Source organism: Anolis carolinensis, chromosome 2 (assembly GCF_035594765.1).
Source record: "Anolis carolinensis isolate JA03-04 chromosome 2, rAnoCar3.1.pri, whole genome shotgun sequence".
Lineage (NCBI taxonomy): Eukaryota > Metazoa > Chordata > Lepidosauria > Squamata > Dactyloidae > Anolis > Anolis carolinensis.
In genome coordinates this window covers 96282782-96354870 of record NC_085842.1, presented here as the reverse complement: position 1 = coordinate 96354870, position 72089 = coordinate 96282782, and the positions used below count along the sequence as shown (strand labels likewise).

Sequence of the window (72089 nt, the reverse complement as noted above, 5' to 3'; positions counted from 1 at the left end):
GGGGTACAACAGGGTAAGAGGATCATTCTGCCATGTTCCCCTGAAAATAGGACAGTGTCTTATATTAATTTTCACTCCCAAAGATGCGCTAGGTCTTATTTTCAGGGGATGTCTTATTTTTCCATGAAGAAAAATTCACATTTATTGTTGAACAAAAAAATGAACATTTATTATATACTGTGCAGTAGTTGTCATCACAAACCAGCATAACCAGACAAACTGTGAATCCTATCAAGAATTTCTTATTACTGCCAATATTTCCATGTACAATATTTCCATGTTCCATTTCCAGGTACGTACATTTACCAATCCTGCATGCTCTATTGTTCTGTTTGGCAGGCATGCTTCCAAACAAAAACTTTACTAGGTCTTACTTTTGGGGGAGGCCTTATATTTACCAATTCAGCAAAACCTCTACTAGGTCTTATTTTCTGGGGATGTCTTATTTTAGGGGAAACAGGGTATGATTTGTGTTAAAATTGCTGTATCATATTTGCAAGTTTAGAACAGCACAAAATGTATCTTTTATTTTCACAGTTGAAAACTGCCCTCTGTAATGTTGGTTATTTTATTTGTAATTACTCTTTTTTAAAGGGGACATTATTTTTTCTATTACCTTTAGGAGGCGACCACTCTTAAAAACAGTCTAAAAATAGTTATGAATGAATGTACAAAGAGCTATATACAGTATTTCCCTGAAAGTTGTAAAATTCCCAGAGAAAGAATTTTCTTTAAGTTTTCTCAATTTTCATTTTTGAATCACTGTGAAGTAGCTGTGTGGGGCTACCACTGCACAATCCATTTATGAGGAATAGTGGGGCCTGATTTAAAAAAATAATTAATACTCTTGCTTTATTACCAATACTCCCTTGCCTGGACAGTTAACATTCGACATACTTTCTGCAAATATGTTTTTCCATGAAGCAGAAGAAAACCATAAAATGCTTCAGAAACATTAATTTATGGACACACAAATGCACAACTCCATTTATGAAATGAAAATACAACAACAGAGCTGTGTGGAGATTGAGATTCAATATGAGAGTAGTGACAAGTCACAGTGAATGTCTCAGGGCATAGCTCCACAATATAATTAGTGCAGTTTGACACAATTTTAACTATCATAGCTCAATGCCATGGAATCATGGGAGCAGTAATTTGGTGGGGCACCAGCATTCTTTTGCAAAGAAAGCTAAAGACCTTGTAAAACTGCAAATCCTAGGATTCCATAGCATTGAGCCATGGCAGTTAAACTGGTGTGAAAGTGCATGGTGTACATCCTTGGAAACATCTCAAGGCTGAAGACAGTTGAATACAATGTGTGTGTAGGGTATATTTCTCTCTCTGTTGCACTCTAGACTCAGATGCGAATTTCATGTCCTGAAATAATATTAATTATATTAATGGTGCAAACTATGAGACTTCCAATCGAGAAGAATGAAAATCCATAACCAAATGACATAACAAAAGGTCTCAATGATCCTCAGTTTAAAATCATCCTTAATCGAAATTACTAATGCATAGAAGGGAAAATGTCAGACTCTCAGAAATAAAGTTTTTTTCTAAAAAAATAATAATGAATAAACTTTCAGTCTATAGTCTGATCTTTACACATAGTAAAAAAAAACCCTTCTACTAGTATATATTTGTATAAATACACTGCCAATGGTTTACATGCAGATATTTGATATACATTCATATATATAGGTCCAATTTTTCACTGCTGTATGTGTGTGATGATGAGTGCATAAATACACCCACACAGCTTTCCCTAACAATCAAGAACATCAGTCATTGAGTTAAAAGATTATCAGAAGAACATTTTTTTTAAATCCTTGGCATTTTACACCATTAAAAAGAGGGAAACTGCAGCTCCTGAATTTTAAACTGATGGAGGAGGGATTGGAATTCACAGTCATTCAAAAACACTCTTTTGGACTTATATTTTCTTGGTGCAACAAAACTCTTACTCCACAGATTATCAGTGGATAATCAGGGGATTTTAAGATCACATTCACCATAAAGCATCACTCAGATCACCCTTCTGAATTTTTACAGAACAATATGAAAAATCCACTTCCTGATGTTTGCTCAGCTCACTAGAAGGCATGGGATTCACAGCCTCTTCTATTAATGTCAACAGACAAACAGCCTCCACTCCATCCACTCACACAGACCACACCCTCAATCCAATTTATATTATATCATATTTTCCCCAAAATAAGACTGGGTCATATATTAATTTATGCTCCAAAAATCGTGTTTTCAGGGGCAGACTTATTTTTCCAAATTGACTTTTTAAATGAACTATATTTAGAGCTTAGTTTTGAAATAGGGCTTATATTTTGAGCATCCTCAGAAATGCTGAAAAATCATGATAGATCTCATGTTTGGGGTTGGTCTTATTTTGGGGAAAACAGGGTATTTTAGTTCCAAATAGTGCAGAACCATTGAATTCATTCGACATATTTCTATGTTTATTCACAGTTCAGTAACTGACTCAATCACTTTCCTCTAACTGTGGCTTACCAATTGCCTCAGGGTGATAAATCCACACACTGAACCTCATGTAGCCAAAGTTTCTTAGGCCAATAATCCTATACCTATTCATTTTGAAATAAGTCTCATTTTATTTGGTTGTTCTTTCCATTGGTGAGGCATGAATAGAATTTAACGGTGTAAGTGAGTTGTCTAAAAGAAAACTTAAAAAAAATACAGACATCCATACCAGATGGGCAGGAAAAAATTTCAGCGTCTCCCACGTGCTCTGCTCCTGATTAAAAATGTGCTTTGTGCCCCTGCCCTCAAGTGAAATCAATTCTAGTGCAGACACTAAGAAGGAGTCCTTTCCCCCAGGCATGTACCCTGAGGGGGGGGGGCTTGAGGGGCTTTACCCCCCCCCCAGAAATTGTCAGGGTGTAAAGTAAAATGTCAAAAAGTATTCTAAACATTTTGTTAATGAAAGTAAATAAATAACATTTATTATTTAAACTGTTATGTTTATTCATATCATGATCTGATCACCATGCTCAATATATCCTTATCCCATATGCATGGGGGTACAGTATTGGGATAATGATACAAAAGGTTTGCTTCCTCTCTCATTCAGACTCAGCTCCCCCCCCCACCAAAAAAATCCTGGCTACGGGCCTGCTTTCCCCTACCCATTCTCTCACATGACAGATAACATTTTGCTTCTCAAGCACCTGCTCCAAAAAGAGCTGTTTCTGAATCTCCTTAATTAAAATCACCTCCAGCATTATTATTTTCAACTCAAAATCTACATTGAATTTTTGATCTAGTTTTTAAAGGTTCAATATGTTGGGATTGGCAAGCTACCTATGAGTATTCCTTGCCTAAGAGTATTCTGCAGGCTAAACATGCCCAGTTCTTTAAGCCGCTCCTCATAGGGCTTGTTCTCCAGACCTTTGATCATTTTAGTTGCCCTCCTCTGGACGCATTCCAGCTTGTCAATATCTCCCTTCAACTGCGGTGCCCAGAATTGGACGAAGTATTCCAGGTGTGGTCTGACCAAGGCAGAATAGAGGGGTAGCCTGACTTCCCTGGATCTAGACGCTATACCCCTATTGATGCAGGCCAAAATCCCATTGGCTTTCTTAGCAGCCGCATCACATTGCTGGCTCATGTTTAACTTGTTTTCCACAAGGACTCCAAGATCTTTTTCACATGTACTGTTGTCTAGCCAGGCGTCCCCCATTCTGTATCTTTGCATTCCATTTTTTCTGCCGAAGTGAAGTATCTTGCATTTGTCCCTGTTAAACTTCATTTTGTTAGTTTCAGCCCATCACTCTAGTCTGTCAAGATCGTTTTGAATTCTGCTCCTTTCTTCTGGAGTGTTAGCTATCCCTCCCAGTTTGGTGTCATCTGCAAACTTGATGATCGTGCCTTCTAACCCTTTGTCTAAATCGTTAATAAAGATGTTAAACAGAACTGGGCCCAGGACGGAACCCTGCGGCACTCCACTCGTGACTTCTTTCCAAGATGAAGGAGACGCATTGGTGAGCACCCTTTGGGTTCGTTTGCTTAGCCAATTACAGATCCACCTAACTGTAGTTTTGCCTAGCTCACATCTTACTAGTTTGTTTGCCAGAAGGTCATGAGGGACTTTGTCGAAGGCCTTACTGAAATCTAGATACGCTACATCCATGGCATTCCCTATATCAACCCAACTCATAACTCTATTGAAAAAAGAGAACAGATATTAGTCTGCCAGAAATTAGTCTGGCATGACTTGTTTTTGGTAAATCCGTGTTGACAATTAGCAATGACTGCATTTGTTTCTAAGTGTTCGCAGACCACTTCCTTAATGATCTTTTCCAGAATCTTGCCTGGTATTGACGTGAGGCTGACCGGACGGTAATTGTTTGGGTCATTCTTTTTTCCCTTCTTGAAGATAGGGACCACATTTGCCTTCCTCCAATCTTCTGGGACTTCTTCCATTCTCCAAGAATTCTCAAATATGATTGCCAGTGGTTCTGAAATAACTTCAGCTAGTTCCTTCAGTACTCTTGGATGTAGTTGATCTGGCCCTGGCGACTTGAATTCGTTTAGAGTGGCCAGGTGTTCCTGGACAACTTGTTTCCCTATTTGGGGTTGGATTTCCCCTAATCCTTCATCCATTTCATGTTGCTGAGGTTGAAGATGGCTTTCTTTTTGTGAGAAGACCAAGGCAAAGAAGGCATTAAGCAGTTCTGCCTTTTCCCTATCCCCTGTCGCCATCGCCATCTTCTCTTTGCAGAGGCCCTATCGCCTCCTTTTAATTCCTTTTTCTACCAACGTAAGCAAAAAAGCCTTTTTTGTTGTTTTTAATGTCCCTGGCAAGCCTGAGCTCATTTTGCGCTTTAGCCTTGCGAACCTTTTCCCTACAGGAGCTGGCTATACATTTGAATTCTTCTTTGGTGATTTCTCCCCTTTTCCACTTCTTGTGCATGTCTCTTTTGAATCTTAGCCCGGTTAGAAGTTCTTTGGACATCCATTCTGGCTTCTTCGCACTTGTCATATTTTTTTTTCTTTGTTGGCACTGTTTGCATTTGTGCCTTGAGTATTTCACTTTTTAAAAACTCCCATCCATCTTTAACTCCCTTGTCTTTTAATATTGGCATCCATGGAATGCTGCTCAGTATTTCCTTCATTTTTTGGAAGTTAGCTCTCTTAAAGACCAGAATGCGTGTTTGACTTGTCTTAGTTTTAGCCTTCCTTTGTATCACAAACTGCAGGAGCACATGGTCACTTGCCCCTAAGGATCCGATCACTTCGACTGTATTGATCACTGAGAAAATGGAAAATCTACATTAGAATTGTAGCAATTTATGATTTCTCACTTGGGAAAAATTACGTAATCAAGCAATAATTTAAGGACTATGACAGAAGCATTCTTAAAAAATAGAAATTAGAAATAAATTTCATGTTAGCAATTACAGACATGCTTCCAGTATGCTAACTTCATTATATCTGGTGTTTTACCATCATACAGGTCTCAAATAGAAATACAGGATGTTTGAAAAAGAACTCTCTAGTTTTAATGTGTTTTAACTTAAAACTAGGGAGTTCTTTTTCAAACATCCTGTATATTGTCGAGGCTCAGTGCTTCCAGTATTCCTAGTATCTATTCCAATCAGACACTAGAAACAAGATTAAATTATAATAGTTTAATCTTTTTTTTAAAAAAAAACACTAAAGGGTGGTGTGTAATAGTCAAGCACCACATCAGACTTATCCGTATGATGGATTTTATCATTACTCAGAGTCAGGTTCAGGTAAACATACACACATGCAAACCAAACCTTTCCCCTTTCCTGTCTGCACTTGTCCCGCCCAGCTCTGACCTTCAGTTTGGCGCCTCTGTTTCTTGCTGTTCCTCTCTGTGGTCCCTTCCACATGGTTGTATAAAATCCATATTGAACTGGAATATATGGCAGTGTGGACAAAGCATGCAAGGAGACATTCAAATCTGTGCTTTTTGAATGTCCTTACCTTGTCCCCTGTGGTGCAGCAGGTTAAACAGCCAATCTGTTGAACTGTCTGACCGAAAGATCAGCAGTTTGAATCCGGGGAGTAGAGTGAGCTCCCGCTGTTACCCCCAGCTTCTGCCAACCTAGCAGTTAGAAAACATGCAAATATGAGTAGATCAATAGGTACTGCTCTGCCAGGAAGGTAACAGTGCTCCATGCAGTCATGCCAGCCACATGACCTTGGAGGTATCTATGGACAACACTGGCTCTTCGACTTAGAAGATGAGCACCAACCCCCAGAGTCAGACACAACCAGACTTACTGTCAGGGGAAAACCTTTACCTTTTCCTTATCTTTATAGTTAAGGCAGGTGGAAAGAGAGGACACATGGAGATCTATTTTTGTAATACTTTGGTCAGGTGAGTCAATGTGGAGAGGTTACATTATGAATTCAGGTACTGGATTAAGCTCATTTGGATCTCTCCTACTGCATTTCGCCCATAAAAACCACATTCCAAATCAAGCCACCAAGAACAGTTTGGGGGGCTGCACTAGGAAGAGGGAGTTTCCACAACTCTGTGTGTTTTAATCCCTTTGTTTCTGTTTAAGACATTATCTTTTATTGGAGCAATACGGAGGAGCAAACATACTGTGATGAGTCTTTAAATTGCTCAATTGGGCTTACTTCCATGTAAGGTAAGCTTGAGAGTATGCCCCATTGAACTCAGAAGGATTTAAAAAATGAGTAAAGGGTTGGATTAAGCTGTTTGCCTCATAAATGGTTTCTGTGAAAATTAGCTTTGGGCACAAGCATCCAATATTTCATGGTAATGAGGGAGATGTTAAATGTTATAATTTCAAAGCTGATTTGCAGCAGACTGCACTAATTTGCCAAGAACACCATAGTTGTAAATGTATTCAATAATGTTCAAAGAAAGTTTCTTGGAAAATGACAGGCAGGCAAGGAAGATGTCAAGAAAGAAGGAAATAGAGCTATTTTTGTGGACTAAATTAAAGCCTTTCAAATGAGTTTCTCTACATTTGTATATTCTTGCTTTGATTTATCCATGTTTGTTATGTAGAAAGTCATTTTCACTTCACCAGTAACTTCACTATTTGGCTCCTATTTTCAGGGAAGGGATCAAAGGGGTGGAGGTTACTAGTCAGATTAGTTGTGGGTTTTTGATTAGGCAAAGTTTGCCAGTTTGTGTTGTTCACTGGGGTAATGTGCAAATCAATTCTGTTCCAATTTAGTTGGAAGTAAATTTTACTGAGTTGAAGTCGGTTTGTATACACATTGCAAATGCACCACTGCTCTTTCCATGATACCTAGCAACTTCCAGTGAATATCCTGGGTTTTGTGGGAATGTAATCTGACATTGCCTCACTTTAGGAAAATAAATTTGCTGGAAACTTTGAAATATCCAGGGACTTTGTGGCAGTCTGGACAGCTGAATCAGGTCCATTTCAGACCAATCCAACATCCAGACAGATGCTGCTGCCATCACCCTTTCTTTCTACTAATTCATACTAAACCGGCACCACTGTAAAGGCATTTCAACTCAAAAAGAATCTTGTTGAAAACAGATGGCACCTCTTAGCAAAAGAAAGGGGCTAAACCCATTGGCTTAGTAGCATTGTGAATACTCAGCTTCTGACCAGATAGCAAATTCCTTTATTTTATAGACCCTTATACTCTAAAGATCATTCTCATTTAAGTAGGATCATGAAAGAAAACAATTCAATGGGATATACTGAAGAGATGCCAGTATAAACAAGAAATGGCGAATAATAAAAGAAGTGAGACTAGATGGTGCTCTCTGTCTAGCATCGGTTAATCTAAGGCACAATGATCAGTAAGGTAATATACAATAGTGATGAATATATTCATAAATGTTATTCAGAAATGCTTGACTACTAAATGATTTATTCCAAGCAATTGCGCCAGAAATTCATACGTCTTGACATTTATCAGGGCATTTCACGGAAAGATCTATGTCCCTGCAGCAAATGATTCTGGTGTTCTGTTTTACGGATGTATTTTAGTGAATTGGAAAACTGTCAGGTAAACTTGAGTTCTAAAATTTTACATGAATATATTCATAGTTTTGACTATCTTTGCAATTACTTTCCTGTTCAGGTGATGTTGGTTTCACTACAATGATTGTCTCTAAATGTTTTCTGTACATGACTGTAATTGAGGTATATGCTTATATGCATGGTTGTATTGCAGTAGTTTTCTTTGTACTAAAATTATTGTTTGGAAAACTCATATTTTGGATGCTAAAGGAAAAGGTTGTGGGGAGTCTGGAACCAATCAGATCTGCTACTCAGGGAAAAAAGGAAATGTGGTTCCAAGTCTTAAGGAAATAGTTCCAAAATCCTTCTAATACATGGACCTCAACACATTGTCCTATTAGCATTCATGTTTCAGAAGTTTCATTCACTATTGTCCCATTGGCCAGGAGTTTTTATATCTTTATGCTGCTCATAACTTCATAGCTGTGAAAAGGCTTTTGAATCATAAAGGTTAAAACCAATTTTATTCTTATGTACTATCACCTTGGTTTCAACTCATGATGAGCCTATACATGAAATACCTCCATGAGCCCTGGCTATCAACAGTCCTGTCCAAATCTTGCAAATTCAGGGTTGTGGCTTCCTTTGTTGAATCCACAGCCCACAGCTAATCTGACTAGTAACCTCCACCCCTTTGATCCCTTCCCTGAAAATAGGAGCCAAATATTTTTTTGCTGTTGTATTCAATTTTCCCAGTATAATTGGGTTCCTTTTCCAGTAAAACGTGTTGTCTTGTTATATCTCTAAAGCACAGGAGCCTGACTTATTTATTTTCTACTTTTTTGGAGTTGGGGGGTCATACTTGATTTCCTCTTGCACCCAATTGTCTTTTTAAAGCTTCACAGTATCCAAAAAACACATTTCAAATTACTAGATTTTCATCTTGATAACCTTTCTTCACCATCCAGCTTTTACAACCATATATGTAGACATTTAGAGACGTGTTAAAAAGCAAGAACTAAAAACAGCTAGTCACCCAAAATGGTGAGTGGGAATAAATGCCCGGCACACACCATTATGTTGAAGTCAGGATCAAGGAGGCGTACTGGGTGAAGACAGCAGAAATAGAGGTTTTTCAATTGGCCAGAATGGTGTAACCACTCAAAAGAACTGACATAACCCATACAGAGAAGTGCAGCACATTTTATAAATTTTGACAGCTATTCAAACCTCATGCTCCCTTTCCTGATTGATCAGGAGCCAAGCCTTTGAAGATCCACCTTACAGCCCTACTTTTCATTGGCCGAGGCTTCCCCCTGACATCACAGACTGAGGTGGAGGATCTCATGGTGGGAAGAGAGAACAGCTGAGGTTGGTTGGTTTGGAAACTAAAAGGTCAGTTGCTGTGCTTGTTTCTGAGGATGTATCATCCTTACCAGAAATAATGGATACTTGGCACTAATGGACTTTTGAAACTTGCAATAATCTCTTTACAAAGAGTGAGGTTTGAGAATCCGGAAAGTCAATCAAATGAGTAAATAAAGTTCTTGAAGATTTTCTCATTAATAATCAGTTTCTCAGCAGATAATCCCCTCACCCACTGGAAGAATTGGTGTTGTTTCCCAAAGCAAGCACATCATCCAAAGTCACATAAGCTTTATACAATATTAATTATGATATATGATAACTTGGGTATGGTGGATCTTGCACTGGTTTGTTGCATTGTAGGGACTCAGTTGTAGAAACAGAATGGTAACATATTGGAGCTGGCAGTTTGATTATGTGAAGTTCTGCAATAGCAAAGACTTTAGTAGGAAAAAGAAAAAAAGTCCATCAAATGGACCCAACAGAGAGAGCCAGGTATGTTTGTTAATTAAAGAAAAGTGTGAATTCATATAGAAATTATACTGGTGTTTCTTGGGATGACAGGATTAAGGGAAATTCATTTTCCTTTATTTTATTCCATTTTCTTTATCTTCCCCACAGCTTCCACTCTTAACCTCCAGTACTAATCTAGAAGGTACCACATTCTTTCTTAGTCAGTTTTCATGGGATCTGTATGGGAAGGAAGAGATGTAGTGCCCCATACGTAAAGTTCGACACATGAGAACTTTGGATCTGTGCCATATTCTTCTATTTGAATAAAATGCCTTTAGCCTCTTCAATTTTGTGTTTTATTATTGTCTATAAATACTAATTGAAAAATATCCAGTAGTTTTAAAAAATGAAGGAAAAAAGAAGGTGTAATTTAAGATCATGTGACTTCAGGCACATTTTAATTCATGCCTATACTATGTGTTTTTAAAAAAGTCAAACTCGTGTCTGTTAAAAAAACAACCCACGAGATACATTAAACAGTCTGCATTAAAAAACTGATGAGGCTCAGAGAGACAAAAAAAACTTATGTGTCACATCCATTGCCTTGAAAGCAGAAGTGGTGGCTGGTGGCAAAAAGAGAGAGTGAAGATCTGTGAAATTGCAGCAAGCTTAGATTCCTGCTATTTCAAAGATCCTCTGTTTGTCTTCAATACAAGTAGCAGACAAATGATATATAAGGCATTTCCAAATGATAACATATTCCAAAATCCAAAAAAATAATCAGAAATATGGAACACTTCTGGTCTGGCATATTGGATAAGGGACACTCAGTCTGTATCACACAGAATCTGGATTCCATTGAGTGATTCTTAGAAGTACTGTTAAAAAAAAGTAACATGCTATTTATTCAGCCTGTTCTTGGATTATCCCATCTCTTTTTGACTGGCTCTTCTAGAAATACCTACACATTTCTTATCACCTCAGGCATCATCATATCACCATGGCTTCTCTATGCACAATAACTGCAAATTGCTTAGATGCTTAGGATGCTGAGATATATCTGATCTGATGACAAATGAAGATCAGATAGTATTGCTGAGGAAAAATCACTTTGTTTAGCGTGCGGGTTCTCTCTCCCCATCTCCCAGTAAATCTATAGCAGAAGATGCTGAATGTTATTTGCATCATAAATTCTCATTACTGAAATTTTGAAAACCATTAGTATTTTAAAAAGCCAAATAGGAAAAGCACAGCATTTCGTAAAGGAGTTGAAACCCTACGATTTGCTCAGTCCCATTATGGGCCAGTAAGAGTCCTTACAATATTAGCCTTATTCATCTTTATATATTCACTTATTAGACCGAAGCAATAAATACAAGTTTTTATTTGATATGACTGAAAGCATTCTAGAAGATCTAATTTGTATTCATTATTTAAAGAAGAAAGAGGGACTTAGAACATTTGAACATTTACATCTTTGTCGAGTGAGTGAGAGAAAGACATTGTGATGCAAACCCACGTGCTGTCCTCACTGTCTAGTATGCCCTTAAAAGAAACTGTTCAGTGGTAAGGCTTGCTAATACAAAGCAGTTGCCTATTACACAGCAGACTTCTACTCTCAGCATTCAATTTCCGTATTAACTGAAGCTGCAACTCTTGTTTGGCAAATCAAATGGAAACTGGGACTTTCCAAATACACCTGACATTCGGACAGGTACATTGAATTACAATGTGAACCTGGAGAGATAGGTAATGTACACACAATAACTAATGGTGTAATCAGCTGGTTGAATTCCCTTCACCAAATTTCAGGAAAAATTGGAGAGTAGAAGCAAGCAGGAGACTGATAGGGCATCAGGAATGAGAAGGCTGGACTTTAAAATGATGTTCATTTTCTTTCCAATTTCCCAGTCTGCCTGGATATGCCCCCCCTTGCACATATCTGGAGAATAGAAATTGCCAGTGTCAGAAAAGCTAGCTAATGAGGGGTGAATGACAGTTAAGTAGTGGAGTTCTTTCAGCCTGAGGCATTCACAAGTGTCTAACTGAGGGTACATGTTTGTCTTGTTATGTGATTTCAGCTAACAAAATGGCCATGGTGGTTCAGAGCCCAGCTTGTCAAGCTCCCAAAGGATTGAATAAGACACAAATGAGATAAAGGATATGATCAAAAGCTTTATTCTCCTAGGCCAAAAAGTATGACTGCAGAGACTGCCCTCCAAAAACCAACATAAGTGCTATTGTGAACATACTGGTTTATTTACAGCACTTTGACAGCCATTCAAAACAAAGGTGCTCTGGCATGTTGGCTTTTGATTGGTCCAAAATGGTAGTGGCTAGGATTCACTCTCTGGTAGGTCTGGAGGTTCCATCCATTGTCTTTGCTGGCTCCAATCATGGTGGAAAGTGTAACAAACAATCATTGGTATATTTGAAGCATGTGAGCAGAAAAGAATGCTGTGAGGAAGAAAAAAATGGTTTTGATATCTTTGTTCTGGTCAATATAATTGTTTTTTTTAAAAATGTAATCGGTGCCAGTCAAGTACACAAAGGGATGGTCAAGATGTTGGCAAATTCAATGGATACCCTGATAGAGGTGAGGAAATGTTCCCAGGGATAAAATTAGATGAGATTGGAAAGAAACCCTGTGGCTCTTCCTAGACCCCACATTTGCCTAGTTATTGGTTTGTAGTTTCATCATTAACTCATTGTTTTTACCCTAGTTGTAACTGATCAATTCGAAGAAACCTCTTTAACCTGCTAAGCTCATGCCATTTTCCTGACCTGCTTATTTTCTTGATGACATTAGATGTGGAAGAATCATCAGTGGAAAGATGAACAGGGATCTTGCAATTTTAGATTAGAAATATTTACCTGGTTGTGGGATGGGACTAAAATGACTTTTACCTCTGCTTAATTTTGACTCTGCCCATTATTTTGCTGTCTTATCCTTGTTTGATAAGAAAATTTCCTAGCCAAGACATCAAACAGCTTCCATTAAGAAAATTTACCTTCTTGCTCGAAGTTGAATATCAACCAGCTTGAAGTTTTATAACATTTCAGATGCAATATTTGTGTTGATTATGCTTTGTTACAGTAAACCCCCTAGGGTTTTAATTTCACTTTTGAGCAAAGAACGCTATCCTGCTAGATTACTGTCAGCTCTTTTTGCCATGTTTTTGTGTTTCCAGACCAGAGTCCCATTGTCTTACTCATGAACTTAAAATAAAAATGGAGAATATTTCTTTCATGGAAATCTTCTAATGAGAGAGGATAATATAACACTTGAAAAATTCACATCAATATATTCATTTACTAAAACATCCCTTTCATTTCCATTAAAACTGCCCATGATGGCTTACAACAAATGCTTTCAAATATTTTTTACTCCCTTCTCCATTTGATAAAGGTTTTCAGTGATAATGTGAATATTTTTTCACAACCTAAAAATTATTGACTGACCCACTAAGAAAATCCAACAAATGCTACGTTCAGCGAAGGACAAGAGGGATCCTTTTACCTCTGCAGGAGTCTACTGTACACCATGCAGTTGTGGACAAGTCTACATTGGGGCCACCAAATGCAGCAACGGCCAGACACGAATCAAGGAACATGAAAGGCACTGCAGACTGACTCAACCAGAGAAGTCAGCCATCGCAGACAACTTGATGAACCAACCTCACCACAGCAAATTATCTGAGAACACAGAAATGCTGGACCACTTAAACAACCACCATGTCAGACTACACAGAGAAGCCATTGAAATCCACAAGCATGTGGGCAATTTCAACAGAAAGGAGGAAACCATGATAATGAACAAAATCTGGTACCAGTATTAAAAAAAACCCCTCTAAAATCAGAACAGTAAATAAAGAACAACACTCTGAAAACAGAGGAATTACAGGCATGAATTAACCAGGGCCAGCTAACACCTCCCAACAAAGGATTTCCCCAGCCTCCAACAGACAAGAGTTCTTTCTCCCACCCTGGACCTTCCACAGATATATAAACCTCCATTGCCTAGTTTCCAATATACCTCACAACCTCTGAGGATGCCTGCCATAGATGTGGGTGAAACGTCAGGAGAGAATGCTTCTGGAACATGGCCATACAAACTTACAACAACCCAGCATGAATATTCATTATTTCCTCATTGGCAAGAGCCTTCTGAAGTCATCATTCCAAATAAAATGCAGCTTTTGTGCTGAAAATAATCATAACAAAATACACAAAATGGAGACAAGACTACATGGCCTTCTGGTGCCACCACTTTTATTTGTGTTCTAAAAACAAGCAAAATTCCAAGAAACTAATGCAATGGCAAAATTACATGATCTCAGTAACTGTATTCAGAGAAATGTTTACCAATGTTTTAGAAATTGATTTTATAGGCTAATTTTGAATGTTATTTAAACACAGTGTGAATGCCACAATACTCATATTACCAATCTACTTTCCATCAAAAATTAGAGTGAAAATCTCCATAACAGGCAGGAAAAGCCACTATTACAAATAATTGTAACATGTCCAGCGTGCCTGGGTATAGAGCTCCCTTTTCAATAATGTAAAGCCATTTACTGTTCTCTTTAGCCAATTTCACTTTGTGGCTTTGCTTCAGTGTAATGCCATATATATAGCAGCAACCTTGTTTGACAGTGATGTTATTTCAGAATGGGTCTTAACTCTCCTATCAGTAGTGTTTATGTGATCAAATAATGGTAAATAAATACTGCATTAGTGGGAACCTGGGAGGTTCTGATATGCTCACTGACTATGTCAGTAATAAGGGAATGTCATCATATAAGAAATGTTTCATCTGTCAAGACTACTTGATTAGAATAAATGAAATGCAGTTACATTTTTCATCATGCTATTTGGGAAAATGGGTACAAAATGTTTTGTAAGAATTTCATAATGCTTCTATGGTCTTCCCTGTTAATGTGATAATGCCCAGTTCACTTATATTTATTTTAATACAGTGTTTTTGCTATCTTCTTTAGCTTGACCACAGTTATTTCCACCAAAGGAAAAAAAAGTAAACATGCTAGTTTAGGTACTGAAATACCAAAGATAAGATTGTTTTAGCTCATTGTGCTAGCAAGTAATTGTACATTTTCTGAAGTAGCGAAAATCTGATATCTACTACAATTTCTATTATCCTGCTAGCAGTGTAGTGTATGTGTGTGCGCAATCAATTGCATAATTACTTCCAACCCCTCTTTGAACTTTGCTTGTGTGAAATAGTGAATCCTTCTCTCAGTCTCTTCTGAATCCTTCTCTCAGTCTCATGTAAAGTAAATCAATAGGACCTGTATTGACTCACATTTCAGTATTTGATTCAATGGCTTTACTGGAATTGATACAAGTTTCTAGCTCATACTGGATTCCATTCCACCAACGTTTAATTTATCTAGGTATCAAGAGAGAGGAAATGTTGGCCAAGATCATGCAATAGAAGATGTGTTTTTACCATGTAGCTACATCTCTATAGCTAAATCTTCAGATGCTAGCCCCTAAACCCAGCAGCACAGCCCTGCCCAACATGTACATTTCTATGTCTTCTTGGAGAACCAGAGGGTCAAGAACATTCAGCTATTTTCTCTTAGTTGGACTCACTGTGACAGCCATGTCTTAGATCAGGGGTCCCCAAACTAAGGCCCGGGGGCCGGATGCGGCCCTCCGAGGTCATTTACCTGGCCCCCGCCCTCAGTTTTATAATATAATATATTGTATATACATATAATATTTATAATAATATTATAATGTAATACAATATAACACTAATAATATTACCATATAATAATATTAATTATATATCCTATATTGCATATAATATTACTAATAATATTACAGTATAGTGGTATAGTTCAATAAAGTAATATATAATGCTAATATTGTGCTATGCTAATACAGTAGAGTCTCACTTATCCAACATAAACGGGCCGGCAGAACGTTGGATAAGCGAATATGTTGGATAATAAGGAGAGATTAAGAAGAAGCCTATTAAACATTGAATTAGGTTATGATTTTAAAAATTAAGCACCAAAACATCATGTTATACAACAAATCTGGAAGAAAAAGTAGTTCAGTACGCAGTAATGCTACGTAGTAATTACTGTATTTATGAATTTAGCACCAAAATACCATGATATATTGAAAACATTGACTACAAAAATGCGTTGGATAATCCAGAACGTTGGATAAGTGAGACTCTACTGTAATATAATATATTGTATGTACATATAATTTGTAAGCCCCTCTGAGTCCCCTTTGGGGTGAGAAAGGTGTGATACAAATGTAGTAAATAAATGCAGTAAATAAATAAATAATAAATAAATACATTTTAGACTTAGGCTCGCCCAAAGTCTGAAATGACTTGAAGGCACACAACAACAACAACAACAACGACAACAATCCTAATTAACTTGACTATCTCATTGGCCAGAAGCAGGAGCACACTTTCCATTGAAATCCTGATATATGTATGTTGGTTAAAATTGTTTTTATTTTTAAATATTGCATTGTTCTTTCATTGCATTGTTCTTGTTGTTGTTGTTGCACTACAAATAAGACATGTGCAGTGTGCATCGGAATTTGTTTTTTTGTTTTTGTTTTTTTTTCAAATGATAATCCGGCCCCTCAATAGTCTGAAGGATTGTGGACCAGCCCTCGGCTTAAAAAGTTTGAGGACCCCTGTCTAAGATTGTGGGTGGTCAGAAAGATTGCCACCCTCTGCAACAAACAAGTGGAGATAGCATGGTATAATAGTTTGAGTATTGGAATATGACTCTGGAGATCAGGGTATGGTCATAGAAAGTCAATGGGTGTTCCTAGGCAAGTTACATTATCTCAGCTTTAGGCAAGAATAAATCTTGCCAAGAACTGCCCATGATAGAGATGTCATAAGTCAAAAATTATTTGAAGCCACACAAAAAATCCAGTAAGGATTTAAATCTGACTAACACAGCTGTGATTCACCAAAAATGTCTTCATATTTAGATTTGTTTTAAAAAAACTTATGCTGTATTTCATCTGTGACATTCACTTGTTTGTGTCGTCCTGCTTTAATCTTTTCATCACTGCTGTTTTGGACGCCTTCTAGTATCATTCAAAAAAAGGCCAACCAAACTCCATTCTTATTTATTTATTTATTTATTTACAGCATTTATATTCCCCCCCTTCTCACCCCAAAGGGGACTCAGGGCGGATCACATTACACATATAGGCAAACATTCAATGCCTTTTAACATAGAACAAAGACAAACAAACATAGGCTCCGAGCGGGCCTTGAACTCATGACCTCCTGGTCAGAGTGATTCATTGCAGTGATTCATTGCAGCTGCTCTCCAGCCTGCGCCACAGCCCGAACCTTTGCTCCTAGGACATTTTGTATAGTTTTTTTTCCCATGGGAATGAGACTGTGAGCACCACTTACCATAGAGCAGACCTGCACAACTTGGCAATTATAAAGGACTAAATTGTTTTTTAAAACTTCTGTGGGTCATTCCTCCTATTTCCCTCTGTGCTTAATCAGGATTGGCTGCCAGTTGTCACGAAACCACCAATTACCCCACCCCATCTTTGCTGCCCCCCCCCACCCCCGGTCACTGGCCTGAGGCTGATTTGCCCTTCCCCTACCTGCCCTCCACAGGTCACCGGGAAGCCTTTTGCAGGTTGCATCTGGTCTGTGGGCTGTATGTTGTGCAGGCCTGCCATAAAGAAAGGGGTTTCCTCCTCAATGATATTCTTATGGAACATTCCATCCTCACCATCACCGATATATAGTTCATACAGACACAATAAGATATCAAGTGCAGAAAACACTTGTCTAAAAATTCTGGATGTGTCTATGCAGAAGTAATCGTCATTGAAGTGTCAAAAAACATACTCCCATGTATGTCTGAGACTGGATTTCACCTCCATGTAATGCACTTTGAACTGCACTATGTGGGTCTATATACTGACCATATAATGCAATTCAGACTGCATGATATGGCAGTGTAGATCAAATCTGCTGTCTTAATCAGGAATAGTGTGTGAAAATAAGACTTTGCATGGTGTGTGTGTGTGTGTGTGTGTGTGTGTGTGTATTTCTTTCTGAATGAAGGGGAGAAACATATTAAAACATGGCTTATGAATTGTGAATTAAATATAAATGCCAGCATTTAGATTTTCTGAATTTGATCCAGATTCCAATATGAAAAGGTCTTTATGAATTCAGGAAATTTGTGAAAGGGACATGTTGAAGAGGTGTTTTATCTAAAGAATACTGATGACTGGCTAGGGTATGAAATCTGACAAATGTCTGACAATAAAAATGGATGAATCAAGGCCAAAGCAAGAGTTAACAAAACACAAGAATGCTCTAGCCTTGTGGGCCAAATAGCTGACAGAATTGATTTCTGCACTGAACATCCAGTTTAAGCCAATTTTGGAACAGACTTCCAATGCCCATAGGTGTTTCATGTTCCCTACCAAGCTGCCAGGGAATAGAAATAAATGCATTATGAATTTTTAGAAATAATGAAGGGAGGAAGATGTTAAATCAATTTTAAGTGGTTACAGCCAATCTGTGTGATATTTAGATAGTATCTGATAAATTAAAGCAGGGAGCAAAAAGGTTTAGAGACTGTAAAAAGATGAATCGAGCACCAAGAAATGATCAAAACCCACATGGAAAATCTGCCATAACAACAGCAGGAAATAAAACACATCCATGAAATTTCACATTTGTATTGTATTGTACCTGTGTGCAACAAAGGGGCGTTGGAGGTAAATGTATGTAAGCACCATTCAATCTACTTTTAAATGATTCAGATAAATAAAAATGGAAGAATTATGCTTTAAAAAAATCTACCTGACTAAACCGGGTCAATACAACTAGCCATTAGGAATTAGATAAATAGGATGACCTCATTCAGTAAGCTAGTTTAATAGGTACTTTTCTTCACTGAAGCTTACTCATTAATCAGTCTAATACAGCAAGAGAAGGGAAATGAAAGTTGGAATGGTTGATTGCTGACATGAGCATCATTTTTTATGAACTGGAATAACAATCAGAATAGCTAACAATAGAAAAATATTTGCATACTCCTTGATGATGACTGATTTTGCTATTTAAAAATAAATAAATGATGTATACATAAACACAAGCATGCATTCAAAATTAGAAAATTTGCAGCTCCCAAGGAAGAAACTTTATGGGGAGAACAATTCAAATGTGGACAACCCTCAGGCTTGGAAGGAGTTCACCCATTGAAAGAGACATAGGACCAGTCAGCCTCCACAGAATACTTCTACTCAGCTTGACTGACACAACAGATTCCAAATTCTTACACCACTAACATCACACATGTTGTGGAGTACCACAGTTACTTAAAAACCACTCAGTGGGCCACCCTTGATCAATGTATGGGGCACAGCCCTGATAGGGGCAATGCACCACCACATTCACATTTACAAAATCATGCAGATGCTCCATCCCCAATTGTAGACCAGGCACAACAGGAACACCTTTGGAAGAGTAATGGGCTCTTGGACGCATCTCAATGGATTGTCATTAACAAATGCACTGGGGATGTTGAGGAGGAGGACAACATTTTACACCTACACAATTCACTTTACACATACACAATTCACTTCAACAGGAACACTTTTCAGGGGACCTAAACACTATCTTGCACAAAAGGGACCCTGTCAATCCTCAAAGGAAACAGGTCCTTAGAGGAACGGAAGCCATCATTTCTAGACTGGAGGGGATGACTTGAGAAATATGCTGCCTTCCAGGGGCAAAAATACACCATATCACTCAGAGGCTCACCAGGTTTCTAAAGCCCCATCACCCTACCCTCCTTCATGTTGATTCACATAGGAACCAATGATACCATTAGGCATACTTTTTAAAAGATCACAAATGATTTTAGAGCTCTCGAAACAAAGCTAAAACTGTGTAATATACATGTGATATTTTCATCCCTCCTCCCCATTGTAGGACATGGCTCTACAAGGGCCAGAAAAATAGTGCAGGTCAATAACTGGCTCAGAAAATGGTGTCAGAAGGAGCGTTTTGCCTTCCTCGACCATGGCCTACTTCAGGAGGATGGCCTACTGGCAAGGTTTGGGGTGCATCTCACACAAGTAGGAAAACACCTTTTTGCACACAAACCTTATCAGGCGCACTTTAAACTAGATCCACTGGAGGAGGGGAATAACTGCCTTGCAAACAGTATTTGACCCATGACCACGGGGAACCACCAAAAGGCTAAATGGAGGGCTGCACAAACACATCAAGGACCAAGTACTGGGAGTACAATCATCCCAAATAAACAGCTCAGGAGAAGATCTCAGGGGCTTACATGTCTTTACACTAATGCACAGAGCATGGGAAATAAGCAAGACGAACTCCAACTTTTAGCAAAACACCACACTTACGATGTCATAGGCATCACTGAAACCTGGTGGGATGACTCCCATCACTGGAATGTAGCCATTGAGGGCTATAACCTCTTTTACAGAAATAGAACAAAGGGGAGAGGAGCAGGAGTAGCCTTATATGTCAAAAGCAGTTATGATGCAAAAGAAATGCAAGACTGCAATCTGGGAAACCAGCTTGAAAGCATCTGGATAAGAATCAAGGGAACCGGGACTCAAAAAGATCTCATAGTTGGTGTCTACTACAGACCACCGAGCCAGGATGAAGGACTTGACAAAGCCTTCTGTCAGCAGCTGACCAAACAGGCACAAAGAAGAGATATAATAGTCATGGGCGATTTTGACTATCCTGATATCTGCTGGAAAACAAACTCAGCCAAGAGTACAAAGTCCAACAAATTCCTTTCTTGCCTTGCAGACAATTTTATGGTCCAGAAGGTAGAAGAGGCAACGAGGGGATCGGCTCCTCTTGATCTCATCTTAACAAATGTGGAAGACCTGATCAATACAGTCAAAGTGGTCAGATCCTTAGTGGCAAGTGACCATGTGCTCCTGTAGTTTGCCATACAAAGGAAGGATGAAACACATTCTAGACTTTAAGAAAACTGACTTCCAAAAAATGAAGGAAATACAGAGCGGCTGTGATACTCTAGGCTGCTTGAGCACTGGAAACCAGACACCGAAGCCAATAAACAATCTAATATCTTTATTAAAGAATTGAAGAAATAAAACAAAAATAAGCAGAATATATAGTCCAATAATAGACCTTCTGGGAAAGGTCAAATATAGTACAGAATTATAAAGTACAATGTCCAGTATTAGAGTTTAAAGATGAAAATCCAATTAACCGAAACACACTCAAACTTCCAAGCAGTTTGAGTGGGGAATAATCCAGGTCTTTTGCAAGAGTCTCAGGAAGCTAGTCCAAGGCAAGGAGTTCAAGACAAGGCAAGGAAACAAGGCAAGGCAAGGCTGAAGATCGTGGATCCAAATGTGGTCCAAACTTGACTAGAAGGCAAGGCGCTGCGCCCAGTCTACTCGAGATTAGAGCGCCACAAGGACTAGAGGCGATGTGGATGCTCCAACTGACACGTTGACACCGCACTGGCTGGCCAGCGCGCAGAACTTTTAAGGGACTTCAAATCTCCCTTTCAAACAGGTGTCCAACACTTTTCCCAGGGGAAAAAACTGACTAAAGACAACATCTTCACCAGATGCAAGCCTCCCTGGAAACTCACAAGGGAAACGGTTTAATCAGCATTCTCTCTGGCAGCTAATCTCACGCTTCTTCTCAGACTGGCCTTCTCTGAGCGGCTCGATTCCCAAAACAGCCTCCTTTGAAAAGGAGGGGAAACGCTGGGAACAGACTCGGCTTCAAGGACTCTTTTAATGAGCTCTGGGCTTGAATTGTCAACAGGGAGCATCTGGAAGGAAGCAGACTCTTGCTGAGTCGGCAAAATTCCTAAATCCTCATTGCTCTGGTCCGCATCGAGCACAGGGTCATGACCCGAAGGTCTCTGCGACATCACACTGGCATTCCATGGACGCCAATATTAAAAGACAAGGGAGTTAAGGATGGATGGGAGTTTTTTAAAAGTGAAATACTCAAGGCGCAAATGCAAACAGTGCCAACAAAGAAAAAAAATAAGACAAGTGCGAAGAAGCCAGAATGGATGTCCAAAGAACTTCTAACTGGGCTAAGACTCAAAAGAGACATGCACAAGAAGTGGAAGGGGAGAAATCACCAGATAAGAATTCAAATGAATAACCAACTCCTGTAGGGAAAAAGTTCGAAAAGGCTAAAGTGTAAAATGAGTTCAGGCTTGCCAGGGACATTAAAAACCACAACAAAAAAGCTTTTTTGCTTATGTCAGTAGTAAAAGGAAGAACAAGGAAGTGATAGGGCCTCTATGAGGAGAAGGTGGGGTTATTGTGACAGGGGATAGGGAAAAGGCAGAATTACTTAATGCCTTCTTTGCCTCAGTCTTCTCACAAAAAGAAAGTTGTCCTCAACCTCAGCAACATGGTATGGATGAAGGATTGGGGGAAATCCAGGAAATCAGAAGACATTTACTTCTTGGGAGGAGAGCAATGGCCAACCTTGACAAAATAGTGAAGAGCAGAGACATCACACTGGCAACGAAGGTCCGCATAGTCAAAGCAATCGTATTCCCCATAGTAACCTATGGATGCGAGAGCTGGACCATAAGGAAGGCTGAGCGAAGGAAGGTAGACGCTTTTGAACTCTGGTGCTGGAGGAAAATTCTGAGAGTGCCTTGGACCGCAAAAAGATCCAACCAGTCCATCCTCCAGGAAATAATGCCCGGCTGCTCACTGGAGGGAAGGATATTAGAGGCAAAGATGAAGTATTTTGGCCACATCATGAGGAGACAGGAAAGCTTGGAAAAGATCACGATGCTGGGGAAAATGAAAGGAAAAAGGAAGAGAGGCCAACCAAGGGCAAGATGGATGGACGGTATCCTTGAAGTGACTGGCTTGACCTTGAAGGAACTGGGTGCAGTGACAGGCAGCAGGTCCATGAGGTCACGAAGAGTCAGAGACAACTAAACGAATGAGCAGCAGCAGCATCCCCAAATAGGGAAACAAATTGTTCAGCAATACCTGGCGGCTCTAAATGAATTCAAGTCCCCAGTGCCAGATCAACTACATCCAAGAGTATTGAAGGAACAAGCGGAAGTTATTTCAGAACCACTTTGAGAGTTCTTGGGGAATGGGAGAAGTCCCAGCAGATTGGAGGAGGGCAAATGTGGTCCCTATCTTCAAGACGGGAAAGAAGGACGGCCCAAAAAATTAATGTCCTGTCAGCCTTACGTCAATACCAGGCAGGATTCTGGAAAAGATTGTTAAGGAAGTGGTCTGCAAATACTTAGAAACAAATGCGGTCATTGCTAATAGTCAACATGGATTTACCAAAAACAAGTCATGCCAGATTAATCTGATCTCTTTTTTTGATAGAGTTACAAGCTGGGTAGATACAGGGAACGCTGTGGATGTAGCAAACCTGGATTTCAGTAAGCCCTTCGACAAAGTCCCTCATGACCTTCTGGCAAACAAACTAGTAAACTGTGGGCTAGACAAAACTACGGTTAGGTGGATCTGTAATTGGCTAAACAAACGAACCCAAAGGGTGTTCATCAATGTGTCTTCATCATCCTGGAAAGAAGTGACAAGTGGAGTGCCACAGGTTCCACCGTGGGCCCAGTTCTGTTCAATATCTTTATTAATGACTTAGATGAAGAGTTAGAAGCCACGATCATCAAGTTTGCAGATGACACCAAACTGGAAAGGATAGTTAATACTCCATAATACAGGAGCAGCATTCAAAAAGATATTAACAGACTAGAGAGACGGGCCTAAACTAACAAAATGAAGTTCAACAGGGACAAATGCAAGATACTCCACTTAGGCAGAAAAAAATGGAATGCAAAGATACAGAATGGGGAATTCCTGGCTCGACAGTAGTACGTGTGAAAAAGACCTTGGAGTCCTTGTGGACAACAAGTTAAACATCAGCCAACAATGTGATGCGGCAGCTAAAAAAGCCAATGGGATTTTGGCCTGCTTAAATAGGAGTATAGTGTTTAGATCCAGGAAGTCATGCTACCCCTCTATTCTACCTTGGTCAGACCACACCTGGAATACTGTGTCCAGTTCTGGGCACCGCAATTGAAGGGAGATGTTGACAAGCTGTAATGTGTCCAGAGGAGGGCGACTAAAATGATCAAGGGTCTGGAGAACAAGCCCTATGAGGAGTGGCTTAAAGAGCTGGGCATGTTTAGCCTGCAGAAGAGAAGGCTGGGAGGAGTATAAATATGTGAAGGGAAGTCATAGGGAGGAGGGAGCAAGTTTGTTTTCTGCTGCCCTGGAGACTAGGACACGGAACAATGGCTTTAAATGACAGGAAAGGAGATTTCACCTGAACATCAGGAAGACTATAATGAAGGCACATACAAGACTATAATGAAGAGGCTCTATGAAAATCTCAGAGGAAAAATATGCTACCTTCAGAAAAAAATGTACCATTGCACCATCTAGAATACCTGAAAGACCATTTGAATTTTACATGCTAAGCAGTGTAGGACCTGCTTAGTACTTGGATGGCAGACTACCAATGAATACCAGGGATCTCAAAATAGAGCTAGAAAGTCATATTCCTGAAAACCATAGGCCTCTTTCTACCAATCAGAACTGACAATAATATGCTGATTGATTATGAAGAATGTTCTTGAGTTTCTATGATTAATTCATTAGACTGAAATTCCATAGAAATACTTCATTATTTTATGACCTAATGGGAATTCGGATACAATCCAGATAAAATTTTAAGTTCAGAACAAGCAAGTCAAGTTAAGGTGTGTCAGCAAACTTCACAAAATTCAATGGAAGAAGTATTTTCTGTTCTGTGTCTGTAGATAGATACCATTACCTGAAGAACATTCATGTCTGTCTCACTTGATAAATCAATGATTCTCAGCACCTGCAGAAGAGAAGGCTGAGAGGAGTCATGTTAGCTATGTATAAATATGTTAGGGGAAGTCATAGGAAGGCGGGAGCAGGCTTGTTTTCTGATGCCCTGGAGAACAGGATGCGGAACAATGGCTTCAAACTTAGGAAAAAAGATTCCACCTGAACACTAAGAAACTTCCTAACTGTGAGAGTTGTTCAGCAATGGAACTCTCTGCCTCAGAGTGTGGAGGAGGCTCCTTCTTTGAAGGCTTTTAAACAGAGGTTCGATGGCCATCGATCAGGGGTGCTTTGAATGCTTCTTGGCAGGGGGTTGGACTGGATGGCCCCTGAGGTCTTGTCCAGCTCTGTGATTCTATGATTCTAAGTGTGCTTAGGGGAGCCCTTGGGGCTCCATGAAGCATACTGAGGGACTTCGCAATGGCCCCTTGGGTTTCTGCTGCTGCTGCTGTTGTTGTTACAAAGGCAGGATGGTCATCTGTTGGGGATGCTTTGACTGTGCTTTTTTCTGCATGGCAGAAGGAAATTGGACTAGATGCACCTGAGTCTTCCACTGAAATATTGTTAAGTTTATGTTGGTCAAAAAGTTTGCCCATGCCTGATATATATTCATCGTAGATTTTATGGGTTTCCTCCACCATGGACATCTCAGTGTTTCTTACTTTCTCCATTGCTGTGTATTTTGCATGATCTCACCCACTGCCTCTCCCATAGCCCTTTCCCACTCTTTTCTATGGTGCACAGCAAACAGAGCAGAATTCATCAGCAACTGAATATACTGGAAGGATTTAGGCGACTGCGTCAACATGATGGAAGTTGTAGTTCATGCTGCATCAAGACACAACACTGTGACCCCCATCAACAATGACCTGGAGCTAATTTTGGCACAGAACCGCTATGGCCAATGAAAAATACTGGAGTGGTTTGAGGGCAATTGACCTTGATTTATAGGAGTTGTAGTTCGCCTACATCCAGAGAGCACTGTGACCTCAAACCCAAAATCAAACAATGATGGATCTGGACCAAACTTGGCACATATACCCAATATGCCCAAATTTGAATACTGGTGGGGTTTGGGGAGACTGACCCAGCATTATGAGAATTGTAGTTCACCCAGCATCCAAGGAGCACTGTGAACCCATCTGATGATGGATCTGGACCACACTTGGCACACAGACCCATTATAGCTACTATGACTACTGGTGGGGTTTGGCAATGATTAACTTGGATTCTGGGAGTTATAATACATCTGCATTCAGAGAGCACCGAACCCAGGCAATGATAGATCTGGACCAAACTTGGAACACAGACCCAACATGACCAACTTTGAATACTGATGGAGTTTTGAAGGGACTGACGTTAGAGGTCAGGAGTTATAGTTCACCCACATCCACAAAACACCATGAATTCAACTGATGACAGATCTGGATCAAACTTGGTGCACAGACCCAACATGTCCAACTTTGAACACAGTTGGAGGAGGATTGGCCCACAAATTTGTACACCCACATCCTTATGCATTTTCTGGATGCATTCATAAAAAAGAAAAGCAAAAACTGAATTTTTCTAATAAATGGTGTTACAAATTACTTAATTCAGGCATTCCCTGGTACCTAGGCTAGTCTATATCTATATATCTTATCTATATCTATATCTCTCTTCTTCTATAACTCTATATATAAAAGGGCAAATGGACTTTTTACCTAGATAAAAACAATGCAACTACACGACCCAAACACATGAAACTTGGCAACACAACCCAAAATCTTTGCCCCAAGGTTCGTATAACAAAATGACACATCAAGAACGGAAACATGCTCCAAAAAACCCCAAAACCAAGAAAAAACGATGTGCACCTGCGCCAACCGGAACTTGGCGTGAGCCCTCGCATGCTCCACACACCCCTCCACAACCGCCGCTTGCACATGAGCCATTCCCCACCATGCCAGCCACCTTCACCACCATCCCCATAACACAGCACGAGGAAACAGAGAGGGGAGAAACAGCGACGACATCCTGAATGGGCCTCACCGTTTCCCCCCGCATTTCTTCAGCCTTCCTTCCAAACCAACACTGAGTTTGGAAGGCGGAGGAAAGGAAAGACCACCAGGAAAGACTGCCTGGGAAGACAACACGGGCGGCAACACCATCAGACTCACCTCACAGGACTCCTCAGATGACACTAACACAGTAAGCTAGTCTCCAAATTGCGGCTGAAAACATCCTCGCTGGGGGGAGGGGGGAGGAAGTGGCCAAGATAGCAAGGGACCCTGAATAACTCTGCCGCATCCTACACTTGGACGGGAGGAAAGGGAGCGAAGAGGCCAAACTACTCTATCACATAAAAGCAAATGGCGGAGGGTGCAAAATGGCTCCGACAGCCACACTACCCAAGTCAAGTGGCCTCCAAAAACCACTGCAGAGGATCCACGGGTGGGGGGGAGGGAAAGGCCCACGACACCAGGGGAGGTAACAAAGTAAGCTGATCTCCAAATTGCGGCAGAAAACATCATCACTGGGGGGGGGGGGAGGAAGTGGCCAGGATAGCAAGGGACTCTGAATAACTCTGCCGCATCCTACACTTGGACGGGAGGGAAGGGAGCGAAGAGGCCGAACTACTCTATCACATAAAAGCAAATGGAGGATGGCACAAATGACGCCAACAGCCACAGTGCCCGAGTCAAGTGGCCTCCAAAAGCTGCTGCGGAGGATCCTCAGGGGGTAGCAGGGAAAGGCCCACAACACCAGGGCAGGCTAACCAACTCAGGCACATCCTAAACTTCAACGGGAGAGAAGGGAGCGAGGGGGACCAATGGCTGCATGACAAAAGGGTGCACGGCGCAAAATGCCGCCGACCGCCGCACCACCAGAGTAAAGTGCCCTCCTGACGGAAGGGCTGAATAACCTCTAGGGGTGGGGGAAGAAAGGGGCCAGGAGACCAAGGGGAGCTGACAGACTGTACTGCTCCCAAAAATTTGAGGGAGGAGAAGGCACCCAAGGAGGAGGACGGCTGTATGACAGCCAACAAAATACTGTAGGGCGCATCATAGCACCGACAGAAGCAGCGCCCAATCCTCAAAATGGCGCCACCATCATTCATACACCCCTCACTTCGCCCCTCCCACCATTCACAAAACAGCAATGCTCTTCTCCCCAACTCCTATCTCTATAATCCAGAAAAGCTAGAGGGATGACAGCATTCCCAGCTCTAAAAAGTGGACAGATACCCTCCACTAATATTAACAAAACAAAACAAAGGAACAAAATCATTCAATATTATATATATAAAAAACAGAGACATATTGACACCAGTCCTACAAACCACCAATCATCAGGAACACATTTAGACAACTACACAACCAACACATCACTACCATTCATATTCAACCATCCAGCTTCATGGTAAGAATACTAATCACTAGGCTTGATCGATCCATGAAAAATTTGATTCTAAACTCGTTTCAATACTAGAGGGGGCAGTTTTTTCGTTTTTGTTGCTAATAACGAATTTGGCCCCCAAAATTTTTCGAAATTAATGAAAATTCGTTATTTTCTAAATTAATTCGTTAATGGCGGACGCGCATGCGCGGTGGCCCAAAAACAGCCCGAGGGGGGGGGACTTAGGGGGCTCTCCCGCCCTCATTTTTTGAGTGATCTTCTTCAAACTTGGTACAGTGGTAGAACACATTTAACACTGATAGCTCACCAAAATGTGGAACGTTTCCCTTATCCTCTGATTTTTGGCAAATTTTCATAGCTTTTATAATAAACCTTTTTTTAATAATTGCAGTAATCTGTTCCTGGTTTGAAAGTCTTATTTCCTGTTAAATTGGGTTGTCTTTACTGTGAAAGTCATTGTTCTACTTCAGAAACTTTGTTTTTGTGGCTGAAACTTTGTTAAATTGGTGTGTGTGTGATATATATTGTGTATATATATATATATAGTCCCTGCTTGTGTGTGTGTGTGTGTGTGTGTGTGTGTGTGTGTGTATAGGTAAAGGTAAAGGTATCCCTTGACGTTAAGTTCAGTCATGTCTGACTCTGGGGGTTGGTGCTCATCTCCATTTCTAAGCCCAAGAGCCAGTGTTGTCCATAGACACCTCCAAGATCATGTGGCCGGCATGACTACATGGAGTGCCATTACCTTCCCAGAAACACCCAGAAAATGGGAATTCCAGACAGGAAACAATCAGGGCCAGCTAATACCTCCCAACAAAGGATTCCCCCAGGTAGGAAGCAGCCAGGCTTTGAAGCTGCAAGGCTATTCAATGCTAATCAAGGTGACCAATTGCAACATTCACACTTGCCTCCCACAGACAAGAGTTCTTTCTCCCACCCTGGACCTTCCACAGATATATAAACCCCACTTGCCTAGCTTCGCACAGACGTCAAAACCTCTATGTCTGCCACAGATGTGGGTGAAACGTCAGGAGAGAATGCTTCTGGCACATGGCCATAGAGCCCGGAATACATACCACAACAGTGTGATCCCGGCCATGAAAGCTTTTGACAACACAACCACAGTATCCATTCAAGTTCATGTAGCGTGGTATGGAGAGACCTGTATTGGGGGGAGGGAGGGTGCGAATCTGGGCCCCTGGGAGTCGTAGTCCTCCCTCCCTCCCTCCCCGGGAGCAGCCGAGGACGGGCCTGGCCCACACCCCCTCGCAGCCCGGGCCTCTTCCTCCTCACCGCCGGGCCCCTCTCTGTCTCTCTCGGTCTCTCCAGGCCTGAGCTGAGGCGAGGCGGCGGCGGCGGCCATTTTCCCCCTCCGTCTTCCTCCTCCTCCTCGGCCTCCTTCCCCCTCGCCCCCTCCCATTGGCTGAGCCCGTGACGCCCCTTTTGCTGAGGGGCAAAAGGAAAGGGCCTGAATGGTGGGAGTTTGGGTGATTTGCAAAAGCTTTTTTTTCCTAACGAAAAAAAACGAAGAAATAAGAAAAAACGGCCTCTCGTGATTCGAAACCGCGATATCCAAACGTGTGGACAATCAAGGCCGTATATTGCTTCAAAACAAACGAAAATAACGAATTAATAATGGGTAACGGGGAAATCGAATTATTTGAGCAAGCCTAGTTATCATCCTTCTCTCAGGAGATTAGCAGTGGCAGGGCTTGGCTAGCAGCAGCAGCATCTTATGATTCTTGTGGTCTGCAACTTATGGTCTGCAACTGGTGGCTTCTGCCTGCTCCCTCGTCCAATCACTTACTTTCCATCTTACTGTCTTACTTGGCTTGCTTTGTTTGCCTCCATGACTCCATGTGTCACTCCAGCAGCACCTCCATTCCCTGCAGTTCAGTGGATGTATCTTCTGGTGATGATGTTCAGCCAAGGCCACCAAGAACAAGAGAGGTGGCAGGAGGAAAGTGAGAAAGAAGAGTTATTATTCCCTGCTTCAGTGATAATGATGATGATGTTGATGGTCCCAACTAGAGTAGACCTATTGAACATGTGACATTTACATAATGTAAGAAATAAAATATACTATTATTTATTATGGTGATTTCATATGGGCATTAAAAATATATTCCAGAGCTAAGCTTTCTTAAGCCCAGTTCCTGTAACACCCCTAAGCAGCGTGAACACTGGAAACCAACACGGAGGCCAATAAACAATCTAATATCTTTATTAAAGCAATAAAAGTTCTAAACAAAAATAAGCAGCGTATATAATCAAGTCCCTGGAAAGGGATGGAATCTTGCTGAGATGGAAGAAAGCCCAAGTCCTCTTCAGTTTGATCTATGATGGCTGTGGGGTCATGGGCCAAAGGTGCCTGAGACATCACAGTTCCAATGAAGATCAATTTCTCTTACTTTCTGAACCAGACCCAATTTCTTCCAGAGAGTTAGACAGAAAAAAAAGAGAAATACTAACTGTCGAGAAATTTTCATATACTTTTAAAAGCAAGTCATTCTTGGGGAAAGGATCATAAACTTTATGAGACCAAGTATCTATATTCATCATTTAATGCTTGAATCACTGAATGATGGGGGACCTGGACATTTTCCACTGGCAGATACTCAAATCAAAATAACTGTGCCATTTTCTAGATTAATTTCAGTCTCGTAAGAAAAAAGGTGCTTATTATTGGACATACAGAAAATCCATTAGCACGGCAGCCAATCTTTAAAACACACATTTAAAGATTGCCATGACATAATGATGAATCAGCTTACACTACACGTAGGTTGTTTTCTATGTATGAAAACAGGGGGGAGATTTATTCCATTTCTGCCATATTTCTAATCTTTGGATAATAAACTCTCAATTGAAATGAATAACACTTAAAATACATTACTTTGTCAGGACCATACTTTTAGTTCTTTGTTACTAAGCACAATGTCTGGAAAAACAGGCCTACACAATTGACTGGTTGCTGTTTCCAAAAACAGGATCCAATTACAGTAGAGTCTCACTTATCCAAGCTAAACGGGCCGGCAGAAGCTTGAATAAGCGAATATCTTGGATAATAAGGAAAGCCTATTAAACATCAAATTAGGTTATGATTTTATAAATTAAGCACCAAAACATCATGTTATACAACAAATTTGACAGAAAAAGTAGTTCAATACACAGTAATGTTATGTTGTAATTACTGTATTTATTAATTTAGCACCAAAATATCACGATATATTGAAAACATTGACTACAAAAATGACTTGGATAATCCAAAGTCTTGGATAAGCGAGTCTTGGATCAGTGAGACTCTACTGTATTATTAAATGTGTGAGGTGCTATTGATTAAAGTTGTAATATTTTAATCATTGTTGCATTTTTCCATTAAGATGAGTGAAATGCTATAGAAATTGGTTTACATTGGGTTACATCTAGACATTCTTAGAGTAGAACCACAGGAATCAACAGGAATGGAAAAACCAAATTAAGCCATACATACAGTAGATCGTACTGTGATCCTAGATACTGATTTTCACCTTGATTTTTCTTTAATTATAACAACAAAACTCTTGTCTGTTATCCAGTACCATTCTATACAATTTATCATTATTACACTTTGCAGGTAACTTGCTAAACCAACCAGTTTTCCCTATATGAAGATACAAGTTAAGCATCCCTTATCTGAAATGCTGAAATACAAAATACTCCAAAATCCAAAATTGTCCATGTGAATGATTGAGATAGTGACACTATGGTTTTCTGGTAGTTCATTGTACACAAACTTTGTTTCATGGATAAAAGTATTAAAAATATTAGATAATATTAACTTTGGAGTATGTGTATAATGTGCATATGAAACATAAATGAATTTCATGTGTAAACTTGTGTAAACTTGGCTCCAATCTCCAAGAAATTTCATTATGTACATATACATAAATACAAGTCTTGCAAAATCCCAAACATTCCTGTTCTAAGCATTTTGAAAACCAATACTCAACATGTATAATAAAATGACATTATTTATTACAAGTGGATCTCGCTCTAAGGCACTTCACTTTAGAGTGCTTCTCTAATATGGCAGTTTTCAATTATACAGTAAACTCAATGCATTTAGAACATTTGTGCTCTTCATGTCTCAGTGTACTATTCTGGGAGTGTTTATGTATGATTTTTTCCTTTTGAATTCTTTTTAGCTTAGCTCTATTGTGCATTTAATAAAAATAGTATAAATATGTTTATAGGCTTTTATATACATTGGCAAGTAACATAAAAAACTGTGATTCACTTTAAAGTGATATTTGCCTTTCAGCATTTATCTGGAACCTAGAGTACATCTATGCTGTAGAATTAATGCAATTTAACACCACTCTACATGCCATGGCTGAGTACTATGGAATCCTGAGAGTTGTATTTTGATGAGGCACCAGCATTCTTTGGCAAAGAAGGACAAAGACTAAGCATGAGCAAAAAAAACCCTGAAAAGTCATTAATTGTAATAGATCCGAACGGGGTTTTGAGGTGGCTTGATGCTTCGAATTTAACCTTCCAATTTGAAGCGTTGGAGCCCATACCTTGGAATACCTTTGGATAACCTTTGGATATATGAGAAATCTCCCTTCCAAAGGTCTCTTAAAGCGGTTGCTGGAGAGAAACCTCCCTTCCCTTCCTGGTTGCAGAAGTGGAGGTTTGCAATCTATATCTATAAAAGAGTGATGGAATCAGGGCACCGGACAAAACAACAAAACTACAGGCCCCCCAACCTCGAAATTTGATAACACAACCCATCATCCATGGCTCTAGGTTGATATAACAACAAAAAAGAAAAGAAAAATTAAGTCCTAATTAGAGGGAGAACAATTATTGTTTTTATCCAATTGCTGCCAGTTAGAGGGCTAAGCTCTGCCCACTTGGTCTCCTAGCAACCTACTCAGCCCAGGGGACAGGCACAGTTAGGCCTCACTTAGGCCTCTTCCACAGATTATCTGATTTTAACTGGATTATACGGCAGTGTAGACTCAAGGCCCTTCCACACAGCTATATTACCCATTTATAATCTTATATTATTTGCTTTGAACTGGATTACCTTGAGTCCACACTGCCAGATAATTCACTTCAGTGTGCATTTTATACACACTGAAGGGGCCTCATATAATCCAGTTCTAAGCAGATAATTTAAGATTATAAATATACAGTAAAGTCTCACTTATCCAACATAAACAGGCTGGCAGAACGTGGGATAAGTGAATATATTGGATAATAAGAAGGGATTCAGAAAAAGCCTATTAAACATCAAATTACGTAAAGATTATACAAATCAGGCACCAAACATCATGTTATACAACAAATTTGACAGAAAAAGTACTTCAATACTCAGTAATGCTATGTTGTAAATACTGTATTTACACATTTAGCACCAAAATATCACAATGAATTTAAAACATTGACTACAAAAAGTCAGACTGCGTTGGATAATCCAGAACACTGGATAAGCGAATATTGGGTAAGTGAGATTCTACTGTAATATGAAAGAATTACTGTGGTAATCCACTCCAACCCAATTCTGCCATTGAGGACACAATCCAAGAACGCCCAATACCACCACTACCTCAACAATTTCTCACCAACACCACCAGACAATGCCACAGCAACACGTGGCTGGACACAGCTAGTGTGTGTGTGTGTGTGTGTGTGTGTGTGTGTGTGTGTGTGTATATATATATATATATATATATTATAGATAGTATCATTCTGGGAAGGGAAAAGGTTGCATTTTAAATCTATGTTTTAGTAGTATTTTTGTTTATGTGTAAGCCCCATGGAAAGAAACCCCTCCTGGTTAGAAGCAGGCTAAGCCCCATCAGAAGAAACCCAATCCTACATTATCTTCTTATCCCAGATTATCTGGCAGTGTGGACTCATATAATCCAGTTCAAAGCAGATAATCTGGGATCAGATCCTGAGATAGAGGTGCAGTGTGGAAGAAGAATCAGGCTGGATCTACACTGCCCTATATCCCAGGATCTGATCCCAGATTATCTGATTTAAACTGGATTATATTTGTCCCCACTGCCATATAATCTGGGATAAGAAGAAAAGTGATGGATCTGGACCAAGCTTGGCACACAGACTCAACATGGCCAACTCTGAATACACGCAGGCTTTGTGGGTGATTGACCTTGGCATCAGAGAGTTATAGTTCACCCCTATTTGAGAACACTGAACCCAGCAAGTGACGGATCTGGACCACACTTGGCACACAGACCCAACATGGCCAGCTGTGAATCCTGGGGGAGTTTTGGGAGGGTTGACCCAAGACTGTTGGGAGTTATAGTTCACCCACATCCTTATACATTTTCTCATGGGAGCATTCATAAAAAACAAAAGACTGTGGTTTTTTCCTAAGACATAGTGTAACATCAGAAGCGGGCTAAGCCTAATAGGAAGAAAGCCACTCGTGAGTAGAAGGGGGCTAAGCCTCATAGGAAGAAACAGCAGACCCCTTTTTGGGACAGCATGGTGTTGTGTAGTGGTTTGAGAGTTGGACTACGATTGTGGCTGATGGCCATCTGTCAGGAGTGATTTGATGGTGTGCTATGATTTCTGTTCCTGGTGATGGTGGGAGAATACATGGGTCCTTGGTATTCACTAGGGCTTTGTTCCAGGGCTTCCTGTGGATATGTGAATTATAAATGCTCAAGACCCATTTTATTCAATGGCATAGTAAAATGGTGTCCCTTATATAAAATGGGAAATTCAAGCGGGACTGTTTGAAATTGTATCTTCAATATCTCACTTTTAGGAAGGTCCCACTGATTATGACACCCCCTATTTTAGTATTCTTGACCATGGGATCACACCCAGTGTTTCCCCAAATTTACTCAAGTCAGTCTAAAGTGTGTGTCTGACAATGCTCGACTTCCCCTTTCTGGTGTATACCAACCTTTAGGAGAATATGGTCACTCCCACCTAAGGAATTCACTATATCTATTACCAGGTTCTCAGTGTTGGTTGGATGAGATCTAAAATTGCTGATCCCCTTGTTCCCTCTTCCACCTTCTGAATTATGAAATTGTTTGCAAGGCAAGTGAAGAATTTGTTGACTTCTAGAAAATATCAGGACAGTTTAAATCTTCAACTAGTATGACATTTCACCCTTCTGAATGTTTGGTCATCTGTTCCAGGAAGGAATTATCCAAGTCCTCTGGCTGGTTTGGGAATCTGTGATAGGCTCTAATAACGATATCATTCTTGTTTCTCTCTCTTGTTTTTCTCATTAATTTTTAGCCAAATGCTCTCCGAGATTGAAGGTACAAGTGGTTATTTCACCTCTGTTTACTATTGAAGGACATGGCTTTGGAAGATAAAGAAAAATACTAAAACTCAACTGTTAGGAAAGATTTGGGTTCTTGTACCATGGTCTTAAATTCATGAAGAACTGCAGCTTATAGCAGTTACTATGAATATATTTGTAAACATCTCATAAATCTGATCACCTGGCTCCTGTGAAGTCCTGCCACAACAGCTTATCACAAAATACTTGACTGTTTGAAGAGCTGTAGATAATTTTCCATTCACTGCCTTGTTCCTTAGAGCCTTAGAAATACCTGCCTGGCTTCTAATGTGGATTTTGGGAGCATTTTGTTGTAGCAGCAGTGCAGCATCTACAAATGTGAATTTCAAAATGTATGACTACAATTTTGTAAATACTGAATAAGATGTTTTAATCCCATGTTTTGTTTCAGCAAGGCCCTGTCAGAGCCAACTGAAGAAGAACTACATTAATCACTTCTAGAACAGAACAACTAGTAATCTGTACAGTGAACTGCTCACCCAGGTTCTCCTAAAGGAGGGGTAGAGTGCTTTACTTATGAAAGCTGCTCTTCTAAGACCTCTAAGTTTCAGAATTACTTAGATTCCTCTAACAATGGTCCATTCACATGCTGGAGAAGCTGGCAGGGTATACAATCCAGTTGGCATCAGAGAAGGACAAGGAACACAATATTAAAATCTTAGTTTGCGTGGGAGCCAAATGTATGCAAGTAAAAACTGGAAGCTTTCTGTTTCCAGATAACACAGAAGAAATGGCACTAGATCCCAGGAAAAAAGAACAATCCCTAAAGCAGAATGGGGAACTGTGTAGTACTCCAGATGTGTTGAACTGCAACTTGTATCATTCCTAGTAATTGACTATGCTGATGAGGACCACTGAAAGTTGCTGTCAAACAACATTTAGATGACCACACATTCTCCAACCTGATATAAAGCATAGATGTGGAAAATATGTTCCTCCAGATGTTGCTCAGTTGTAACTGCCATCAGACGTATAGCCTGTAGTAAGGGATGATGGAAGTAGGAGTTCAAAAATATCAAAAGCAACACACACTTTCAATTCCTGATGTAGAATGTATTGCATTTAGAAAGGTGACATGTTCTTGAGCAGAGGTTCCCAAACTATGGTTCTCCAGGTCTTTGAGACTTCTATTCTCAGAAGCCCCAGCCAGCTTGGCCAACTGTCAGAAATTCTGGGAATTGAAGTCCCAAACTCCAGGAGCACAAAATGTTGGGAAACATTGTTCTAATCTAGAGGGATGCAAGTTTATCTCCTTGTAAGGCTTTTTGGTCTATTATCAGCCAAAATACATGCAATACTGCCATGTTGGACAGTATGTATAAATCAGGCTCCCAGAAATATTAAAGCTTTAAAAATAACATTGAAATAACCCAGAAGAGACATTAAAAGCCTCCAAAGAAGTTTTTGGGGTGGTTGGACAGGAGAGGAAGGGAACAATTTGTACTTTATCCAGAGAATGAGCAAAAAAGCCTGCTGTGTACTACACATTTTCACAAAGAACTGCTGATTTGAGGAAATGGTTGCAATTTTTATATATACAAGAGCAAAAGGGAAGTGCCAATCAATGGAAAAAAAAGAAATGTAAGGCACATCCCAGAAAGGTGTAGATATCTTATTATAAAAGATGTAGCATCTGTACGAGGCTTTTCTCTTATAAATCCCAAAATGTCTGAAATGTATTCCGTATATTTCATATCTTTTTGTACCTCTTCAACATGCATAGGCACATATGTTAATTATGGGATAGCCATTCTTATTATGATATCTTATGAAGACCTTTTACTTATGTTGGCATCTCTGTAGACCAAATGCTAAGATTTAATGATATCATTATTTTGATAAAGAAAATAAAGGGTCTTATCTATGCTCAATAAATATGCATTGCAAGTAGTCTTTTAAGCAAAAAGACGTCTTCTGCCATATTCTGGACAAGATGCCAGGTAGGGGAAATAATGTCTTGGATCTTTGGCCACCATGGAAGAAGACAATTTTAAAAATACAAGCTGGAATTTTCCAATGAAATCCATTTGATTTCTCCTGACAAGGAGGGACATTGTCTCATTGTTGCATTCAAGGGAGCAATCAGTAAAAAATATCTTGTTTACACCTAATAGATGGGAGATTTGCAAAACTGGCTCAGAACTGTATACTTATATTTGTCTATGCTTTATTGGTTTTTTCCCATGTGTTGCAATTCCATTGTTTCCATCTGAAAACCATCTAAGTGTCATTAAGAGACATTAGGGTGACAGAGGTCATGTTCATAACTGTCTATTTCACACAGGCACTTCTTTTTTTGTTTTGCCTGCCATAATACTTTAAACACATGATGGCTTTTCTTTTGAACTCCCACAGGATAATATTAAGGCCATATTTTGCCTCACCCAGAGGTGTTTCCTTCACTGCAGGTGATAGCCCCAAGTTAACAATAGGTTAAATATATACAGAGCAGCTAAGCAAAGACAGAACTTTCCATAAGGGCAAAACAAAGGAAAAGGTCCCAGAGATTACTGTAAACAGGTCCCAGAGATTACTGAAGAAGAGCCTTCACAGATCCCAGAGATATCGCAGGAAGTGAGGTTTCAGAGATCCCAAAGAAGAAATTCCAGAGACGCCAGAGATATCTTCTACAAAATTTACCACAGAAGCAAGAGCACTGGAAATCTCTAAAGACTCTTTATTCAGAACCTGCCTGCCTCCCTGCCTTGCTTAATCTTGTTTTCTCACACTAGAGCATGAAAAAATCCATGTGTTTATTGGTCTGAAGCCTCTTTAAGCTTAGCTGCATCACTTATAGTCTCTTTAGATTAGTTGGCAGTAGTGGGGTGTCACCTTTTGTATTGACCACAGTCTGTTCTGTTGTGTTTCTACTGCCATCTTTTTCTGTCTTCTTAATAAAGAAATAATTGTTATTATTTTAAAACCAGCTTGTCCACAACTAGACTTTTTTTGAAGTCACTTTGGGAAACTGTCAATTTTTAGTCTTTTGTAGAGTGATGGTGTTTGAGAAAGTGTTTTCTCCAAACCAGTAAACCCATCAATAGATTAATTTGAAAGCTATATGAAACATAATTTTATAATTTGACATGTTCTGAGTAATTGAGATGGAGCAGAGACAGGAGAAAAGTGATGTTGATGACAGAGACTGGACCATACTTACAGATTCAGAATAATCTGTACTCTCAATTAATCTTTGAACTTCAGACATATCTTTCAAATATTATCCTTAGTGCCTCTTCCAGTTTGTACATCTGACATTTTTCACTCTATAGGTTGTAAAAAGTCTTTACTGTAGAATTCTGAGCATGACTTTGCTTGCATTGGAAATTAATGTAATGGTCATGTGGTTACTGCAATTCTCTTCCTTGGGATCAGAATGTACATTGAGCATTTCTAGTCTGTGGATCATTACCCATATTCGTTGATAGATTTTACTCAGAATGTGAAACTTCCATCTCTGTAGCTTGAAGCTGCTCTATTGGCATGCCAATTAGGCCTGGGGATTTATTCCTCTGAAATGTCCTGAGTACACTTCCTTGAGAATTTTAGTACCTCTTCTTAAACTGCAAATCCCAGGATTCCATAAGATGAAACCACAACAATTTATATTGAAGTCAGTGCCACAATTGTGCAGCATGAAATAATTTCTAGTTCTACCTACTAAAAATAAGAGGTAGTGGCACATTCCAAGAATCCTTTCACAATTTCGAGTTATAGGGCATTATTCAGTTTTTGCTGCCATGGATGCATCCTACAATACCCTAGGGTTTGCACTTTGGGGCAGCAGTACAGCTCTCTGGCTGAGAATACTAAATATCCCTCCTTAAACTGCCCACCCCAGGATTCCATAGAATGAATCAATGGCAAAACCAAGGTGCTATAACTCTGCAGTATAAAGGTGTTCCTTATATGTTATGGGAATTGATTAATGTTTATATGATGGAGAAGGTTTAATGACAGCCTTCTTTCATCTCTATCTACAGGGATTTATTTTTAGACAAAAAGTTCTTCAACCAAGTTATTTCCATCTGCATTCTGACTGCCATCCTAACAGAGCTGCCCCAAATTATTTTGATGCGTAGTAATTTAGCCACATAATGAGAAGTCAGGAAAGTTTGGAAAATAGAATGATGCTGGGGAAAATGGAAGGACAAAAGAAGAGGGGGTGACCGAGTGCAAGATGTATCCTTGAAGTGACTGGCTTGACCTTGAAGGAGCTGCGGGTGGTGACGGCCATCTGGAAGCTCTGGCGTGGGCTGGTCCAAGAGTCGGAAGCGACTGAATGAATAAACAACATCAAAGAAAGCATTAGTTGGCTAACTGCAGCATCTTGACATAGGATCCCATATTAGAGGGTGAGTAGCATCATGTAATTGTGGTGTTTAGTCCTATAGCATTGCAAAACACTGTGTTCCATTATTCAATACTTATTACAGGTCGACTGAATTTGTTGGTTTCTCCATTACTAACTATTTTCATCCTTATCCCGTGAAAGAGTGGATTCTCTGCCCCCTTTCCCTTTTAAAAAATGGGTCTTACTTTAACACTGTGAGGGATCGAACTCTCTTGGTATCAAGATTTGCACTATTAAAGGCAAAGGAAAATAGTGATCTACCAAACTAGTGTTATTTCTTAGTTTTATTTTTATTTTTTTAAAAAAATTATTAATAAGCATTGAGCAGCTGCCTTATGGCAGAGTACCGGAGATTCATTGCTTGGTTAGGAGACCACGCACAGGACAGCTCATCTACCCATGTCATAGATTTGATTTAATGTAGATGATTCTGACAGCTCTTATCCCATGTGTTTTTGTACCTCTGAAATGGTTCCTGAGTCCAGAAGATAATCTCAGACCATCTTCTTCCCCCTCCCTTTTTATGACTGTTTCTAACATTTAACTGATGAATCATGATGGAGCTAATAGGAAGTTCCCCTGCATCGTGGGAAGAGCTCCATCATAAATCGTACCCTCAATGGATTTCAACTATATTAAAATCGTGTGTGGGAGGTGGGATAAAATCCATATACAGCTTTAATATTAAAAGGGGATGTGAAAAACCTCTCAGTCCTCATGTCATGTTTCCCCAATTTCCCTTTTCCATTTTGTTTCCTTGCTTCTTTTTGTTGATGCTTTCACCCTGAATTGGAATTCATTAGTAGTTCAAAAATGTTCTCAATATATGTATTTTTCTGCAACCATTAGATGAGGGAAAGGCTGTGAAAAGCAACAGGCAGTCAGGGGAGCAATGATGGCAAACAGGATTGAACATTTCACTTTTTCAAAAATCACAGTGTGAAAAGGCACAGAAATTAGAAATGTGATTTATCAAGGGCTGGAACAAATCTCCCATGGAAAACAGCTACAATGTTTGGCTCTGGGATTGAGGTAGGTAAAGAGGGACAAGATAAAGGTATACAGTTGTATGCATTTTAGAGCTCAAAGGTTGGCACATCAGGACAGACAAAAACAAGTACTATTTCATTCAGTCCAGCCTCTGTCATACAGGAACACACAATTAAAGCACTCCCAACAGATGTCCATCCAGCCTCTGGAGAAGGAAACTCTACCATACTTACAGGAAGCATATTCCACTGTTGAACACTCCTACCATCAGGAATTTCTTCCTAATGTTGAGATGGAATTTCCTTTCCTGTATTATGAATCCATTGCTCCGTGTCCTACTTTTTGGGACAGCAGAAAAAAAGCTTGCTTCCTCCTTTCAAATAAATGATTTAGAGTATTTGCTGGTTAAGGAAACATATTCATGGTGTCATCATAAATTGACAGGTGGCTTAAAGGCACATACACACATATTAGGTGGGACAAAAATGTATTTAGCCTATGTTACATACATATTATAATCATATTCAATTTATTCTTTTGTTGATTTGTTCTCCAATGATCATCACACTATTTGGCTTTCATTCAATGTTGTAGCAAGGAAATCTTTCAAAACAAAGGTGGACCACTGATCTGAGTGAAGGTGACTGCTGTTCTGTGCTAATGCAATGAACATTTTATGATGCAGATTAACAAAATGCTAAATAAGACCCTTATAGTGACAGCAGCCAACTGTGCTCCATATAGACTTTCTACGCCTTTCTTTCTAGAGATAGTTTTATAAATGAAAATTCAACTATTTTCTGTTTTCCACCATAATTGCCTTACATAAAAGGGCAGATATAAAATTTAAAAATAAGTCATCCAAAAATAGGAGTGGGATGTACCAATGGATCCATTTCACTAAATAGGTTTAGAAACCTAAGATAATGTAATCACCATAATGTAAAGCCTTAGATTATAATGAAGATTGTTTGTAGTTTGTAGTTTTTTTATATGTTTAGGATGTCATAGTATTATTCTAGGAAAAAAACATTATTAATCTTCTGTTGTTTTGTTTTTTGTATGTATGTCTGTACGTAGGCTTTGTTTGAATCTGTATAAATAAAAACATCATTAAAAAAATAAAACAAAAAGGAGTGGGATATTTTGCAATATGCCCTGGTTTGAAGAAAGATATTTGAGCATCCATTAATGTGGTTGTTTTCTGAAAAGACAATTTGACTTAAAATGCAAACCCCTAGTGAAATTTCTAGTATGTTGAATTGCTTCATATCCTGTGTCTTCTTAAGCACAACACTTAACGACCTACACATTTATTATTCTCTATAACAATGTTCTCTCTTTTCCAAAAGCACATCTTTATTGATGGGATAATCTTTCTTCCAATCTAATATATTTAAACCCTATGATATCTTTGGGAAATGATAAAGGTGTATTGAAATAGTGTATGTAGTTCAAAAGCAGAGACACATCTTTACTGTGGTTTAAGTTAGCAAGAAAAGAATTCAGCTGATCTCTGTTTATAACCCATAGCTCTCCTCATTCTGAAAAATGAGATTCACTATTTGTATTAACTGTGCAATCCTCTACCTGGGTCACAGCTTATCTACACTGCCCATTTAGGGCAGTGAGTAGTTGGATTAGCCCTACAATAGCTAAAACATCAGCCGGAGTGCCCAAGACCAGGAAGGTATCATGGCTAGGAAAAGTTACAACATGGGTGATGGGGGCAATTTTTTACCTGAGATTTGCACATCCCCCCAGAAATACAAGGCAGGTTCTTTGAGTGACAAACATGGGCTTTTATGTAAAATCCACATTCCTTAACACAAAAACACACTGTTTCCAGTTAGTCATATATGTTGTACAGGACTCTTAATCTCTGTTGAACTTCAAAGTTCTTATGCAAAATATAGCCCTCACATGCCTTTCTGTGCCAAATAATTTCCCAAAACAATTAGGGATCGGCAGATATGAAGTACAAATGATACGGAATATTCATCTTCTCTGAAGTGGAAAGGAAATTATAGAAATTATTCATCTTCACTTGAAAGGATATGTATATCCCTACTTCATAGTAATGTTATTTTAAAACTTGGGAGAGATGTCTACATATACCTTGATGTAAATGTCAACATGTCAACATTTACAAAAGCTAGCCCTTTTTCTCCATTTCCAAATCTACAGAGTTTGGATAATATATACATTTCATTCAGACTACTATAAACAGAGAGAAAGAGTTATAGATATATAAACACAGTTCTGTCAAATGGTTATATAATAAATACAAATGCTAATTTAATGTTATATTTATTTAATTTTATTAGTATACCATATTGTTGAATAGAGGGGCAAACATTTTACTAGAGGAGAGGAAGAAGGAGGAGAGTAACATTTCCCTTATATCCTAACTACCAGACAGTGGTTGTTGATAAACTTAGCATGATGTTTATTCTACCAATTTCCAGCAAGTTCTGATATGGATATGCTGTTGAAAGAAAACAGGAAGAAAGCATGGCAGAAAGTGGTGTTTATAAAAGAAAAGCATATATTCACTTATGGTACATCTATATTGTAGAATTAATACAGTTTAGCACTACTTAACCACAATGGCCTAATGTTATAGGATCATAGGAACTTGTCACGACCCAGGCTGCAGAGCACCAATAACCATACACAGAGGCCAGAATCTATCTAATATCTTTATTAAGGAAATATATAAAGTCAATAAAAATAAGTGTAGAATGTAGTTCAGAAGAAGACCTTTCAGGAAAGGTCAATTATAGTCCAGGAAAACAATGTCCAATATAAAATATTAAGGTCCAAAGTTGTAATCCAATAACCGAAACACTCACTTTGCCAAGCAAAGTGAGGGGAGATGACAAGGTTCTTAGTCCAAGGAACTTGAGGCAAGGCTAGGAAGTAAACTTGATTCTTGGAACACAAGGCTTGATACAAGGCAGCAAGGAACGAGGAACAGGGACAAAATCTGTGGTAAAATACTTGGCAAGGTCCTGGAAGACAAGGCTGAGTCCTAGGAAGCAAGGCAAGGTCCGTGGAGGTAAACAAGGCTGGGAACGGGAACGAAGGCTTGGAAACAGGAACGAAGGCTTGGAAGCGGGAGTAGCGCTGTCCACACACAACCTACTCCAGTTGCTGACGAATTGACTCCGCAAAATTCCTTCAGGGCAAAGAACCTAAATAGGGTCTCGTTTTCCCACCAAAGAACACTTCTCTGGGGAACCAGAACCGAAAGTCAATCTCTGTGTCCAGATGCATGACTCCCTAAAATTTCTCATGAAAGCAGTCTTAATCAGCTGAATGCCTGGCTGCGATTCTCAGGCTTCTGCGATTAGCCTGCTGAACTCCTTTCTGTTGTTGATAATAGTTACGGCGAGAAAATGGGGGAGATTTTGACTCAGGGCTTGTTTGGCAGCTTTCTGGAAGACAAACCTCCTGCAGGTGCAAGGGCTCCAATTCTGGCTGGGAAAATTCCAATTCTGGCTGAAACGGTGGAAAACCCAAGTTTTCCTCTTCATCTGTCACCACAGCGCTAGGAACGGGACTACATGGCCCATGAGTCATCACAGAACTGTAGTTTTACACAGTTTTTAGCCTTCTCTTCCATGACATTGAACCATAGCAGTTAAAATAGTATCAAATTTCATTCATTCTTCCCTGCAAATGCACCCAACGTGGAAGTATATTTGGACAAAAGTTTGACATTGACTGAGTCTAAGCATCCCATGTGAACTAATACCATGTTTTCCCCAAAATAAGACCTACCCTGAAAAATAAGACCAATCATGATTTTTCAACATTTCTGAGGATGTTTGAAATATAAGCCCTATTTCAAAAATAAGCCCTAGATATAGCTAATTTAAAAAAAGTAAATTTGGAAAAACAAGACTGCCCCTGAAAACAAGTTCTAACACATATTTGGGAGCAAAAGTTAAAATAAGACTGTCTTATTTTTGGGAAAACAGGGTACTCTGAAGGCAGGGAAAACCTTTGTTGTTGAAGAGAACCAATCGTCAGTGAAAGTTTGATGCAAACTTGTTTTTTCTAACTCAATAAAAGAAGTGAGGCTGCATGTGCATGGTGATGGTGGGTTGTTTTAAAAAGAAAATTACCTTGTTTACTTAGTCTAATGAGAAGAAGAAGTTCATACAATTTGAATGTGAGATAAGTATACACTTGAGCAGTTGACTGGGGTTGTTTGTGTGCATTATAAGGATGTTTCAGAGGACTTGTTGAAGGTTCTAAAAAGTAATTTCTCAGACCCCTGCTGCCAACATCTCTAGCAAAGAAGCATAGAAATGAAAATTGCTTAAGTGTTTATGGGGCTATTTGCACAGCAGTAAGAATTGTTGAGCATCCTGGGAGCTCAAACACTCCATATTTTACTGTAGATAGTGATAGACAAGCCTAGTTAAGCTGTTATGCATCTGGCATTCTTCAATAGAGTTTTATTATTTATTTTTCTTAGCTCTTATCTATTCCAAATGTTTGACCTTGGGGAATACTGACCTACATTGACCACTTAGGTCAGCATGTGAGGTGATATGCCTCATAGCTGCTAAACATAGTTAAATGCACTGCAGAACCCCTTCAGCAAACCCAGACCCACTCACAAGAAGTCTTGGAAATTGATCTTTATTTGTCCTGCGTTACTACAGCTCAGCAAAATCCACTCCTTCAAATTGTCTAAGTCGTCTCAGTGCAATGTCTGATATAACAGGTCAGTGATGGAGGCTCCCGGCGGAGGCTTCCAGGATACTTCCCTGCGCGGTCCTTCCTCTGACTCTTAAGCTCAATCCACAGACTGAGAAGCACCTTACATTTCAGAAGCCACTGCCCTCTTAAGGGATTCATACTTCCCTTGTTCTCCAATTCAGGAGGCCTCCCTCTCCAAAAAAAAAAAAAAGGGGGGGGGCGGATCAGGAAGAAAGCAGTCAGGGATCATCTTCTAGACACAGGAACCTGGATATAATTAGAGAAAACACTAAAAACATGGGGGATAGGAGCGGTCAAATTTGCCAGTTTGAATCGGTTCAGTGACATGAAGGGGTATTCCTGTGGGCAGCCTCTTACCAAGCACTGACATTTCTCTCTCCAAATTCTCCTTCAAAAGCCTTGCATATTTTTTAATTAACATAAACACGAAATTCATTTATGGTCATACATCCTATATGCATAGGCTGACAATAATTTTATAAATATTTTAATAATTCTCTCCATGAAACATTTGTGTACATTGAATCACCAGAGAGCATTGATGCGAACAATTTCATATTATGGTGAATTTTGGACTTCAGACTTTCAGATAAAATGCCCAACCTGTAAACAGTTTTAGTTGATGACAAGGTTCCACAAAAAAGCCTCAGTTTTTAAAAGACCAGCTTTTCTTCCCACATAGAGAAAAAAATGATGCTGTTACAAAGAGAGGAAGAACCACCAAAACATCTTTCAGGCAAAGGGAAGGCAAGTTTGTCAGTTAGCTGTTTGCTTCATAAGTGAGGTTTCTGCATTTTGAATAACCTTTCCTGTCTTACTTAGGCCCCTGTGATATTAACAGGCAGTTTCACAGCCAGGAAGAAGAACTGAAGGAGGTAGGATGAAGGTAGGATGTACCCTACCTAACATAGGTAGGGTACATCTACACTGTAAGTTAATGTAGTTTAATACCCATTTAACTGTTGTGCTATGGAGGTTGTAGTTTTACATAGTTTTTAGTCTTCTCTGTCAAACTGGTGGTGCCTCACCAAACTATCTGGATTTCAGTAAGGCCCTTGACAAGGTTCTTCACGACCTTCTGGCAAACAAACAAGTCAAATGTGGGCTAGGCAAAACTATGGTTAGGTGGATCTGTAATTGGATAAGTGAACGAACCCAAAGGGTGCTCACCAATGCATCTTCTTCATCCTGGAAAGAAGTGACGAGTGGAGTGCCATAAGCAGGGTTCCCTCCCGGGCCCAGTTCTGTTCAACATCTTTATTAATGACTTAGACGAAGGGTTAGAAGGCATGATCATCAAGTTTACAGATGACACCAAATTGGGAGGGATAGCCAACACCTCAGAAGACAGGAGCAGAATTCAAAACGATCTTGACAGATTAAAGAGATGGGCCGAAACTAACAAAATGAAGTTCTACAGGGACAAATGCAAGATACTCCACTTAGGCAGAAAAAAATGAAATGCAAAGACACAGAATGAGGGACGCCTGACTCAACAGAAGTACAGGTGAAAAGGATCTTGGAGTCCTTGTGGACAACAAGTTAAACATGAGCCAGCAATGTGATGCAGTGGCTAAAAAACCAATGGGATTTTGGCCTGGATCAATAGGAGTCTAGTGTCTAGATCTAGGGAAGTCATGCTACCCCTCTATTCTGCCTTGGTCAGACCACACCAGGAATACTGTGTCCAATTCTAGGCACTGCAGTTGAAGGGAGTTGTTGACAAGCTGGAAGATGTCCAGAGGAGGGCAACGAAAATGATCAAAGGTCTGGAGAACAAGCCTTATGAGGAGCGGCTGAAAGAGCTGGGCATGTTTAGCCTGCAGAAGAGAAGGCTAAGAGGGGACATGATGAGGGCCATGTATAAATATGGGAGAGGAAGTCATAGGGAGAAGGGAGCAAGCTTGTTTTCTGCTGCCCTGGAGACTAGGATGTGGAACAATGGCTTCAAATTACAGGAAAAGAGATTCCACCTGAACATCAGGAAGAACTTCCTCACTGTGAGAGTTGTTCGGCAGTGGAACTCTCTGCCCCGGAGTCTGGTGGAGGCCCCTTCTTTGGAGGCTTTTAAGCAGAAGCTGGATGGCCATCTGTTGGGGGTGCTTTGAATGTGATTTCCTGCTTCTCGGCAGGGGTTTGGACAGGATGGCCCATGAGGTCTCTTCCAACTCTATTATTCTATGATTCTATTTTTCTACAACTCCCAGAATGCCATATGAATTAGTCATAGCAACTAAAGTGGCATTGAACTGCATTAATTCTACAGTGTGGATGCACTTGTAGTGTTGGCCCAGAGATACCAAAACCCTCCATTGAGTACCATACATTGCAATAGAACATTGCTTGTTTTGCTTTCCAAACCATTTTTATGAGATGCCAATAATATGAAATATTTATCTGTTTATATAGTGACACATACTATGGTATAGTTAGGGTTGATGTCTGCTTCCAACATTATCTCCTCCACAGCAAACACTGTTAGATGCTGTTCCACCACCCATCTCTGTTATCATAGGAAGGTTTGAGGTCCTTACACATCAGTTTAATATGTGGAGAGAAGAATTCCCAAGGAATTTTGGCCGGGCAAGAGACTGTGAATTTCCTGCCATGTAACTCTTACATACTCTTCTCCAGCTCATGGAAATTCAGATTCTTCCTTGTATTTTCTGCTTTCAAATGCACTTAGACTTATGCCCACACTATGATATAGTTTTATCAGCAATATTTATTCAGAAGAGGTTTACCATTGCTTTCCTCTCGGGCTGAGAATGTGCAATTTCTCCAAGGTCAAGCAATTGTGCCAGTACACAATGCTGGCTCCAACCTAGAAGTCAGTTCAAAAAAATAAATTTTCAGTTTCATTGTGTTAGCACTGATTCTGCTAGACAGCAACACATTCTAATAGATTAAAAACTAAAAAATTATTCTGCTATACCATCCTGGCTGTAGTGGAATGATTATATGGATTCGGCCATAAAACTATACATTAGGAATCAACAATCCACACTTTTCCCTGCCAAAATTACATGACCATAATTGGGAAAAGGGATGAAAGCTGAGCTTTTAGGTGAATAGGAGATTGGTGATAAATGATGTGAAGGGGAGAGTAATTCATTTTTAAATCACTTGTCCACTGTCAACTGGCCAAGGAGGGAAGGGGACAGTCCATATAAATTCCAAATTCATGAACATTTGCTAAATCCTACTGGTGACACCCAATAAGTCCTGAAGGTTTCATGAAAAAGAAAAAGGCAGTATCTTTAAGTGGCAAACCATTCTTGCTGCTTGCATCTAAAATTGTTTCACCTTCATTAGATTCTTCTGAATATAATGGAATTCAAAATAATACCCTTTATTGATATTGCCAAAGAAGGATAACTGAGCCAAAAGAACTCCAAAGAGAATATTGAGATGAAACACTTATGAAAATTGCTTTAGGGAGGCTTTTGGCTCTTTTTTTAAAAACTGATTTATCATAAATGCAACCGGCAGTCATATTTCTACTGGTAGTTTCAGGCTGGCAAGACATTTCACTGCTTCCTTTGTGACTCCCTGGGACAACACTAATAAAGATGTAATGTTTGGGGCACTGTGAAGAAAATTTTTCATCTTTTACTGATGACTGCTATCTTTCTCCCTCCAATACTGTTCTGTTCCCTGAGCTAACTCTTGTCAGGTGTCCTATTCTCTGTGCTTTACCCTTCATAGAAAGCATTCTCAATGCCATGGCTTTGTTTTAAAAAATAACACTATCCTCGTTCTCTGACTTATCACAAAATTGTCAGTATAATTTTGTTCTTCCTGGAACACTTTTTAAAAAATGACAGTGCATAGCCTTTGAGAAACTGTTCTTTAATAGGTAAACAATTTGCTTCATTGCCAATGTTACACTAATGGCAGCACTTCAAAGTTGTTAGCAATCATGTTACTAGGCAACTTTGCATTGACAAAGCATTAGAAAATGAAAAATATTGATGAAAAGCCTGGAGGTAACATGCTCGATCACTGAAAATCCTTCAACTACTTGTACCATTTATTGGCCAATGCTCATTTGGTCTTACAAACAATGCACAATTTAGTCATATCTAACAATGTTTTGACTAGTTTTACAAGTCATAAGGTTGTTTAAAAGTTCATACAACTCAATTCAAGATGTTGGTTTTGACAAACAAAACCCTAAACAGGTTATCTGAAAGATTGACCCAATGGACTAAAAATAAATACATACATTCTATCAATTAAATGTCATAAATTAATGCATTAATTAATTGATAGCATTTCTGATAGCATTTCTGTGGTAACTTTAAGTCCTGAATTATTTAATGTAACCTGCAGAGACTTGTTCTTGTGGAAACCAGAGATGAGTGGTTTGGGCATACCCTTTTTGCATATCTTTCTGCATAGAAAGGATTTCTTGCAAATTTCACAAATTGTTCATGAGGAGCAATTTCACTCTACTCTAAAGGCTTCTAGAGAATCCTATATAAATGTTTTACAGCCCAGATAAGTTGAATTTTAAAGATTAACTCCCTTTATTTAATCTTCAATACCATCTCTTGTTTAAAAGTCAGGTTTGTCTTTCCAGTTCTTTGAAGCAAAATAAGCAGAGATGCCCTGCCTCTGTTTCTCATTCTTTATATTTCTGACCTAGTGTGTAACCCATCAGAATGTAACTGAGACTCCAAGTTCTCTGGAGGTGCTTAGCTTAGTCTCTCAAATTCTGTCCTGTCATTTCCTGGAGGGGGGTTAACTGATTTTTGCTTTCAGCATCTGTGTCATTTCTGGTTATGTCACCTGGTGGAAGTAGTCTGCTGTTCAAGGCGACAGCGGGGAGGGGGTGTTTATAAAAGTACAGTACAGGAGAAAAATAAAACTATACGTCCACTGTCTGAGCTACTGAGCTAATTTCCCCAGATTGTTAAAGTGCTCAGAATCTAGGATATCTGCATTTTAAAACATTATTTGCATATACATTTGAGTTTATATACTCCTTTGAGTTCCTTTTTTCTAATATCGAATCCCATGGGAATAAACAAGCATTTTTCTTCACAGCAAACTGTCATTTCTGGGAATGCAGAGCCCCCTAGCTGTGGTATACAGGTGCAAAACAAAATTACCTGTATATAAGTGTATGGAAATTGATGAGGAGAAAAGGGAAGGGAGACATTGTTTAATTAATTTCTAACTCTTAATAATATGATGGCCATGCTTGATATGAATTAATCTGTCATTTCATTCTAAGATATTTGATTTTTATAAAGTATCAGGTACTATATTTTCCCAACAAATTTATAAGAAAACTTGTCAATTTTGATAAGAGTTGGCAATTTTCAAGGAAAGGGATTTATTTCCACTCCTAGTTACTTTGCCTCAGTGGAAAGTCAATGTCCCTTCCACTCAAATGACAATGTCAGATACAAAAATTGGTTAAATAAGGCCAGTGTTCATGAACACTAAGAATCTGCAATGCGGCAGAAAATGGGATGTATGGGGAAAAATTAATGATAAGATGGGTGAATTCTTAACCTTTGTGGTGCTATGTATTGTTGTCAAAGAGCCAAGTGAAACTGTCCCTGCACCCCACCAGTTATGATGTGAGCAATGCTTAATCAAATTGCCAAATAATAAACTTGGAGCTAAATGGGCTAGATACTAAATACACCATGAAACAGGGAAAACACACACACACACACACACACACACACACACACACACACACACACATATATATATATATATATATATATATATATATATATATATGAGTGATGGCATCACGGCAACTCACAAAACAACAAAAGTACAGGCCCCCCAACCTCAAAATTTGACAACACAACCCATCATCCACGCCTCTAGGTTGATACAACAAAAAGAAAAGAAAAATAAAGTCCTAATTAGAGGGAGAGCAATAATTTTTTTTATCCAATTGCTGCCAGTTTAGAGGGCTAATCTCTGCCCACTTGGTTGCCTAGCAACCAATTCAGCCAAAGGGCAGCCAGGGTTCAGTTAGGGGACAGGCAGATTTAGGCCTCTTCCACAGATTATCTAATTTGCACTGGATTATATGGCAGTGTAGACTCAAGGCCCTTCCACACAGCTATATAACCCATTTATAATCTTATATTATCTGCTTTGCACTGGATTATCTTGAGTCCACACTACCATATAATCCACTTCAGTGTGCATTTTATACAGCTGTGAAGAAGGGGCCTCATATAATCCAGTTCTAAGCAGACAATATAAGATTAGAAATATACAGTAGAGTCTCACTTATCCAACGTAAACAGGCCGGCAGGATAAGTGAATATGTTGGATAATAAGAAGGGATTCAGGAAAAGCCTATTAAACATCAAATTAGGTCATCGTTATACAAATTAAGCACCAAAACATCATATTATACAACAAATTTGACAGAAAAAGTAGTTCCATGTGCAGTAATGCTATGTAGTAATTACAGTAGAGTCTCACTTATCCAACACTAGCTTATCCAACGTTCTGGATTATCCAACGCATTTTTGTAGTCAATGCTTTCAATATATTGTGATATTTTGGTGCTAAATTCATAAATACAGTAATTACTATATAGCATTACTGTGTACTGAACTACTTTTTCTGCCAAATTTGTTGTCTAACATGATGTTTTGGTGCTTAATTTGTAAAATCATAACTTAATTTGATGTTTAATAGGGTTATCCTTAATCCCTCCTTATTATCCAACATATTCGCTTATCCAACGTTCTGCCAGCCCGTTTATGTTGGATAAGTGAGACTCTACTGTACTGTATTTATAAATTTACCACACAATGAATTTAAAACACTGACTACAAAAACAATGATTATGAAAAGGCAGACTGCGTTGAATAATCCAGAACATTGTATAAGCGAATGTTGGATAAGTGAGATTCTTCTTTAATATGAAATAATTACTGGGATAGAATAATGCAGAACAATATAATCTCTAAAACCAGGACAGTAAATAAACAGGGGAATTCCACACAGGAAACAATCAGGGCCAGCTAACACCTCCCAACAAAGTATTCCTATCATCGAAGTCTGGCAAATCCTGTTTTCTCATGGCCACAGACAGTAGAAGCGCATAAAATATCGCAAACAACACCACTCTGAAAACAAGGGAATTCCAGACAGGAAACAATCAGTGCCAGCTAACACCTCCCAACAAAAAATTCACTCAGGGAGGAAACAGCCAGGCTTTAAAGCTGCAAGGCCATTACATCCTAATCATTTTTCCTAATTGCAGCATTCATACTTGCCTCCAACAGACAAAAAAAAAAACCAATCAGAAATATTGTATATTCACAACCTTTAGGAAATAATATCCCCTGATGGCGCAGTGTGTTAAAGCGCTGAGCTGCTGAACTTCTGGACTGAAAGGCCGCAGGTTTGAATTGGGGGAGCGGAGAGAGCCCCCACTGTTAGCCCCAGCTTCTGCCAATCCAGAAGTTCAAGAACATGCAAATGTGAGTGCATCAATAGGTACTGCTCCGGTGGGAAGGTAACACCGCTCCATGCAGTCATCCCACGTGACCTTGGAGGAGTCTATGGACAACGCCGGCTCTTCGGCTTAGAAATGGAGATGAGCCCCAACCCCCAGAGTCAGACATGACTGGGCTTAATGTCAGGGGAAAACGTTTACCCTTTACCTTAATTACCACCAATTCCTCAATACTTTATTTCCCATACCACCAGACTTCGCCACAGCAACGCGTGGCCGGGCACAGCTAGTGTGTGTGTGTGTGTGTGTGTGTGTGTGTGTGTGTGTGTGTGTGTATATATAGGGTAATAAAATTTCGGCCTAGGACAAAACAACAAAACTACACATCCTAGAAACACTAAACTTGGCAGCACAACCCCTCATCCATGCCTCTACCTTCATACAACAAACAGCTCCAGCTACTCCAGAAAACGGCCAGGCTTTGAGACTGCAAGGCTATTCACTGCTATTCCACCTGGCCAACAAAGGATTCCCATAAGCCACAGCTACGCGTCGCCGGGCAAAGCTAGTATATAGATAGATAGATAGATAGATAGATAGATAAAAAAATTTCGGCCTAGGACAAAACAACAAAACTACACATCCCAGAAACACTAAACTTGGCAACACAACCCCTCATCCATGCCTCTACGTTCATACAACATAAAGAAAAGAAAAATAAAGTCCTAATTAGAGGGAGAGGAATAATTGTTTTTATCCAATTCCTGCCAGTTAGAAGGCTAAGCTCTGCCCACTTGGTCTCCTAGCAACCTACTCAGCCCAGGGGATAGGCACAGTTAGGCCTCAGGCCTCTTCCACACTGCCTATAAGATACAGATTATCTGATTTTAACTAGATTATATGGCAGTGTAACTCAAGGCCCTTCCACACAGCTATATTACCCATTTATAATCTTATATTATCTGCTTAGAACTGGATTATCTTGAGTCCACACTGCCAGATAATTCACTTCAGTGTGCATTTTATACAGCTGTATAGAAGGGGCCTCATATAATCCAGTTCTAAGCAGATAATATAAGATTATAAATATACAGTAGAGTCTCACTTATCCAACATAAACAGGCCGGCAGAACATTGGATAAGTGAATATGTTGGATAATAAGAAGGGATTCAGAAAAAGCCAATTAAACATCAAATTAGGTAATGATTATACAAATTAAGCACCAAACATCATGTTATACAACAAATTTGACAGAAAAAGTAGTTCAATGCTCAGTAATGCTCTGTTGTAATTACTGTATTTACAAATATAGCACCAAAATATCACAATGAATTTAAAACATTGACTACAAAAACACTGACTACTAAAAGGCAGACTGCGCTGGATAATCCAGAACACTGGATAAGCCAATGTTGGATAAGTGAGATTCTACTGTAATGTGAAATAATTACTGTGGTAATCCACTCCAACCCAATTCTGCCATGGAGGACACAATCCAAGCACACCCAATAGATGGCCACCCAGCCTCTCAATAATAATAATAATAATAATAATAATAATAATAATAATAATAATAATATCATACAATCCTAAGGTTAGGAGACACCCCTATGGATCATCCAGTTCAACTTCCTTCTACCATGCAGGACGACACAAACCAAGCACTCCTGACAGATGGCCATCCAATACCTGCACAATAATAATACACATCGAATCATAGCATCAGACAGTTAGGAGACACCCCTAAAGGCCATCCAGTCCAACCCAATTCTGCCATGCAGGACACAATCCAAGTACTCCCAACAGATGGCCACTCAGCCTCTACTAATAATACCAACAACAACAACAACAACAACAACAACAACAACACCAACAACATAATACAATCCTAAGGTTTGGAGTAACCCCTAAGCATCATCCAGATCAACTTCCTTCTACCATGCAGGAGGACACAATCCAAGCACTCTTGACAGATGGCCATCCAGCCTCTACATAATGATGATGATGATGATGATGATTATGATGATGATGATAATAATAATAGATAGAATGAAGCATAGAATCCAAGAGTTTGGAGAGACCTCTAAGGGCCATCCAGCCCAACCCAATTCTGCCATGCAGGACACAATCCAAGCACTCCCAACAGATGGCCACTCAGCCTCTCAATACTACTACTACTAATAATACCAACAACAACAACAACAACAACAACAACAACAACATAATACAATCCTAAGGTTTGGAGTAACCCCTAAGCATCATCCAGATCAACTTCCTTCTACCATGCAGGAGGACACAATCCAAGCACTCTTGACAGATGGCCATCCAGCCTCTACATAATAATGATTATGATGATGAAGATGAAGATGATGATGATGATGATGATGATGATGATGATAATAATAATAATAGATAGATAGAATGAAGCATAGAATCCAAGAGTTTGGAGAGACCTCTAAGGGCCATCCAGCCCAACCCTTTCTACTATGCAGCAGGACACAAACCAAGCATTCACAACACATGAACAACGTATAAGTACTATACAATACTACACAGGGACATAGACCCCCTCTACCCTCACCACTTTCACAGTACACAAACAACCAAATGCATACTAAACATAAAGACAACCATACAATAGATATTCAATACCACCACTACCTCTACAAGTTCTTACCAACACCACCAGACAATGCCACAGCAACGTGTGGTCGGGCACAGCTAGTTACTAATCTAAAATAGCTTGGCAAAAAAAACCCCGCTCAAAGCAAAAAAAGAGGCAACTTGAACTTCCTGTCGAGGTGGGTGGGGTGTGGAGAAACAGCAAAGAGGCCAAGTCAGGAAAGTGGCATCTTAAATAATCTTGCATAGCCCTGCCTGACCGCAATGCCACTGGCAAGACATTTGACCAATGGCGTGGGCTGGGGAAAACTACTGCCATAAGAGTAGAGGAGTGCACTGATCACTACAATCCCTGCCTTAGTTACAGGAACTTGTATGGCTAAAGTGGAGACTCTAAGGTAGACCACAGCTTATTTGGAATTAAGTGGAAGGAGTAGTAGTGATGGGTGTCATCAGCATACTGGCGACAACAAACCTCCAAATTCTGAATAAACTTTCCCAGCAGTTTCATGTAGATGTTAAATAGCATGGGGGACAAGACTTAACTCTGAGGGAGTTCACAGGGCAATGGTCAAGGAGTCAAACAAGAATCCCCCAGTAACACCTTTTGAGGCTGGCTCTCCAAGAAAGAACAGAGCCACTGAAGAAGAGTAACTCCAAGGCGACTCAGAATGATACAATAGCTGATGGTATTGAAAACCAGTGAAAGATCCAGCAGAACCAGCAGGGACACATTTCCCCTGTCATTCATCAATGTGGCCAAAGTTGTCTCTGTCCCATAACCAAGCCTGGAATCAGAATGAAATGGATCTAGATGATTGGTTTCATCCAGGAACGCATGAAGTTGAGAAGTCTCCATACATGCAAGTATCTTGCCCCAAAATAGAAGGTTGGGGACCTGTTGTTGTGATTCAGCTTGAATCTAGAATTGATTCTGATGAGGAAAGAGAGATTTGGATTCAAAATATCCCCGAAAGGCCTGTAACTTTGGAAGATGAGGAACAGATAATACAAGTTCAGTTTCCCACATGCAGGGTTGGAATTGATGACCCTGAATCCAGTGAAGCCAGCCAGGTGCACACTGACTTGAAAAGGGAGGATGGGAGGTTGGAAGATTCCCAGTTTACTAATGCATCTCAGCTTGATAATGAGTAAACTGACTTTGATGGGATGGGCTCCTAAGATAGATCTGAGCGTTTGGAATTGAGAGTGCGGTGTATTGTAAGGATTGCAAACAGACAGGGGGAGGTGAGATGGCAAAGAAATGCTTTCATGTGTTGCAAAGAGTGATGTGATAAAAGGGGTACTTTGGGGGAAAGGTTATTGTCAAAGCAACTTTCTTGCGACCAGAGAAGCAAGCTCTAGTTTCCCTGCTGTACTTGGGATTATATTGCAGGCCATATTGCACATCTATGTTTCTTGGATTTTGCCATGTTCCCTTTGGATGTTGTTTATTCCTGGTAAGCTCTGGACTTATATCTCAGGACTATATTTGTAACTGACTTTTGATGCTTTACTTTTACTTTTGAAGAACTTTTTACTATCTTTCTTTAATACACTACAAAGACTCAAACCTACTGTGGAGTTTGTGTGCTAGAGCAAGGTGAATCAAGGCTGAGGTGCGACACCTGTCTATAATTATCAAGTACAGTAGGGTCCAGAAAAGGTTTCTTACAAGAGGCCTTACCACAGCCTCCCTGAGACATGCTGAAGTCCTGCAAGGATGCATGTATCACTTCCTTCATCTACTCTGTCAGCCCTCCTCTGGCCTGTTTATTGAGCTAGGAGGGGCAAGAGTATACAACACACATGGTGACTCATCTTTCCAAGGATTCTGTCCACATCCTCAGGCTGCAGAAATTGAAAAGTATCAACATCTTGTCGAAGGCTTTCATGGCTGGAAACACTGGGATGCTGTGAGTTTTCCAGGCTGTATGGCCATGTTCCAGAAGCAAAAGTTTTTGACAACACAGTGACAAGGAAGGTAAAGTGATTGGCTCATTTGCCTGTATAGACTGAAATCAACAAGCAACTGCAGCGTATTCAGAAGGATGCAGATGGCTGTTTCTGGGACCACCTGGAAGACTTCTGCTTTGGACTGCCCCAGATTTACCAGCTAGTGTAGACATGCCAAAGATTGCCAAATATTGTTTTCTGCTAAATTGATTTTTTTTCCCAGTTTTCAAAGCATATAGCCACCAGATGTCACTGCAGGATAAATTATTATTAAAGGTGATCCATTTCAGTAGACCAGAGCTTAACAAAGGCGAATCCATAACCTTTGGATAAGTGTGAAGGACAATGGTTTGTCTTCTCTACCTACAATCGTCTTCTTTTCTTCCTCTGATTAGTGATGCAAAAACCATGGCAAAAAGAAAAAGATAAATTTTTAATAAAGCACAACTATGTAAGAAGGAACTGGACAAGTAAAGGCACACTGTTGAATACTAAAGTTAACATTACTCATGCTACCATATTTTAAATTTCTCTGTATGGTGTTGAATGTTAGATAGTGCAGAAAGCTGCTAAAAATAAAATCAACTTATCTGAAATGTGATGATAGATAAGAGATCTATAGATACTGAGTACTGATAAAAAAGATCAATAAATGAGTCCTATAGCAAATTAAGCCTGAAATCTCCCTAGAAACTAAGATGGCTAAACAAAGACCATCATACTTTAGACATATTATAAGACTAGCTGTGCCCGGCCACGCGTTGCTGTGGCGAAGTATGGTGGTATGGGAAATAAAGTATTGAGGAATTGGTGGTAGTTAAGGTAAAGGGTAAAGGTGTGGAGTCCAGATAATCCAGTTAAAGCAGATAATATAAGATTATATGGGTTATATAGCTGTGTGGAAGGGCCTTGAGTCTACACTGCCATCTAATCCAGTTAAAATCTGATAATCTGTATTTTATAGGCAGTGTGGAAGAGGCCTAAGTGAGGCCTAACTCTGCCTGTCCCCTGGGCTGAGTGGGTTGCTAGGAGACCAAGTGGGCGGAGTTTAGCCTTCTAACTGGCAGCAATTGGATAAAAATAATTCTTCCTCTCCCTCTAATTAGGACTTTATTTTTCTTTTCTTTTTGTTGTATCAACCTAGAGGCATGGATGATGGGTTGTGTTGTCAATTTTTGAGGTTGTGGGGTGTTTAGTTTTGTTGTTTTGGCGGTTGCCAGGATTCCATCACTCTTTTATATATATAGATGTGACTCACTAACACAATAATGCTTGCTAAGGCAGAAGGCAGTACAAAAAATGGAAAACCATATTACAAATAGATAGACTCCATAAATAATCATATCCCTGAATTTACAGGACGTGATTGGGGCTGATGATAATGGGGCGATCTGCAGGTCTGTCATTCATAGCGCTGCCATAAGTTATAACGTCTTTATGATTGCTAACAAAATGATACACAAAAGAAATTGAGGGTGTTCTGGACCTTGTTGTTCTTTTGTGAATCATTTTTCCAGGCAGCACTGACCTGCCAGCATGTTTTCCCATGACCCTCAAGCAGCCATCAAGTGAGGGCTTTATGAGAAAATTAAATATCTTCAAGCTCTACCACTGCCTTTGCTTACTGCACCAGCAATTAAGTATCACGATACATCAGTAAGGAGGAATTGGTTTGTCCAGGGGCCCTTTAAACCTAGAAACAGCCTAAGCACTCTTATAAATAAAAAGATGGATATCTGTCACATATGTTTCATGTTGCTATGTGTAGGTTATGGACTGAGGAGGGGAGGCACTTCTCTTTCCATGCTTTTGGGGTCATTCTCACTTCTTGTGAGTCACTATTTCCTATAAACCTATTAAGAAATTAAAGCATAATGTGCAAGAATATTCACATTACTTATGTTCATGCACATTTATTCAAATAAGAAATGTGATATTCTTAAGGTTGTAGTCTTACTGTCATATTAATAATTTCACCTCTAGCAGTACATTTCCCTGCCCCCTTTTCTTTAGATATTCACAGCCAGGCCCGGCCCAACACGGCATGCTGACCACGCCCCTGCATTGGGTGCCATCTTCCCAGGGGTGCTATTGAGCCCCTGGGAGGTGGGGCCACACCTGGCGGAGGCGGGGCCACACCTGGGAGGTGGGGTCGCACGATGTGGGAGGTGTGGCCAGATCTGGCCCCGACTCTCGTGGGGCGCGCCCTGGCCCAGCCAGGCTGCGTGTGGCGACAGTCCTTACAGGCCACGATGGAGGCCGCGGCCTGAAAGGACTCCCACCACATGCAGCCTGGCTGGGCCAGGATGCGCGCCATGGGAGGCAGGACCGTCCACGCCTCCCACGGTGCGTGCCTGCTGCGGCGGGAGTCCTTCCAGGCTGCAGTCTGGAAGAACTCCCGCCGCAGCCTGGCTGGGCCGGGACGCACGCCGCGGGAGGTGGGGCCAGGTCTGGCCCTGCCTCCCGCACCGCATGCCCTGGCCCCGCCTCCTGCACCACCCGCACCATAGGAGGCGGGGCTGCCTGGCTCGGGAGGTGGGGTTAGGGCATGGGAGGCAGGGCCAGTCCTGGTCACGCCTGCCGCGGTGTGGGGGGGGGCGCAAAAAACTTTTTCGTACCCCTTTCAATTTCCTCGGGCCGGTCCTGTTCACAGCAAATGTAGTGTCATGCACTCCCCAAGATCTATGAGTGTTCTTTAAGCAGATTCACACTCAGACTTCATTACTATCAGAAGCTTGCTCTTGTTCCTCACACTAGAGAAAAAAATCCTCACACTAGAGAAAAAAATTTCATTTAAAATCTGGTTTATGCCTCCTAGAAAAATCTGGGGTTTGTAGTTTATTGAGGCTGTTAAAGACTCCTCCCTAAACTACAAACCCCAGAATTTTGAAGGAGGCAGATACCAGATTTTAAGTGGATTTTTTTATTTATATGTGATGAAGTAGCGGCCATTCCAGCAAATAAAATGAGAACATTCACTAAGCTATTGAAGAGCTACTTATTATTGCTATAGTTTCATTAGTCTCTGTCCAAAAACAAGACATTGTTATGAGGAATTATTCAGTTTAACTCACACATAAGGAATAGAGGTGAGCTCTGCCAAACTATATTCCAGGGCAGTCTCCTTCCTTTTCTTCCTGCTTCCTCAAGATATATTCCAAGAAAACCTTTTATGGTCCTCTTCACTCAGTACCGATTTGTCCATGATGTATCAACCTCTGTTTTTGACTGAAAAGCTATTCTACATGCAACAGTCCACCCAGCAATTTTTGATTCAGGGCATTTCTACACTAATTAAAAAAAACTTATTCATCACAAAAGATGGCTGGAAGTCTTCATGATGCACATTGGTTTCCAGAGAGTATCTCAACTTTGACACACTTCAAGCATTGTTAGGGGATACTATGGAGTTTGCTTTAAACTCTGGAGTATCCCAGGGCTTTGGGGTAGATTTGATATCTAGATCATGTCCAATTTGGCCCATTGTGCTGTTCAGACAGACACTGCAACCATCATGCTTTCCCTGCTCTGACTATACCCCTCTTTCTTGGTCAAGTGAGCATCCTGTTCTAATAACCAACAAAGTGTTTGCGGTGGTCAGAAGCTTGGACAGAACTCCATGGCCAGCTATGAGTGGCAGCAGCATGGAAGAAGTGATAGCCCAAGGGGGTAAATGAAGTCCTGGCATGTTTGGAGAATGGTCCTGGATTCAGCATGGTCTAGATTGCCCCCTGTTAATTCCCATACTATATTAAAAGTATTGCCTGGTTTAGTTCTTCTCAAAAAAGGTGCTTTCAATATGCCACAAATCAAGTGGCAGCTTGGCTTTGCATTCAAGTAAAGGAAACACTGTTATACAGTACAGAATAATGCAATACAGAGTGTGGGTTTATATCCACAAAAGATACAGCCAAAGAAGTGACTTTATATCTGCAAAAGCTCAAGCAAAAATAAAAATGGGTTAGTTTTATAGGTGCTGCCATATTTCTTCCAACCCACTCTTTTCCCCTCCCCTTCATTCTTTTTTTCTATGTTGAACTGTGTGTAGTAGTAGGAGTGTGCACAGTGCCATTTTCAAAATGGGATCTGGGAAATCCATCAGTTGCAGAAACCAAATCTCCAAAAACAGAACAGGCAATGGGGCTTGGATTGACACAGCCGAAGCAAACTACATGGCTGACGGCATTGGCTGCAAGAAAGCAGATCATGTGTCTTTTTTACAAGCTGGTCTATATATCAGGGTGACCTCCATTTTCCTGTGGCATCCTGGCTTGTGTGTGTGTATGAGAGAGAGGGAGGGAGAGAGAGAGAGAGAGAGAGAGGGAGGGAGGGAGGGAGGGAGGGAGGGAGGGAGGGAGGGAGGGAGGGAGAGAGAGAGAGAGAGAGAGAGAGAGAGAGAGAGAGAGAGGAGAGAGAGAGAGATCATGTGCTAGCTAGCTCCGTGTTCTATCTCAATGCCACCATTGCTTGGGATCACTTTTGGACTCAATTCCAGTCTTTTCCTTTGGCAATTTCATTAGGTTTTCTTAGTTTAATATCTTTCAGTCCTTCTTTTTACTACAGTAGAGTCTCACTAATCCAAGCCTCACTCATCCAAGCCTCTGGATTATCCAAGCTAGTTTTGTAGTCAATGTTTTCAATATATCGTGATATTTTGGTGCTAAATTCATAAATACAGTAATTACAACATAACATTACTGAATATTGAACTACTTTTTCTGTCAAATTTGTTGTATAACATGATGTTTTGGTGCTTAATTTGTAAAATCATAACCTAATTTGATGTTTAATAGGCTTTTCCTTCATCTCTCCTTATTATCCAAGATATTTGCTTATCCAAGCTTCTGCCGGCCCATTTAACTTGGATAAGTGAGACTCTACTGTATTTTGCTAGGGAAGTGATGGTGGGTGTCATTGGTGGCGTGTGAAAGATCATTTTGGGGGTGTATAAATATTGTTTACATTTGTCGCAGTGGTTTAGTGAGGGGAGGAGATAGCCTGACTTCCTTAAGTCCACATGGGGAGAATTCAATGCGCCCCAGCCCTATCTTCTTGCTTCTGTACTCTGTCCTACACCTTCCGTCCCTGTGTGTGTGTGTAAGGAAGGAAGGAAGGAAGGAAAAAAGAAAGGAAGAAAAAGAAGCAGAAATGGCTTCTTTGGAGATATATATCTTCTTCTTCATTTGCGCAGTCGTTTCTGTCTCTTCGTGACCTCATGGACCAGTCCACACCAGAGCTCCCTGTCGGCCATCACCACCCCCAGTTCCCTCAAGGTCAAGCCAGTCACTTCAAGGATACCATCCATCCATCTTGCCTTGGTCGGCCTCTCTTCCTTTTTCCTTCCATTTTTCCCAGCATAATGATCTTTTCCAAGCTTTCCTGTCTTCTCATGATGTGGCCAAAATACTTCAGCTTTGCCTCTAATATCCTTCCCTCCAGTGAGCAGCTGGGCATTATTTATGGAAGTATGGACTCATTGGATCTTCTTGCGGTCCAAGGCACCCTCAGGATTTCCCTCCAGCACCAAAGTTCAAAAGCATCTATCTTCCTTTGCTCAGCTTTCCTTACTATCCAGCTCTCACATCCATAGGTTACTATGCGGAATACCATTGCTTTAACTATGCAGGCCTTCACTGATAGTGTGATGTCTCTGCTTTTCACTATTTTGTCAAGGTTGGCCATTGCTCTCCTCCCAAGAAGTAGACGTCTTCTGATTTCCTGGCTGCAGTCTGCATCTGCAGTGATCTTCGCGCCTAGAAATATAAAGTCTGTCACTGCCTCCACGTTTTCTCCCTCTATTTGCCAGTTATCAATCGGTCTGGTTGCCATAATCTTGGTTTTCTTGATGTTTAACTGCAGCCCAGCTTTTGCACTTTCTTCTTTCACCTTGGTGATAAGGCTCCTCAGCTCCTCCACACTTTCAGCCATCAGAGTGGTATCATCTGCATACCTAAGGTTGTTAATGTTTCTTCCAGCAATTTTAACTCCAGCCTTGGATTCCTCAAGCCCCGCATGTCGCATGATGTGTTCTGCGTACAAGTTGAATTTCCCAATCTTGAACCAATCTGTTGTTCCGTGGTCTGTTCTTACTGTGGCTACTTGATCTTTATACAGATTTCTCAGGAGACAGACAAGGTGACTTGGTATCCCCATACCACCAAGAACATGCCACAGTTTATTATGATCCACACAGTCAAAGGCTTTAGAATAGTCAATAAAGCAGAAATAGATGTTTTTCTGAAGCTCCCTGGCTTCCTCCATTATCCAGCGGATATTGGCAATTTGGTCTCTCGTTCCTCTGCCTTTTCTGAACCCAGTGTGGACATCTGGCAACTCTTGCTCCATGCCTTGCAGGATTTTGAGCATTACCTTACTGGCATGGGAAATTAGTGCCACTGTATGGAAGTTTGAGCATTCTTTAGCATTTCCCTTTTTGGGGATATAAATTGAACAAGAAGAAGAAAAAAATGTTGGTTTTTTTGGAGATATGTATATCCAAAAAAGCCACAATTTTTTTCTTCTTCTTGTTCACCTCTTTGACTAATTCATTTATTCATTTATTCCCCTTCCCTGTTCTACCTTCTAGCTTGTGTGTACTCCTGCCCCAGTTCCCCTAGCTTGTGTGGGTGTGTGTACCCTCTGGTTTGTTTGTACTCCTGCATCAATTTAGCAGCCTTCCTCCCCCCCCAACAATTATTTTTAAAATTAAATAATAATAATAATAATAATAATAATAATAATAATAATAATTTAAAAATAATAATGTAAGTTGTTTGTTTACTATTTTGATTCTCTCTCTTATTTTTCTTGTGGTTTCTGTACATGTTCTTCTACTCTCACACACGAAGCCTGAGCCAATCCCCCCCATAAAAAGCTTTATATATATAATGGAAAAGTATACATATAATGAAAAAAAATATTTCAATACTCATTACAAAATTGGGGAGGTGGTGAATCATTTTTGAGGGTGATTGTTTTTATTTTTACATTTTTCTTCCCCTTTCCTTCATGTTTCTCTTCTCCCTTTAAAAAGTTTCATATCCCATTTATCATTAAACACAAAGCCATTTTAAACATTTTTTTCTTTTTAAAAATTCATTAAATAATCATTAAGTTGCCAAGTTGATAATCTTTTGATATTTTCATATAAACTGAAATTGGGGCATAGTCTGATAATATCTTTGGGTGTATTTCAATTTTTTCAATATTCCCAACAAACTGTTTGAAGTCCATATCTTGCCAATTCTAGAGTAAGGTTTGTGTGTGTTTGAATAAAAGGTATAATCCTTTTCATCATTATTCAATTCCTGCCATACGTCTCTTATTCCATATCCTTCATGTAACTGTTTTCATGATATCTTTTTAGCTTTTCAATCCATGGTCAAATCCACAACTGCATTGATGTCACTGAGCATTAGTAAATCTAAATATTCTATTTCTTTAAATTCTTGATTTTTTTTGGGGGGGGGATGTTGTTTTATCTGCATTTGGGGCATAGACGTTGACTATTCATTTTTTTCCTGCTACTTATATTAACACCATTTGATATGATTTGATCTTTAATTAGTTAAGGTCTCCAGGTTTCTTTGATTCATGATCTGTAACAGTTACTTAGCTCCAATCTATAAATACCAAAATTGTTATTTCAAACTGGTTCACATGTCTGTCTGCTTAAGAGACTTATGTTTACAGTGGGCCTTTGAAGACTCCCTGTGGGTTCCAAAATCTGATGCTCAAGTCCCATTATATACAACAGCATAGTAAAATGGTATCCTTCTACATGAAATAGGAAAATATGGTTTGCTTTTCCGATTTTTTTAAGAAAACAAATATTTCCAGCCATTGATTTTGAATTTGTGGATGCAGAATCTGTAGAGATGGAGAGCCAACTGCATACTGAAAAATATTCCACTTTGATATAATTCTATCACTTGACTGGACCACCAAAAGTATGTTGATATCTGGGTTGATAAAATGGTTCACTTCGTTTTAAATGGGGAAAATTCCATCCCAGAATTGTTCTAACTTTGATAAAGAAAGCTGTCAGGGATGAGATTACTAGCTTAGTGTTAAATCTTGACTTTATTAATTGCTATTCATATATTTCAGGCATCATTTCATAATAGTTTGAAGTGTCAAAAACAAATTGCACTGCCTAAAAATGTATTGGTAGAAATTGCATGAATAAGGAGAGTAAGCATTTAGAATACATGCAGAACATCTCACTAGGATGTTTCAGCAGGTTTAGAGATCCTTTCTTGCCAAGAATGTCATAGGTCTTCCTGTCACCATTTTGAAATTGTAGAGGAAAAGATAAGCTATGCGGGATAACACAAGGTTCTGTGTTACTTGTTGGGTTAGGGTGATGGTATATTTCTAGATTTTCTGGCATTGACAGATTTTCTCCATGGTTTGATACAAAAATAACTGAAATCCATACCCAAAAATATTTGTACAAGATTTGGAGGGTTGAATCTGGTGAACTGATGGGGAGCTTTAGGGGTCAAAAAAACTGTGCTGCAATTTATCCACTCCTAGCTTAGGAGAAAGGGGGGGGGGGAGGTTATTTTCTGAAGCTTTGCTTTTTTTCTTAACTTGTGTGAATAAAACTTTGCTTGAATAATTCTGACATGCTGTTTTAATGCTACTTTTATAGAATTGCTGCTCTAACCTTTTATAAGCCTTCCTTATTTTTGGCATATTTAATATTTTATCAAATGCTGCCTTTACAGTGTATCTAAATGGCAAATAAATAGTAATGAGCATGCATGTGTAAACCATAGCACAGGGGAAGGTTACTTTAGGTCTGCATGAAGAGTCTCTATTGACATTCTCCTTCAGGTTTCCCTGGCAGTTCTGATTCTCCATACTTCCCAAATAAACTCATATTTATGGAGAGAGAAAGGAAGGAAGGAAGGTCAGCATATATTGGGGCTCCTAACGTCTATGCTACTAATAATTTTGCCAATATTTAACAGACACTTAAGATATATCTTGCTCTGACAAGGGTGGAAATATTTTTTTTTAATTTGGAAAGCAACCCATTATGTAATCCCTGACTGGCAGGTATTATCAGCATGAGAGAATAAAACATTAGGGACTGATTAGTTTAAGGTGCAGAAAGAAGGTGACAAAGGAGAAAATAATGTTTTTTTTGTGTTTTGTTTTGTTTTTAAAAGCGAAGCTTTGTAAGATCTCTCTGCCCCTCTCTCTTATCTGGATTCAGAATCATTCAATGAAGCTACTGAAGTACTTACAAAAGTTAATATTTGACAAGTGCCATAATCCCCCAGCCAACATGGTCCACTTTTCCAAACTGAGCTGCTAGTGGTAAATTCACATTTGCAAAGGGGCAATGGTGCACATAAACCTATGGATTTCAGTGCCCAGATGTACAGTGTGGGTTTTTAAAGGGTGGATGAATTGAGATTTTAGCTACAATTACTAAATTGAGCTTCTCTGGGCTATAATATTTCCAGATTGAGAATACAGACACTACAGGAGACTATATTCTCTGTTGGGCCCAGTGCTCTTCAAGATCAGGATTCAAAATTACATTTAAAGATTGGATTAAAAAGATTAACAAAATAAATCTGAACAAGGAGAACTGAATGGTCATACACTCACACAGAGTAAAAGTGTATAGACGGGATTTGTGAAACTATTCTGCTTTGGTCAAACTCACATAGAACACTGTGTTGCATTCTGGGCATCACAATTCAAGAAGGAGAGCTTTATATATGCCAATGACCTTGGCCTAACAATACAAGCAAAAGACTTTGAAACAGTTGAAAACCAACTTACTAATGCCCTGAAAGATCTCTCCAGCTACTACAAAGATAACCACCTGAAGCCTAACCCTGCCAAGACACAAGTGTATGATTTCCATCTATATAATCATGATGCCAACAGGAAATTGCAAGTTATCTGGGAAGGCCAAGAGCTTGAACACTGCTCCCTCCCTAAACATTTTGGCATCACCTTAGATCAAACACTAACATTTAGGAAGCACTGTGCAAGCACCAAACACCAAGCACAAAGTAGCTGCATGAAATAATATCCTGCAGAAACTTACTGATAGCGCATGGGATGCAGACCCAACATTAACAAGAACATCAGCCCTGGCCTTGTCCTACTCAACTGCTTAGTATGCCTGCCCCGTCTGGCATAAATCTGCGAAGCAAGCAAATATAGCACTGAAGGAAACATGTAGAATAATCACAGGATGATAGACTTTATAAGCTAGCTGGCATTCCCCCCCCCCTCCCGACATGCTACGGGAAGTTGCTGCTAATTGTGAGACAAATAAGGCTGAAAAATGTGAAAGCCACCCACTGTATGTCTATCAGCCTCCTCCCATTATACTTAAATTAAAGGAACGTTTTATGAGAACCTTTTAATGTTCCTCCAGAAACAGCAAGAATATCTCTGTGGGCAGAAAAATCAGGCAATTCCAACTGGATGGCCCCCTATCAGGGTCTTCCTCCTGGGGCAAACCAAGAACGGGCAACTTGGAAGTCCCTGAACAGACTCAGAAGTGAAGTTGGCAAAATGGCACTACCTAAACGAATCCTCCACCTTGTGCGATTGTGGAGCAGAACAAACAACTCAGCATCTGTATTCTTTCCCACAATACCCTGCCTCATGCACAGAGGAAGAATTGTTTAAAGCTACATATAATGTAGTCGCTGTTGCCCATTTTTGGTCTAAAATTATTTAGCGGCTTGTGCTCCCTGTATTTTATCAGTTTTCTACTTATTTATTTATGCAATGCTTTTGACTCAAAATAAATAACTGTCTCCAAAATATAAATGTATAATGCACACTGGATTGCGTACAGTATGCAGCATTTATATACTGGTATGAGCATGCATTTCTACCTTACAGTTTTTCCCCTGAATTCATGAAAGAGTTTTCTACTACAACAGATTCCAAATTCTTACACCACTAACATCTGATCAGGAAACACATCTTGTGGAGGACCACAATTACTTAGATACCGCTCAGTGGGCCACCCTTGATCAATGTGTGGGGGATAGCCGATGGGGACGATGCATCACCACATTCACACTTACACAATCATGCAGATGTTCCATCCCCAATTGTAGACCAGGTGCAACAGGAACACCCTTGGGAGAGTGATGGGCTCTTGGACGCATCTCAATGGATTGTCATTGACAAATGCACTGGGGATGTCAAGGAGGAGGACACTTTACACCTACACAATCCACTTCAACAGGAACACTTTTCAGGGGACCTATACACTATCTTGCACAAAAGATACCCTGTCAATCCACAAAGGAAACAGGTCTTGGTAGTAGATGACTCCCTCCTTAGAGGAATGGAAGCCATCATTTCCAGACAGGATGGATAGCTTGAGAAACATGCTACCTCCTGGAGGCAAAAATACACCATGTCACTTAGAGGCTCACCAGGCTCCTAAAGCCCCATCACCCTCCCCCACTCATGTTGATTCATGTAGGAAGCAATGATACGGCTAGGCATACCTTTCAAAAGATCACAAATGATTTTCAAGCTCTTGGAACAAAGCTGTTGTGGTTCAGCTTGACACAGGGATTAGGGGATCAACAGTTCATTCCTGGGAATGTGCATCCGCAGTTGGTCTCAGAGAACATTGTTGACTCAGAAGGCCAGATGGACTCAGAAGCAGAGGTTGGCATGGGAACGGAAGGGAGTGTGGAAAGTTCTCAGTCAAGCAAAGATAAGAAGTCTGAGAATGGTCAACATGGCTCAAATGGGAGTGAGGGGGAGTTAGACAGAGATGCTCAAATGAAGTTGAGGTCAGGGCTCCATCATAGTGTGAGGATAGCTGGCAGATGCGGAGAAATGAGGGTGCACAAGAATGTGTATATGTTTTGCAAAGAGGGTTAAAAGAAATGCAATTAGAGAAACTCTCCAGTCCAGGGCCGTTGCCAGAAAAAAATTTCGGGAGGGGTTTTGAAAATTTCGGGGGGGGGGGGTTGAACCCCTAGCACATACCCCTCCCTGCTACAAACCTGTCAATATCTGCCTGGAGGGACTCTTAATGTTTTGCATCTCATAGACTTAGCATGGGGATTTGGTTAACCAGTTAAAATTCATGAGTAAACGAGATTTTTTTTATAACTTGAAAAATTTCGGGGGGGGGGGGGGTTGAACCCCTAACCCCCCCCCCTCGCTACAGGCCTGCTCCAGTCAGAGCAACCTCGCTTTTCGAGAAGGAGCTCTTGTCTTGTCTCTTACTTAAAATCCATGTTTGGATTACTTTTCAAGCTCATGTATTCATGTCTCTTGGATTTATTTGTGTTGTTTTTGGGTTTCTGAACTAATATCTACAACATCATTGAACTGCTTTTAAGGATTGCACTTGCAATTGGTTTTTTACTTACTTTTCTTCCTTTTAAATAAGTTTGGATTGTTTTCTTCAATAAACTGAAAAGACTAAAGCCTGCTGTGGTGGAGTTTGTGTATTGAAGCAAGGTGAATCAGTGCTGGGGTGCGACAAAAGCTAAAACAAAGTAATGTACATGTCGTCTTTTCATCCCTTCTCCCCATTGTAAGATGTGGCCCTTCAAGGGCCAGAAAATTAGTACAAATCAATAACTGACTCAGAAAATGGTGTCAGGAGAAACGCTTTGGCTTCCTCGACCATGGCCTGCTTTTCGAGGAGGATGGCCTACTGCCAAGGGATGAGGCGCATCTCACACAAGTAAGAAAACACCTTTTTGCTCACAGATTAGCAAACTTTATCAGGCGCACTTTAAACTAGGTCAGCCAGGGGAGGGGGGACAATAGCCTTGCGAACAGGATTTTACCCATGACCACAAGGAATCATCATAAGGCTAAATGGAGGGTTGCACAAACACAACAAGGACCAATTACCAAGAACACAATTATCCCAAAGGAACAGCTCAGGGGCTTACATGTCTTTACTAGGCTTGATCGATCCACGAAAAATTTGATTCTAAACTCGTTGCAAAAGTAGAGGGGGGCAGCGTTTCGTTTTTGAAGGTATTTCCGAATTTTGCCCCCCAAAATTTTCGAAATTAACGAAAATTCGTTATCTTCAAAATTAATTCGTTAATGGCGGACGCGCATGCGCAGTCGCCCAAAACCAGCCCCAGAGGGGGGGGAGTTCGGGGGCTCTCCTGCTCTCATTTTTTCAGCTATACTGATCAAATTTGGTACAGTGGGAGAACACAATCCACCCTGTTTGTTTGCTAAATTGCAGAGCGTTTGCCCTTTCCTAAGATTTATTGCGCAATTTTATAGTTCATATAAAAAAACTTTACCAATTGCAAAAAATCTGTTCCTGCTTTTGAATTGTTATTTCCTGTTCATTCAATAGGGGTTCCATCACTGTGAAAGTCCTTCTTCTACTTGTGTAGCATTGTTTCAGTGCCCATAAATCTGTCAAAATTTTAGGGCATTGGGGGCCATTGGCCAAGAGACACATTTTGCTGCCTGCCACTATGCGCAATGACTTTCCCCAGGCATCCATATTGGAGGCCATTATACCCCAGTGGTCAAGCCCCTCCCCTCCCAAGAAATGTAAGATTTCTGCGACGTTGGTTTGATTTATTGCCTGATGGCAAAATGGGGGCTTTGATCCCACTCCCCTGGGGAGCCGTCCACCGTGGCCCGTCTCCCACCGCTGCCCCTTTCCCCAAAGCAGCAGGGCGTGGGCTAAAACTGCGGAAATAGACATGGGGGCATGAATCCCACACCCCTGACCCTTTTCCCTAAAGCAGTAGGGCGGGGGCTCAGCTGCTGAGATACACATGAGGGTTAGTATCCATTAAAAGCACTGGCAGGGGTAGTGGGAAAAATTGGAGCAAAAAGAAAGAAAAACTCAACGTTGTGATCCGAACCGCAATGTCCAAGATGGAGAAAAAAGATGAAAGAAAAAATCCCCGTGGGGATCCGAACCCCAATGTCTATCTCTGCATCAAAGACCCCATCCTGCGCCGGCGACAGTTGGCCGGCATGCATCCCGTACAGAGAGAGAGAGAGAAAAAAAACAGAGGACCCCGTCCCAAAGGAAGGATCTGTGCCAAATTGCCCAAAGGGCTGCGGAACGACAGCCGCGAGAGAAGAGAGATGCGGTGCAACGTGGGAAACACGACCACGTAGGCCGAGAGGCAGCAAAAACAAAAGAAAAGAAAAGAAAGAAAAAGCCACAGGCGGCAAGTCCCACACATTAAAATGGGCCGGCCACAGTTGGCCGGCACGCATCCCAGAGAGGAAAAAAGAGTGGCCGCCCCAAAGGAGGCATCTGTGCTAAATCGCCCAAAGGGGTGCGGAACGACAGCCGCGAGATAAGAGAGATGCGGTGCAACGTGGGAAACACGAACACGTAGGCCGACAGGCAGCAAAAACAAAAGAAAAGAAAGAAAAAGCCACAGCCGGCAAGGCCCATACCTTAAAATACTAGGCCGGCCACAGTTGGCCGGCATGCATCCCAGAGAGGAAAAAAGAGTGGCCCGCCACAAAGGAAGGATCTTAGC

General features: G+C 40.1%; 1 long non-coding RNA gene across 2 annotated transcripts; it reads right to left on the bottom strand.

Annotated features, from left to right (window-relative positions):
* Positions 1-11887: 11887 nt before the first annotated feature.
* LOC134296136 (uncharacterized) lies at positions 11888-69226 on the bottom strand. 2 transcript variants are annotated; one of them, XR_010002710.1, is made up of 4 exons: positions 69090-69226; positions 48295-48374; positions 29932-30033; positions 11888-12266 (listed from the first exon to the last, which is right to left on the bottom strand). It is a non-coding gene; the product is annotated as an uncharacterized LOC134296136 (long non-coding RNA). The 2 variants fall into 2 exon arrangements; XR_010002711.1 differs by having other exon boundaries at positions 29932-30030.
* Positions 69227-72089: the final 2863 nt, after the last annotated feature.